This window comes from Hermetia illucens, chromosome 5 (assembly GCF_905115235.1).
Source record: "Hermetia illucens chromosome 5, iHerIll2.2.curated.20191125, whole genome shotgun sequence".
In the NCBI taxonomy this organism is placed as follows: Eukaryota; Metazoa; Arthropoda; class Insecta; order Diptera; family Stratiomyidae; genus Hermetia; species Hermetia illucens.
The window spans coordinates 114042344-114114432 of NC_051853.1; the positions used below are offsets into that span (position 1 = coordinate 114042344).

A 72089-nucleotide genomic window follows, 5' to 3' on the forward strand; every position below is an offset into this window, starting at 1 on the left:
TTTCTCTTTCTTTTCCTGCATTAAATGAGCTATTTTGCTTTTATCTACCTGACCTAGTTGAACATCTAGTGGTTTACAATGAATTGTAGAGTGAATTGTCGTATTGTAAAATTCGGTTGCTTTAAGGACTTTTTCTGAAATTGACATATCTCGTTCGGTAAGGGTTAACGTTCGTATGTGTTCTAATAAACTACTATGTGCTCTACTGATGTCAGAATTACCTGTATGTGACTTTGGCGATGTGAAATGAATTTCTATGCTTTCCTGACGTGAAAATTCTTTAACATTTACCATATTAAATTCATTATCTGCAACTAACTTTCTTGGTTTACCTAAACAGGAATTTCTTTCTCTTATATACTGAATGAATGTAATTGCATTTTTATCCGTTAATTCCTTTGTATACATGTGTTTTGAAAATTTATCTACTCCGGTAAAAAACATTCTTTTTCCAATTAGAAAGACGTCCAGATGTACTATTTGATTAATATCGTTTGGGGTTTCTGTCAGTTTAAACTCTACTTTAACGGGGTTTCTATCATATTTCGCTAAATTACATACCTCACAGTTATTTATATACTTTGTTATAAGTTGAATTATTTTCTTGTAATAGTACAAATGTTTAATTTCCTCAAAATTTTCCTGAATTCCTCGGTGATTCCCCTTTTCATGGATTTCTTTAATTTTACCATAACACTGTTCTTCATTTATTAAGTCGATTGCTTTCGACGTACACTTTATAAATTTCAGATTACGATTATTACTATACAATTCAACTATTTACAGTTGCACAATATTATACTCGTGATCACTTAGCTCAGAGTGTATACCTACAGTTCCCTTTTCAGGTAAATGTCTACGAAGAATATCCGTAACGAAATAATCGTTTTCAATATCGTTTTTGTCAATATATATTTTACGTTTCCCATTTAACAACTCAAACTCTTTTACTTTCTGTTCAACAATTAAAATCTGTGTCCTATATATGTTAACAATTCCTTCTTTAATGGATATGAAATCTAATCGTTCCTCTATCCCCGAATGAATCGTTGCGACATTACTTGTATTTTCTTCTTCTTCGGTAATATAAATTTCGTTTTTCGTGTTGTCAATTCTACTAAGGAAATCGGCAACGTGATTTTCTTTCCCTTTTACGTACTGTATGTCGTAGTTATAATCGTATAATTTAATTTTCCACCTCTGAAGTTTTGAATTTGGTTCTTTAAGATTGTTTAACCAAACAAGTGGACGATGGTCGGTTTTAATGAGAAATTTCACCCCATACAAATATGGTCGAAAATATTGAGTTGACCATACAATGGATAAGAGTTCTTTTTCTATAGTAGAGTAGTGGCGTTCATGCTCATTAAGTGTCCTACTAGCGAAAGAAATTGGATGACCCTCTTGGGATAAAACTGCGCCAATAGCTTTATCACTGGCATCAGTTGTAAGAGTAAACATCTTATGGAAGTCAGGGTATCTTAATGTGGGATAATTTGTGATTAATTGCTTTAATTTTTCGAAGGCAGATATATATTTTGGGTCGTCTACGTTGATTTTATTTCCTTTTTTCAAAGCATCGGTAAGTGGGGCTGTTATTTTCGCGTAATTCTGTATAAATTTTCGATAGAACCCAGTAAGTCCCAAAAATGACTTAATTTTCTTTGCGGTATCCGGTATCTTAAGTTTTCTGATACATTCAACTTTGTCTGGGTTTGGCTTAATGCCTTCTTTGCTTAATATGTGACCTAAATATTCAGTGGACTTTGCAAAAAATTTACACTTACTCGTATGTATTTGCAGTTTGAGATTATATTCTCTCAGTCTCTGAAGTACACGAAGCATATTAACGATTATTTCTTGTAAGGATGACCCAAACACTAAAATATCGTCGTAAAACACAATACAAATTACTCCTACTAACCCGCTCAGCACTTCATTCATTAATCGCTGAAACGTTGCTGGAGCATTTTTAAGACCAAATGGCATTCTTATGTATTCATAATGACCTGAGGGTGTTGAAAAGGCAGTTTTATGACGATCTTTAGGGTCAACTAAAATTTGGTAAAATCCCTTGGCGAGATCAAAAGTCGTGAAATGTGTTGCCCTACCTAATTTGTCAAAAATACCTTGTACGTTTGGTATTAGATGTTTATCATCTACTGTTTGTTCGTTTAAAGGACGATAGTCGTTTACATGCCTCCACTTCTGTTCACCTGAAGAGTCAACTTTTTTTGGTACAACCCAAATTGGTGAATTGTAAGGGGAAGTAGAATGTTGAATTATTCCCTGTTTTAACATTTCTTTTATTTGTTTTTCAACTTCTCGTTCATGTACTTGAGGTAAGCGATAAGTTCGAGAATAAATTGGTTTATTACTTTTGGTGATAATCTGATGATACGTTTTTGTCGTACATGAGAGATTCGTACCTTCCTTGTAAAAGAGATCCTTATTTTCCTTTAGAATTTTCTTCAAAGCGGCACTTTCTCAAAAAGTTTTTCCCAATTATTATCTTCAACTAGTTCCTCTGAGTGATTAATTTCCTCAGGACAAGCGTAATTAAAGTACAGTTTGTTATTGTTAATTAAAAGATATCCTTCACCTAGCGCAAGAGTGATATTTAATTGCTGTAAAACGTTTTGACCGATTATTCCTCGAAACTGTCTATTTCCGAGATCTAAAACATTCCAGATTATTTTATGAGGACCCGGTAACTTAAATTCACGTGGCATACTCGATTTCAACTTGTATTTAACTGAACATTTTCCTCCTAAACTATTTAATAAAAGCGGTTCTCGAAGTTTAATTTTTGGGTTATTCTTTAAACGATTACGATCTATAGCGGACGTTGCAGCTCCCGTATCAATTAAAACAGGTATTATTTCACCGTCTATTGTTAAATTTATTATAGGTAATGGATTTCCGAGGCTTCCATTAGAAAATTTTTGCTCAACTTCCATTGGTTCAGCACGATTTTGATTTTCTTGTTCAAAACGGAAATTATTATTTTGATTTTGATTTAACCGGTTTTGTGTTGAACTACTTACTCCAAAACCTTGATGAAAATGTCGAAATTGAGGAAAATTTAATCGTCGTTGATTATAATTTTGATTTTGAGTGGAACTATTATTATGATTATAGTTGTTACGGTTATAACTCGGTCTTTGATAACTTGGATTATAATTGTTACTTTGATTTCGGTTATTATTTTGCTTTCTCTCATAAGATTGCGGATTACCCATTTCAATACTCTTTAATAAATTGTAAGCTTCATTTAAACTTGCACAATTTCGCGATTCGATTAAATATACTTTATATTCACTTATGCACCCCTTAAATCTATGCAAAACTAACTTTTCATTTCGAGCAGGGTTAAATTCTGAATTTTGATTAGGATTATCTTCCAAAGTATATTTTGTGTTCAATTTATTTAAAAGATTGCTTAATTTGTCATAAACTATGTCAATATTTGGATTAAAACTCACCCGATGAATTTCGTTTACCAAAGCAGTATAGGGTTCCGTGACTCCAAAATTCGCTATCAATGCAGCTCGCATTGACTCCCAATTCGGATTCATTATTCGCTGAATCACCTGTCTCGCTGGTCCTTGAATTTTCGACATAATAATATTGAATATGTACGCCGTCTGTGGTCCAGGATTTGTTAACAGGATGATGTCGTTGACTTCTACTAACCAGGGTTGTAATGCTGTCTTCTCGTTACTTCCATCGTATACGGAGATGGACCTCGCTTCCTTAATAAGGCTCTCGAATGGTAACTCGAATGGCCGTTCTACCATGATGATAATGATTCGATTTCGTTTTCACGATCTTATTGAGCAATGAGAACACTGTACTTCACTTTTGTTTTGTTAACACTTAAGTTTCTTTCAAACTCAGTTGTACTTTTATCGGTTAATGTTATAAAAAACGCGACAACAAAATATCGTTAAATCGATATTGAACAAAATTGAAACGTAGGTTTCGTCGTTGGAAAGATTCTCCTTCCCAAGACAGCGACTGCGCCAGTTATAAAATATGAAACAAATTTCTTGTTTTATTTTATTTTTATTGATTTTAAAATAAACTCCTCTTAAAATTTTATTTTAGCTCTTTCCTATTTGGAACCAGAAATACGAATGAATCAATTCTTAACTTAAATTTCTATCTCAATTTCTCCTGAACAAAGGATTAAAAGCTTAATTGATTTTGAGTGTTTGTTTAATTCTTATTCTGATTTTTCTAATGAATTTTTAATGTGTTTATAAGATCGTTTCATCATATTTCTTTATTCGATCTTATAAAAGGAATTTGGTTTAAACTCATTACATAAAGATATTGTTGGGTAGATTTTATTTACGTTTGAGTCAAGAGGCGACTCTAATGAATTTGTTTCATTAATTACATTATTAGGTTGGGACTCTAATGTGTTTATGTCGTTATTAGGTTGGGTTGGATATGTAACTTGCGCGACACATGATAAAGATAAAGATAGGATAATGTTTACAAGATAGGTTACTTTGTAAGAAATATTGTAAGTAGTGAATAGTCAAAATTTGGAATTTAAATAAAACGGTCGTACGATCCTTCCCAAACGGACTCAAATTGAATTTTATTTTAATTTATAAGGGGCTGATAAACGTTCGAAACGTGACTCCTTTAGAGCATACTGTCAGGGACTGGAAGGGGAAAGGGAGACTTCCAGGCTGTGCAGAGTCCCTAATAAGGATGAACCGCCCAAGCTGGACTCTCTTGCAAAACCGGATGGTACTTCCACAAATTTTAGTCTTGGAAGTACAGCACCCGTGAGAACAGGTTTCAGAAGTGGGGGGAAGAGAATTGGTTGCAAAGGGAATTGGGAATAGGTGAGAACTGCTATACTATCATTTGAACACTTCAAAGCACCGGGCGTGGATGGCATCAGCAGCAATGCTAAAGGAGGGTATTGAGCACCTAGAGCAACTTCTAAGAAATACGTTTAGGGGATGTCTTACTCTGGGCTACGTGCCTTCCTCTTAGAAGAAAGTTAAGATAGCCATCAAAACTAAACCTGGGAAGAATCACTATTCAAATGCAAAGAACTTCGGACAAATCGCACATCTGTTTGGTAGAAAATGTGAAGTTATCTTGAAACGAAGAAAAAAGTAGGACGACCTAGAAGAATACATGTCACGATATACTGGCGTCTTCTACACCAATGGTTCAAAGCAGAACAGGGTACCTCTCGAATGAAAACGATAAGTGGGCTTTTCCCTTGGGACAATATACAACGGTCTTTCAAGCTGATGTGTATGCGATCCTAAGGGCGGCAACCTGGGGTGGTTGACGAACGGTTGAAGGACAAGCGCATTGCAATCTGCAAGGATAGTCAAGCTGCATTGGGGGCGTTGAGCAGTCATTTAATCACTTCAAAAATCGTTCAGGAATGTATAAATCGATTGAACCCTGTTTCCTAATTCAATACGGAAAAATTGTTCTGGGTACCCGGTCATTGTGATGTAGAGGGAAATGAAATCTCAGGTGCTTTACCACCCCATATCCGGGCGAACCCAGCAATTGGGGTGTCTGCAACATTGACCAATGCTGCTATCGAAAATTAGGAACAAGCTTCCCATAATAATAGCTGGCTGCACCTTAATGCTAATAAAACCAAGAACAGACTTTTCCCATCAGAATCAAAACATATGCCAAAGCTCAATAATAATAAAAATAATGCCTTCGGAAAATTGCCGTGGACAAACACCGATCTCGAAATCGTCCAGCGGCGGATACGGACAATTATGTTCAAATTCTGAATGCATCACCCAAACTCTACCGTGGAGTGGATGAAGCTGCTTCGTGACATCGAAGGTAAAGGCATGGTTGATGTGGCGGCACAACATCATCGCCAAATCAACTCGCTGCGCGCTTATTTTCACAGCAATGTTGCAGGGAGTTCTCGACGGATTCTCCCATTGACATACCACCGGCCACTACCACCAGCGCACCTTTAATTTTTAAGTAGGTAGGATCGTCCGAGCTTAAATGCTTGACACTTAGTGCTGGTATTTAAACGGGCACAATTACTGACAGCAGCAATGACCTACCCAGAACTGTGCGACTTCGGGTCAATGCTATCAGCCAATGGAGAACTGCGTTATGAAATTGCTTCACGCATTAACGCAACCTGGATGACGTGGCGTTCCACACATGGTGTTCCTTGTGATCGACGTATCAACGAACGTCTCAAATCTAAGATTTATCGCAATGTCGTCCACCCTGTCGCTCTCTATGATTCAGAGTGTTGGTCGACTATAAGAGACAATGAACGACGTCTTGCGGTAACGAATACAAAGATGTCGCGTTGGACTAATGGCGTGACACGTTTTGATCACATCTGAAATAATGATATCCGCAATCGATATGTAGTTGCACCGATCGTGGAAAAACTGCGAGGAAGAAGTCTTCGATGGTGTGGTCACGTAGCGTAAAAGGTAGGCCGAAACCACAGTGGCTTGATACGGTGTATGAGGATTTAAAAGCATCGGGATTGCTTGCAGATCATTTGATCATTTGATAGGGCTGAATGACGAAGCCGATCACAATGAACAGACTTCGCTTGTGAATGGGATAAAGACTCATTCACAGTTGAGTCAGACAGTTGAGGAAGACTTGTAAAAGTGTGGTAGATATTCTGTCGGGCCATAATTCACTAGCTGGGCATATGTTCAGAATAGGAATTCTTCAAGATGATACTTGCCAATCATGTAATGGGGAAGCGGAATCCATGGAACATTTTCTATATGAGTGCCCCCCCTATGGACACATCAGGCATATGATTTTTGGTGGTGATCCGCTACAACTGCAATGGGTAGCACCGCATTCACTTACGGAAATCCTGCTACACATAGACGAATCCGGGATATTCCGTTAGACGGGGGAATCGGGTACAATGCACCAATAGTATCTTAGTGCTCAGAAGCTTTACGTTCTCCTACGTGTGTGTACGTTAGTACTCGTGGTATTTGTTTTAAGTACATCTACATATGTTATGTGTGCTTTTGAACACGGAGTAAAGTAGAAATGAGAAAAAATGCGTTGGATCAATTTGAATCGGCAACGTTTTTTAAGCTTTTTTGTAAAACAGAACCTTCTTCAAATCGATTCAATGCCTATCTGTCTGTCTGTCTGTCAACGATTGTCTGCCTGCCTATCTGTCTGTCTGTCACACCTGATTTAGTCGGAAACGGCTGAACCAATTGTCACCAAATTTGGTCAGAAAGTGTAGTCTGTGTCTCATTTTTATATAGTTACTGGCGCCGTTCTGTGTTGAGTTTGATGGGAGCCCCCATACCTGCGAAAGGGGGGGTTGTACAGAATGGTCATGTTGGATATCAGTGAAAGAACTCAATTTGCTTAAGTGCTTTTCGAAACTTATCTTATTTCTGATATTTGGTGAAACAAAGGGAGTGAGGGCTCGAAATGTGTGGCCGGAAAAGTGAAACAGATCTCATTCTCAGAACCTATCCAGCCAAAAAAATCTGAAAATAATGGTACATCTATACAGAATATAGGCCTTATAATACATTTCATTCCGATATCTGTTCAAATAAAGATAATAATATACCATACCATATTTTAAAAATTAAACCAAAAATCCCTAATTTACTCTTAGAAGTTCAAGGCCTCAGTATTATTGGCATTGGTGTAAGGGATAATATAAGGCACAATTTTGAAAAGTTTGAATGAAATCCAACTATTATTAACAAAGTTATTTGCGTTGAAACTTTTGCAATTCACGAAAACTTTTTGCACTCTAAGAGGTATATGACGTCATCACCATATAAGGTGATGAACGCGGGGTCCATGAGAACATTTTAGTTCTCCTTTTTTAGCTTGTGCGTATATCAGCATCAGTTACTGGAAATAGACCTGTGTATGTTTATGTGCATGGGGTAAACTAGAAGTGCGTGCAGATGCGTTAGATCAATTTGGATGGGCAACATTTGTTTATTTAAGATTAGCACAATATTGATGTCTTTCATAAGTATGTATATGCACACATGGACCTTAGCAATTAATGAAGGAATATTTTGCAAATATGCATGTATACGAATAGAAACCTATGTATTATGCATAGTATCTGATATAAGGTGAACACGAAACCATAACATCCGAAGCGCTGCACATTTTTTTCGCAAAACCGCCAAGCAATTTACTTTTGATGGTATCAAATTGCCAAATACAACGAAAACTCTCCCTTTGTTAGAATCGGTTTATTATGTTTGCTCATTTAGGTATGTGTTTTTGTTCATGTTACAATTTTTTCTAGGAAATAGTTACATCTATTAACGTGTAGTTTGAGAGGAGATATATAGGTACAATTATCATTTTTTTTAAGGTTTTGTTTGTAAAACTTACACTTATTTCACGAAATATAGTCATGTAGGGTATCAAATGAAAGGCCTCGATTGGTACTTTTCGAAGCCATCTTAGTTTTAAGATTTATCAAAAAGGCAGGAAGTAGGAGGGGTGGTAATTGACGATTTCTTTAACAGACCCATTCTCAGAAACTACCGAACCGAAAAATCTGAAAAAAATCATGAAGCTGTATCTATATGGTACCCAGGCCTCAAAATACTCTCCATATCGCTATCTGTTCGAATTAAGTTAATAATAGTATATTACCATATTTTTGGGAAAATTGAATAAAACCCCCCTTACGTTTATTTCAGAGCTATAAAAGTTGGTAGTAGTATAAAATATAATATGAAACATATTATCTCCAAGCTTGATCATGAATTAAATGAATTTTGGCGGACATATTGGAACTACGAAATCCCACCCATAGAGTGGGGCTATAAATGCACGTGGAGTTTAAAGGGATCCCCATGCAAAGGGGTTGTAAAATTGTTTTCAACTAATGTACCAGTATCGAATGAAAGATCTCAATTAGTATTTTTACAAGCAGATTTTAGTTTTAACGTAAATTGCAAAGTGGTTGAATGAGGAATCAAAATCTACAAACTTAAAGTGCGACAGGATTCATTTTCGGAAACTACCCAACCCGGAAATGTGAAAAAATTTAGGGCGATGTGCTCATACGAAATGAAGGCTTAAAAGTATGTCCCACTCCAATATCTGCTCAAAGTGAACTTGACAATAGAATATTTCCATTTTTTTTAAATTGACCGGAAAATCCTTCTTAAGCTCAGCCTAGGAGCATTACACATAAGATAGTATCACGCATAAAACTGAAAAGTTTCCTGGAAATCCGGCCATTGGTATCAAAGTTACAGCAGTTTAAATTTATGAATTTCATGCGAATTTACTACATCTTAAGCTACGAAAATAAGATACTAATATCGTAACTAAGGAGAATAGTTGACATTCGAATGAAATATTAAAGCCTTATATATGAAGGAACTACTTTTCTTCAGTCCTTTTTAAGGTTTTGTGTGTGAACCGTGAACGCTCACGCATACAGTGGATTGTATCATCTAACGTCGAATTTAAGGGTTGGTGGTTTCCATACCTGCAAAAGACGGGGTTAATTTTTTTCTCACCAAATATGGTCATGTGGGGTATCAAATTAAAGGTCTCGGTTAGTACTTTAAAGCTGATCTTAGTTTTGGCATTTGTTGGAAAATTAGGGAGTACAGAGGGTCGAAAGTGATCATTTCTTTCTCGAACCTAACCGAAAAATCTGAAAAAAGGGAAAGACTGCCAATATATGGTACTTAGGCGCAAAATAGCCTCCATAACGATATGTGATCGAATAAGTTAATAATAGGATTTTACTATAACTTTAATAATTGACTGCAAAACTCCCCTAAAGTTTATCCTGGAATCACGAAATGTAGGCTATGAGATAGAGAATGATCCTACTATGTTTAAGGGAAATCGCACTATTACTAGCAAAGTTATAACAGATCAAACCTGTTGCTTCTTTGCAAGTTCAAGATTTTGAATGTCCGGATCACACGAAAGTGATGCAGTGCTGCAGTTTGCCAGTACAAATATTTGTGCTTTGTGCTTTTTCATACGAAATGAGTTTCAAGTGGATGAAGTAGTAGGAGAGTAGGAGTATTATTTAATTTACTAAAAGTAGGAAATATAAAAAAAAAAAATAGAAAAGAAAATTTTAGCCCAACTGTCCTAGATACCTCAATAGAACCTTAACATTGTCAGACGTTCTGCCCTACGTCGTCATTCCACCTTAGGCAGGGTCTGCTACGTCTTCTTTTTCTACCTTAGATAAACTTACTGACTTTCCGACCTGGATCACTGTCACTCATACGGACTAAATCATGCGCCCACTGCGACCTAATGAGCATAATTTTATCCACAATAAAGGCTGTCGTATTATAGTGTGTAAATTTCGTCGTTATATAGGCTACAGAATCGGCCATCCTTTTGTAGGAGACCAGGTCTTCCGAGAATTTTTTCTCCAACGAAGCTAAAAGAAGCGGAATTAGTTTCTTAAAAATTTCGCCATCTTATTAACATAGTATGCTGGTCCCAAGTTATGCTATTAACATAGTATCCTGGCCTCAAGCTCAGCTAAAGGAGGAGGATTTGAGGCAACGTACTTTATACTATCCTCAGTAAAACAAAAATAAAATCCTGAGATCATGGACAGAGGTAAATAAAGTATACTTCGAGTTATTCCACTATGCTAAATCCTGCGTGACCTCTCTTGGTGACAGGCCCCGCGAGAGGCCAACCAAGAAAATGCACACAATCCTCGGAAAACTGCTAGGGTGTTCGCCTCAGTCGACGTGGCAGAACGGACCCCGGCCCTGTCGAAAAATGGGTAAAGGTTCTTAACGCATGGACGGCGTCAGTACGTAAGCAAGTTAGTCCCAACAAAACAAATACGTGTATGCACGGTAAATGTGGGCATCCTAACTAGAAAGACCGAGAAACTCGCAAGAGCCCTTCGAAAAAGACGCATTGACATCTGTGCTCTGCAAAAAACCCGATGATTTGGTGCCGAAAGCGGCGAAATAAAACGCAAACGCAGTAAAAATGGTTATAGACTTCTCGATTTTGGTAACCAACACACTGAAAGGGTTTTTGTGATGCCATTAAAGAAGTCGAACGATTTGATGATCGGCTGATGAAGCTCACCATTATATCGACTCATCGCACTATTCACTTCCTTACCGCGTGCTCACCACGGACAGCTCGACCTCATGCCGAGAAAGATGCCTTTTGGCAACTTCTCAATGAAAAGACTTGTCACGCGCCTGCTCTCGACTATATCACCATTGCTGGCCACCTTAATGGTCATGTGGGTAAAAGGCAGATGGTAATAGGTGCCATGGGGGAAAGGGGTTCGGAGCGCGCAATGAAGGTGGCGAGCATATAATCTATTTTCTGGACACCCATGTCTTTGTACTTGTGAATTCATGGTTTATCAAACGGTTATCTCATCTTCCTACATTTTATAGTGGGAACAGTAAAACGAAATCGACTATATTCTCATAAGACGACAACATTTTACCACTGTCACTGATTGCAAAGTCGTTCGTATGAGACCACGCACCTCAACATAGGCCGTTGATTGCCGTCCTACGAATTAAGCCACCGATAAAGCCGCATGAGGAACGCACTGGCCCGCCGGGCATTAAATGGTGGCGATTTGATGAGAAGAAAGAAGAAACGGTCTCACTCATACGGTTGCCGACCATTACGAATGTAGAAGAATCATGGAACCAAATGAAAGACACGATCCACAAAGCGGCCTATGCAACTTTCGGGGTTATTAAGCCGGGTAAGCGGTACATCACCCGAGATACTTGGCTTTGGAATGATAATTTTGAAATGAAGGTCTGTGGAAAGAAACGCCTCTACCACAAATTTCTCGACGATGAAACGCCTGCTAATTGGCAAATTTATAAGAATGCTAACCGGGAAGTAAAGAAAGCCGTCGCTAGAGCGGACCATTACAAAAGTCTTTACAATAAATTGGACACTCGGGATGGCGAGTGAGACATGTATCGACTTGCCAAAAGTCGTAACGGACGTACACAGGATATCGAATACTTCTGTTGCGTTAATGACAAGAACGGTACTTTGCTTACCAACCGTCCAGCCGCAACGGATAGGTTGCGAGAATACTTCAAGCAGATTTCAACTGAACAATTTGCTCATTCTCCGCTTCCACCATCATTGCCGATATTTGGACCAGTTCCAGCTGTCAGCCCAACTAGTGCTCAGAGGTGGCGGTGAGGAAGACGGGGCGGCAACCCTGTCGGCCAAACCAAAACCAAGTGGCCGAGGAGAACCTCCATAGTAGTGGCACCGGGAGACGCTGTACTGACTTTGGTTTGCCGGCCGTGATGCAGTAGGCGAATCCTCCAAAGGCCTAATTAGGGCGATCAGACTCGAGTCAGCACGGGGACTCATCTGAAGTGGCAAATTGGTCACGAAACCTTACCAGGGGTGTAGTGGTACCATGGGAACCGGGATAGCTCCTGAACTCTCATACTTCGGGTGAACTCCGGTTGTATGTGAGTACAGCTCGGTTATTTGCGGTAGGCCCCCAAGTGGGAGTTTCATAGGGGTTGTGGTTATACTCAAGCGAGAAGAGACCTTCGGGTCTCGGCGTGGTGTTGCGTTTCAACACGGTGCCGTACTCCTTAGTTCGGTAGAGATTTGGGTAATTCTTGCATCCACCAGTATGAATGCTAAGCCATGCACTTGGTATAGACTGGTAGCGTTGTTGCTTGTCTCAGCGGGGCTCTGATTGTGGTCACAAAATCAATCCGTGTCTTAAGAAGACCGTGGGATTAAGTCGCAAGACAGGTGCTCACGTTAAACCCTCAATGACTTAACTGTCAGCACAATTGAAGTCGAGGAAGCAATAAAACGAATGAAATCGGGGAAAGCCACAGGACCTGACGACATCGCATCTGAGCTCTGGAAAGCGAAGAGCTAGGACCCAGCAATGTGGCTCAGTGAATTCTTTAATTGTTGTTTGCGCTTAGCCCCTAAGTGCTTGCCTTCAAGCGAACAGAGTCCTTCGGGTCTCAACGTGGTATTGAGTTTCAACACGGGAGTTACGAATAATGTATGTCACACTATTCAACAAATAGGGCTTATAGTCCCAACCGTGAGACTTATTAAAAGATCACTTTTATTATTTAAATGCACTTTATTATTAAAAGCAAAGTTACAAAGTTAGAACCCGAACTGATGAAACTGAAGTGACAATGAACTAACTTCCCGGAACTAAGTTAATAATGAACTGAACTGATCTAACTTAAATAACTAACCGGACTCGACTTTAGCGGCACTGGAGTCTGAACTGAAGTAAAGTTACTAACCCTACTCGACTTTAACGGAGCTAAGAATTGAGAACTAACTCGAACTGAGATGAGATCTATATTTATAGTGTTCAGACAAAGGATGCAAAATGCTGATAATGCCTCCTGCCACACGGTTATGTGGGACTCTTACCCACTAAAACCACCTCCTTCTCCTTCCACTCTCCCCGCGGGACTCCCATTTGGTATTACGTTGCGGGGCTGGATCAGAATTTATTCTGCGCTCATGTCAACATTCGTGTTCCTCTCGCGTTCATTCTTTCGGATGACTTCCTCCTGCCTAAGCTTCTTTCCGATGGCTGTAATCACTTTTTCAACTTCGGTCCATATCGCCTTGGCTTTCACCATAAGCTCCATGATATTTTCGGGTGTAAAGTGCTCCCCGGTTGTAGCTTCTAATGTAGCCCTTTGGGTTTCGAATCTGGGGCAGTGAAAAAAGACGTGTTCTGCGTCCTCTGGAATGTTTGTACACTGTGGGCAATATGGCGAATCATCACGCCCAAATCGATACAGATATGCTCGATAGCCTCCGTGTCCGCTCAAGAATTGAGTTAGGTCGAAACTTACTTCACCGTGAGGTCGCTCGATCCATTTCCGGATATCCCATATGATTTTGTGAGTCCAACGGCCTTTTTCTGACTCGTCGCACTTCTCTTGCCATTCTGCGACAGTTTCAGCTTGTGCGAATTGTCGCCGACGGGCAGGAGATTCTCCGGTGAGGTACGTTCGATCGTAAAGTCGTTGTATTTCTTTCGCCAGAATCTCAATCGGGACCATTCCTACTATCACGCAAGCTGCTTCATTGGAAATTGTTCTGTAAGCGCAGCATGTTGGGAGTACACTTATGCGATACGCAGCTCCAATCTTTTTCTTATTTATTATATTTTCCAGTGCATCTGCCCATACTGGGGCTGCATACACTAGGATCGAACCGACCACCCTTGAAATAAGGAGTCGACGGCTCGGCCTTGGGCCACCTATATTTGGTAGCATTCTCGCAACCAGCGCTCCGATGTTATATGTCTTGGTTGCTGCACCCTCCACATGCAATCTGAAATTCAACCTCTGGTCAATCATTACACCTAAGTACTTAAGTGCAGGCTTGGAATAAATTGTTTGCGTTCCAACTTTGATCTTCATGGAAATTCACTTTGTCCGCTTGGTAATAAATACTACTTCCGTCTTATGCTCCACGAGCTGTAGACCAGCATTCTCTAACCAGGATTTAATCTCATAGATTGCTTCATTTGCATAGAGCTCGACTTCCTCGATAAGGCGTGCAACAACCGTCACACCAATATCGTCCGTGAAACCAATGGAGGCCACACCAGTAGGAAGGTCTAGGGTCAGTACTCCGTTATACATAATAATCCACAAGAGTGGCCCTAGGACAGACCCTGGTGGAACTCCGCATGTCGTTTGGTAGGATTTCATTCCTTCATCTGATTCGCAGCACGAATCGATTAGGAAGTCGGCAACGATACGCACCAGGTACTTCGCCACGCCTAAGTTAATTAGGGACTCAAGTATCTTGCTCCATCTAGTGGAATTGAAGGCATTCTTCACATCAAGTGTAATCACTGCACAACATTTGCCCTCGGCAAGTGCGGTCTTAGCTGTGTTAGCTACTAGGACAAGTACATCCGTTGTAGACCTCCCCTTTCGAAAACCGAACTGATTTTCGGAGAGACCGCCATCCTTTTCGGCGATTCGAATTAATCTGTTATAGATTACTCGTTCGAATAGTTTGCCAGTATTATTTATTGTTTGAAATAGTGATGACTCATCATATTTGAGATATGAATTGAATATTGGAAAAGATAAGGTGATGAGTCATATATTATTGATTGGATTGATGTTTACATTAGTTGGGGGATATTTACATATGCACGAAAGCGTTTCATCGTGTGCCGTAAGAACTAATCTGGTATGCTTTACGACAAAACTTAGTTCCAGAAGCAATCGTGCGCTGGATTTAATTGCTCTACCACGATCCAAAAAATAAAGTTCGAAGTATGATGGGTGTCTAAAATTTACCGCATCCGGTCCCTCTCTATGACTCTGAGTGTTGGCCAACTATAAAAGACAATGAACGGCGTCTTGCGGTAATGAAGACGAAGATGTTGCATTGGACTAGTGCGTGACACGTTTTGATCGCATTCGCAATGAGGATGCGGCGGATTGGCGAAACCGATCACGACTACCCGACCCCACTTGCGAACGGGATAAGGGCTGAAGAAAAAGAAGAAAGAACAGTTTTGCTAAAATACCAGCTCTGTGCGGAATTCATCATTATAGCTGCTAGCGTTTGCAAGATAAGACCCAAGAATGAAAATATTAAGTTGGTTTACTTTCTCCTCTGTCCTGCATTAAACTCACAAAAGACGACAACACCGACCGGGTCATTGCATCTTTCAAGGTCACTTACCCACACGAAGTTGATGTCCTCGGCAACCCTTCTTTCTGGCCTGAAGGTGTATTCATAAAGCCGTATAAGCGCCCCAATTCGCGGGTAAATTTCAGGGCAACCCGCCTGCCTCACCGAGCTATATAACTGGATCCATGTTCACTGTCCGTATGTTTTATCAGAACATCAGGGGTTTAAGAACCAAGCTGGGGGCCTTCAATTTATCCGCGCTGGCTCAACAACACCATGCCATCTGTATCTCCGAAACCTGGCTAGACGATGCCATATTATACTCCGAGCTCCCCGAAGGGTACTCCACTTTCCGTTGTGTCAGGGACCGGGATGCTTCTCGTAAGTCCACTGGCGGTGGAGTCCTAATTGCTATAAAAGATTCACTCCCCGCTGAACTCGTCTTCTCCTCCTCTGGCTTTCCTTTTGATTGTGTTGCTCTTCGTGTCTCCCCGCCCAACTTCCTCCCGTTCATTGTTTCTTGTGTTTATGTCCCCTGTGCTAGCCCTTCTCACCTGTATGAAGAATTATTTGACAGTTTGTCTGAACTCCTTACCGTCAGATTCCCTTCCCTCCCTTTCTTCCTTTGTGGAGATTTCAACCTCCCCATGCTCAACTGGCCTAATCATCCTAGTCTTCCAATTCTTTCCAACAACCTCTCCCATTCTTCCCTCCCACTTTCTTCCTTTATGTATACTTGCTCTGCCCTGAATTTCAACACCACCAAAAACTCCTTGGGCCGCACTCTCGATCTCTTCCTTTCCAACCTCCCCGAGCGCCACTTCTCTTTATTTCCTGGCACATCCTCGTATGTAAAAACCCACGCTCACCATCCCGCGGTTGAATTTGAAGCGGAGCTCCCTCGTTCAAAACCCAAAACCAAGCGTAAACCCACTAAGTTCAACTTCCGCAAAGCCAATTTTGACGGTCTGAACTCAGCTTTAGCGTCTTTCAACTGGGTTCATTTATTAAGTAATTCATCGTGTGATCAAGCTCTTAACATCTTCTACAATATCCTCTCTGATCTCCTCTCCTGTTATGTCCCTTCTTCCCCTCCCTGCCTACGTTCTTTCCCAACTTGGTTCACAACGGAACTTCATATTAACATGCGCTTGAAACATACACTGAGGAAGAAGTTTCGGGCTTCTAAAAATGACGCCGACCTTGCTCACTTTAAAGCTATGCGATCTACTGTGAAGTCAATGGTCAGAAAGGCGCGTAAAAGGTACCTATTGAGCGTCGAAGCCGCCCTTGCCCGCGGTAACTTAAAACTCTTTTGGTCTCACGCTCGCAACTCTCGTAATCCAACTCATTCTGTCCCTTCCTCTATCAGCTTCGCTGACTCCACTGCCAACTCCCCACAACAATCCTGCGACCTTCTCTGCACCTACTTCTCTTCAGAGTTTTCTCCCTCGAGCCCTTCACCCTCTACACCTTTCATAACCACAGACTCCTCCGAATCACTAGCCATTCCTCTCCTTACGCCTTCCTTGGTTGAGTTCCTCATTGGTAACCTTGACCCCAATGTCGGACCTGGCCCCGATGGGCTTTCTAATCTCTTCCTCCTTAACTGTAGAAAGCACATTTCCCTCCCCCTGTGTATAAACTACAACAAAAGTCTAGACGAATGCTACTTTCCCCGTCTCTGGAAAGAGGCCCTTATCATTCCTATCCTCAAGAGCGGAGACTCTTCCCTTGCTGTGAACTACCGCCCCATTTCCCTTCTCTCCTCTTGCTCCAAAATCCTAGAAAGATACGTCAACGACTGGTTGACCGCGCACTTCGGACACCTCATTGTCAAGGAGCAGCATGGTTTCGTGAAACATAGATCAACGGCTTCAAATCTTCTGGTCTTTACCAACTTTGTTGCTAAACGCTTGAATTCACGGCAGGAGGTACATGCTGTTTATACTGATTTCTCCAAAGCTTTTGACACCGTTGACCATAACATTCTCCTCTCTAAACTTTCTTCGCTAGAGTTCCCTCCCTCAGTCATCTCCTGGCTTTCCTCTTATCTCTCATACCGTTCCTGCAAAGTTTCTTTTCATGGTCACTCATCTCGTTCCTTCTCTCCTTCCTCTGGTGTTCCCCAAGGCTCTATACTTGGCCCGCTACTCTTCCTGTTTTTTATCAATGACCTCGCCTCCATCCTCACCTGTCCGTATTTGCTTTACGCAGACGACCTTAAATTGTTTGCCTCTGTTTCCTCTCCATCGGACTGTGCTCTCTTACAATCCAACCTTGATAATTTAGCCCGTTGGTGTTCGGTCAACAAGCTAACGCTGAATGTCAACAAATGCCACTGGATGCGCTATTCCCTGAAACCCTCCCCATCATCCTTTTCCTATTCTCTCAGTGGTCAACCGCTTTCACTACTGACCTCCTTCAAAGACCTGGGTGTAATATTCGACGATAAACTTCGTTTCAATTCCCACTTCGTTGACATCATCAATAGAGCTTCCAAAATGTCTGGTTTTATCCTACGTTCCTCGTCCGACTTTACCTCAATCCAGCCCTCCTTAACACTCTTCAATTCCCTTGTCAAAAACATCCTTGAATACTGCTCTGTAGTCTGGTCCCCCTACCGCATCCGTGACGGCCGCGCTCTTGAAGCTGTACAACGCAAATTCACCCGGACCCTCTTTTACAAAAAGAACCTTCCACGGGTAGATTATCCGTCACGACTCCGCACCCTCAATCTCCCCTCCCTACAGCAACGCCGTATTTTCCTTGATATGTGTACTCTTTTCAAACTCTGCAATGGTCTGATGGACTGCTCCGCCAACTCGGATATTACTCTCCGTATCGCCTCGTCTCATGACACACGTAATGCGGACATTTTTGATGTGCCCTTCGTCGAGCTCGAGATTTACTTTCACTCTCCGATCCCGAGGTTTTGCCGGTCCTACAATGCCCTACAGCTTGGTTCATTTGATTCTATGTCCCTCTCTAGCTTTAAGCGCAAAATATGCCATTTACTTGCTCCTCCCTCTGAGGACAATATGTAATAAGAAATTTGTTTTCTATGTATTGTCCTCATTAAATAAATAAATAAATATTTTAATCAATTTAGTAGTCTCAATTAGTAGCCCAATTAAACGGGATTTAAAATATTCCTGTTCACCTCTTCTCCAGTTCAGAAGAAGGATCGACTAACCATTTTCACCGGCCTTACGCTAGATCAAGCCGTCCTGTTTTCGGCCGCTCTTTTGGTCATATCCCATCGACTTCAATGTTTAATCCAATCTGCTTCCCTTTCTACCAAGTGAGCTCCCATCAGCGCGAACGTCCATACCGCCTAAAACGCTTCTCCCGCAATTGAGGCACGATCGGTGCAAAACCACATATCGACCGCGAATGTCTTCATTTCGGATGTGTTCCTGGTATGGCACCCCACTTGTCGAACGTAAAATCAGCCCGTTATTTGGGATTGGTAGACAAAACTTCAATTTTATTCAGATTCAATCTAAGATCGTGTTGCATGAAGCTATCATTTCATTTTTCGACAAGTTCCTCCAGATAATTTTTGTTATTAGCCGGTAGGAACGCATCATCTGCATAGAACAGTGTTTGGGGCATTGGACGTTGAAAGTAACGGGCAACAGTGTCCTTAACAAGAACAAAGCGATATAGCGGGATGAACGCTGATAGAGACATGAAATGGTTTACCTGCTCTACTTCGAACATTACTTTTCAGACCGTGGTACAACCATTTAACCCAGCGGAATAGCTCCTCTGCACTAGGTTTGAACATTTTGTTGGAATGCCTGTTTTTTCTGTATTGGAATGATCATGCTTTGTAGCTAGTCAGATGTTCTACTCTCCTCAACAGCTCAATTGAAGGACCCACTGAGCTATAGTGAGATGTCCCGGTTTTTCGCTTTCCAGGGCTCCGCTGCGATGCCATCAGGTCCTGCTATTTTCGCCGATTTCATTCATTTGAGTGCTCCCTCAGTGGCACTTACAGGTGGAATTGTTTCAAATGTCGGCACTGCTTTTGGAAACGGAGACTGAAGAAATCTTTCGGTTGAAATGTGCTCGAAATATTTCCGTATTCGTTCGTCACGGCTCGTCGATCGGAAAGCAAAGTATCGTTCTTCTCTTATGCGATATCCTGTGTGCATTGATGATAGCTTTTGACAATTTTTTTGTACATACAGTGACTCACAGCTTATTTTAACCAGCACTTACTCAAAAGTTAAATTTAAGTTAACTTCTAAACAAACAGAGCCATAAGAAAATTTAAATGCAAGCTTGTTGGTAATGTAAACAAACTCCGCCATGCTATTAACATAGTATGCTGGTCCCAAGCCCAGGTAAAGGAGGAGGGTTTGAGGCAACGTACTCTGTACTATCCTCAGTAAAACAAAAATAAAATGCTGAGATCAGGGAAAGAGATAAATAGAGTATAGTTGGAGTTATTCTACTATGCTAAATCCTATCTGATCTCTCTTGGTGACAGGCCCCGCGACAGGTCGACCAAGAAAATGCATAGAATGTCGTTACAAACATGATGATCGGATTAAGTCACAGGCCTCGGAGAAATGCTAAGGCGTCCACCTCAGTCGACGCGGCAGGACGGGCAACGGTCCTGTCGAGAAATGGGCAAGGGTTCTTGACGCATGGACGGCGTCAGGACGTAAGCAAGTTAGTCCGCACACAACGAACAAAACAAATACGTGTCTGCACGCTAAATGTTGGTACCCTAACTGGAAAGACCGAGGAACTCGCAAGAGCCCTTCGGAAAAGGCGCATTGACAACTGCGCTCTGCAAGAAACCCGATGGTCTGGTTCCAAAAGCTGCGACATTGAACGCGAACGCGGTAAAAATGGCTACAAACTTCTCTATTTTGGTAACCCACACACTCAATATGGTGTTGGCATTGCCATCTCAGAGGGTTTCCGTGATGCCATTAAAGAAGTCGAACGATTTGATGATCGGCTGATGAAGCTCACCATTATATCAGCTGATCGCACTATTCACTTCTTCACCGCGTATGCACCACAGACAGGCCGACCTGATGCCGAGAAAGATGCCTTCTGGCAACTTCTCGATGAAAAGACTTGTCACGTGCCTGCTGACGATTACATAATCATTGCCGGCGACCTTAATGGTCATGTGGGTGAAAAGGCAGACGGTATCAGGTGCCATGGGGGAAAGGGGTTCGGAGCGCGCAACGAAGGTGGCGAGCATATAATCGACTTTGCGGACACCCATGACCTTGTACTTATCAATACATGGTTCATCAAACGATTGTCTCATCTTCCCACATTTTATAGTGGGAACAATAAAACGCAAATCGACTATATTCTCATAAGACGTCAACATTTTACCACTGTCACTGATTGCAAAGTCGTTCCCTATGAGACCATCGCACCTCAACATCGGCCGTTGATTGCCGTCCTGCGAATTAAGCCACCGATAAAACGGCGTGAGGAACGCACTGGCCCGCCGCGCATTAAATGGTGGCGATTTGGTGAGAAGAACGAAGAAACGGTCTCACTCATACGATTGCCAACCATTACGAATGTGGAAGAATCATGGAACCAAATGAAAGACACGATCCACAAAGCGGCCTCTGCAACCCTCGGGGTCACCAAGCCGGGTAAGCGGAACATCAACCGAGATACTTGGCTTTGGAATGATGATGTTGAAATGAAGGTCCGTGAAAAGAAACGCCTCTACCACAAATTTCTCGACGATAAAACGCCTGCTAATTGGCAAATTTATAAGAATGCCAACCGGGAAGCAAAGAAAGCGGTCGCTGTCACCCGAGCGAACTATTTCAAAAATCTTTATGATAAACTGGAAACTCGGGATGGCGAGAGAGATCTGTATCGACTTGCTAAAAGCCGTGATGAACGCACACAGGATATCGAACACTTCTGTTGTGTTAATGACAAGAACGGCACTTTGCTTACTGATCGTCGAGCCGCGACGGATAGATGGCGAGAATACTTCGAGCAGATTTCAACTGAAGAATTTGCTCATCCTCCACTTCCACAATCATTGCCGAGATTTGGAGCAGTTCCATCTGTCAGCGCAACTGAAGTCGAGGAGGCAATAAAACAAATGAAATCGGGGAAAGCAACAGGACCTGACGACATCGCATCTGAGCTCTGGAAAGCGAAGAGCTGGGACCCAACACCGTGGCTGAGTGAATTCTTTAACCGGGTTATTCAGGAAGGAAGAACACCATCTGACTGGCAAGAAAGTACCACTGTTCCAATATGGAAAAAGAAAGGTAGTCCAGCAGAATGTTCAAATTACCGTCCGATCCGGTTACTTTCCCATACCATGAAGATTTTTGAACGCATTCTTGACAACCGTATTCGCGAAATCGTTGAAATAACCGTGAATCAAGCCGGATTTGTCAAGAACTGCGTAACTACTGACGCAATACACGCTGCGCGGTTACTCATGGAGAAACACCGTGAGAAGCATCGCCCTCTTTACATTGCCTTTCTGGATCTAGAGAAAGCGTTTGACCGTGTACCACACGAACTCATCTGGTATGCTTTACGACAACACTTCGTGCCAGAAGAACTCGTGCGCTGGGTTCAATTGCTCTACCACGATCCGAAAAGTAAAGTTCGAAGTATGGCGGGTGTATCAAAACCGCTTCGTGTCTCTGTTGGAGTTCATCAAGGAAGTGCCCTCTCACCACTCCTCTTTGTCCTTGTTATGGACACCGTCACACGGGATATCCAACGTTCAGCGCCCTACACACTGCTTTATGCAGATGATGTTTTCCTAGCATCTGATAGCAAAAATGATCTCGAACAACTTGTTCAAAAATGGAATGATCGCCTCATGCAACACGGTCTTAGATTGAATTTAAACAAAACTGAATTTTTGACAACCGATCCCCATGAAACAGGCACAATCACTGTCAGCGGCAGTGATCTGCCCAGATCTGAGCGATTTAAATACCTCGGGTCAACGCTATCAGCCAATGGAGAATTGCGTTATGAAATTGCTTCACGCATTAACGCAACCTGGATGAAGTGGCGTTCCACAACTGGTGTCCTTTGTGATCGACGTATCAATGAACGTCTCAAATCTAAAATTTACCGCAATGTTGTCCGTCCAGTCGCTCTCTATGGTTCTGAGTGTTGGCCGACCATAAAAGACAATGAACGGCGTCTCGCGGTAATGGAGACGAAGATGCTACGTTGGACTAGTGGCGTCACACGTTTAGATCACATCCGAAATGAGGATATCCGCGATCGTTATGGGGTTGCACCGATCGTGGAAAAGTTGCGAGAGAGGCGTCTTCGATGGTATGGTCACGCAATTCGTGCAAACGAGAATTCACTTGCAAAGATTGGTCTGAACATCGAAGTCGATGGTAAACGACCAAAAGGCAGACCTAAGCAACGGTGGCTTGATACGCTGGATGGGGATTTGAAAGCCTCGAGATTGCACCCAGATCAGGCATTCGATAGAGCCAAATGGCGAAGCCGATCGCGACGAGCCGACCCCGCTTGTGAACGGGACAAAGGCTGAAGAAAAAGAAGAAGTTGGTAATGTAAACAAAAAATATTTATTATTTGGAATAAGCTTTCAAAAACTTACAAGCTAAAATCTTAGAAAGTCGAAGCTGATTTCAATGAGCAGATAAAACATCGATTGTTATGAAAAACGATTCCAATCCCAGTCGATGACAGCTTTGAGCCTTCTTTGCTTCAATCCGTATTAAGAAGTAAATCCGTGTAGTTTGGGGAATCGTTTTCTTCAGTTATTAAAGTAAAACTTTTTAAAATCGTTTTTGCTCGAAATATTGTGACGACTGTCGTTTTGATCCAAAATAGCTCTTAAATTTTCAATTGTATTGAGATCAGGTTACTGTACTGGTTTTTTTTTTGGGCAGGGTAGGTGAATGCATTTACGCATACAGTGTTGGACTCCCGATTCGGTACGTCGTCGGACTACCAACTAAACACCTCCCCATCGTCAGAGAGCTAGCCTGGAACCGTTTGTCACATTACTTCGGGCCAGCCCCCGAACTCTCCCGCCTTGCGGAGCTTTCAAATCAGGGGGGCCTTCAACGGGAGGGGAGAGGAGGAAGGGAACTGTCAGTTCAAGGAGCCCCCTGCCATCCGGCTCCTCCACCGGTCGAGTTCTATCTTCTTAGCAACGAGAAGGGTCCGAACGTAATGGGCAACACGTTTCCACCTGTCAGCAGTCCTCAGCATCTCTTCCACAATGTTGTCTGGAGAGAGATCCCCTGTGTTTAAATAGAGCTGCTGACGAACCCCATCCCACCTTCCACAAGGAAGAAAAGTGTGGTGGGCGTCGTCCGCAACTCCATTGCAAAACACACAATCCGAAGAACGCGCCTTTCCAATCTTGTGCAGGTAAGACTGAAAACTTCCATGCCCACTTAAAAATTGTCAGTCTCACCATGCTTCCGATTCAGCCACGCACCTAAGTTGCCGATGAGCCGCGCAGTCCATCTGCCTCTAGTTTCATTTTGCCAAGAGAGCTGCCACTCGTCTAGAGTGTGTTGCCGTTCTTCGCGAACAACCACCTCCCTTGGCTCATCTCCCTTGCGCTTGTATATGGCCTGACGCTCCCTAGCAAGAAGGGCAACGGGGATCCCTCCCGCGATCACCATCACGGCCGGTTCAGAGACAGTGCGGTACGCAGACGCCACCCGTAAAGCTCCCCGTCTCTGTACTTGCGCGAGGCGTTTACGATATACCTCCTTATTAAGAGCGCCAGCCCATACCTCTGCGCCGTAGAGCAGGGCAGACTGCGTCGAGCTCATCAGGAGACGTCGCCTACTAGACGTAGGACCCCCAATGTTTGCCATTAACCTACTTAACGCCGAAACTCCAGCCGCAGCCTTGTTCGCTGCTGCTTGGATTTGCTCAGAAAAGCTCATCTTTGAGTCAAGAGTACTTTACCGCTGATTTTGACTCGATTATCGACTCGCCGAACGATATGGGACGCAGGCTCGGAATTCTCCTTTTAGTCAGGATGACTACTTCGGTTTTTTCCAGTACAAGGTTGAAACCATGAGTAGTCATCCATCCGCTTACCCGGCGCATCAATATGCCGAGTCTACTTTACGCCTATTCGACAGTGCGTCCAGCAACAAGCGCTGCGACATCATCTGCGTAGCCGACCAGGCGCGACTCTTCTGGTATGTCGAGTTTAAGCAGACTGTCGTAGGTAGCGTTCCAGAGGTCCGGCCCTAGGATGGATCCCTGTGCTACCCACGACGTGACCCCCATTCATAGAGTAGGGAGCGGTTCCTCAGATAGTCCCTCAAAATCCGTAAGAGATAGTTCGGCACGTTGAAGGTATTGTCTAGTGTGCCTAGAATGTCTTTCCATCTTACGGAATTGAAGGCGTTTCTGACGTCAAGCGTTACGAGGAGCACCACCCGTCGAGTTCGGGGGCTATGTGCCTCTGCTCGTCGAACGTACTGGTGGTTCTATTAAGTATCTATGATAAATGAGACAAAATTGAACAAAGCTTGATTTACGGTCTGGTTCATTGCCATGATAAAACCGAAAAACACGCCCTATTCTCAGTTTTTCAGCTCTACAGCAGTTTTTTTTTTGCAAAATGTCCACGTGAGAAGTTTTGTCCATAGTACTTTCTATTATTCCGAAATTGCCAACTCAGGCTGCCTCCCTCCTCCCTTGTTTATGTAAGTGGCGACTTTAGATTCTTATTTTGCAGTTCATTATTTGTTAGGCGCCATACGTTTTTTTCGCCGAATATAGTCATGTGGGGTATCAAATGAAAGGCCTCGATTAAAGTCCTAGCAATTACCTCTTAGCACTGATGCAGGAAACGAGTGGTTCAAATAATAAAATCGAAGACTTTTTAAAGCGCACGAGGGGGACAGGGTACACCTGCTTCTCAGAACTCATTTTCCGGGATCCTACCCCTCGGCGGCAGGCGACAACAATCTGCCTGACACCCCAACAACGAATGAAAGGGGAAGGAAAGAGAGCTGGAAACTAGCAAAAGAGGTATGCTCAGAAGCTAGGCTAAGATGGGCAGTGGGAACTTTTCAACCAATGAAATCTCCCGGAGTAGATGGCATTTTCCCAGCACTTATCCAGAGAGGCCTAGGAATTATCTTAGAGTCTCTTCTGAGGGCGGTAAGGGGGAGCATAGTACTGGGTTACATACCAAGGGCATGGAGACCAGCAAAAGTGGTCTTTATTCCGAAAGCGGGTAAAAAGGATCCTTTTCACCCTAAATCTTTCAGACCAATCTGCCTAGCATCGTTCGTACTCAAAACGGTGGAGAAGGTCTTGGACAACTATATTAGAACTAACGTTCTAAAGCGTAATCCCCTACATCACTGTTAATACACTTACCGGGCAGGACGGTCAACTGCTCTGTATCAGCTGACAGAGGTACTACGGGACGCCATAGAAACAAAAAAAAATGCACTGTGCGCGTTTTTGGATATCGAAGGAGCATTCGACAACACATCGCACACAGAGATACAGGATGCCCTCAGCCGCAAAGGAGTGGGAAACACCCTGGCACTCTGGATGGGCAAAATGCTAGAAAGCAGGCAAATAGAGGTACAAACAGGTACAAATTCTATTATCATGAACACCACTCAAGGCTGTCCACAGGGTGGAGTACTATCGCCGCTGATGTGGAGTATGGTAGTGGATGAACTCCTGGACGTGTTAACTAATACTGGAATACAAGTCCAGGGCTACGCAGACGACAGATTAGAACTGTAGGGGCAAATATGAAGATACCCTATGTGATAGAATCCAAACTGGATTAAGGGTTACTAGTGCCTGGTGCAGGAAGGTGGGACTGCGGATCAACCTAACCAAAACCACCATAGCACCATTCACTAGGAGGCGTAAGCTGGATCACCTGAAAGCCATAACATTACATGATATGGAGGTGAAACGAGAAACAGAGGTCAAATATTTGGGAATCACGCTAGACCAAAAATTACTCTGGAAGACACATGTCGGAAACACTTGTCGGAAAGCCACGAGGGCTCTGATGACTTGCAGATCCATAGCAGGAAAAAATGGGGTTGCAGCCCGAAGATACTACTTCGGATATATACTGCAATAGTAAGACCAATGATTACCTATGGAGCGGTAATCTGGGCAGAAAGAACCCAACTCAGCACACAAGCCAGGGAATTACATAAGCGCCAAAGGCTGGCTTGCGTGTGTATCAGTGGGGCAATGAGGACATGCCCAACGGCATCCCTGGAGGTCCTTCTGGGATTGACCCCTCTGCATCTGCACATACAGATGCAGGCAAGGAGATCTATATGCAGGATGGCCGGTAGTATGAGTGAGGCGGGGAGCTGCCTAAATCGAAGGAAGGTTGATATCCTTTCTAGGCGATATCCCGAATTAGTGATACCGAGGGACAACATGACAACGAGGTTTCACTTCGAAAAGAAGTTTGAAACACGTTGGAGGAACAAGGCAAACTTGGAGAGCGTGGCTGCGACATGCGGCTTAAACCAGCAACTGATTATTTGGTACACTGACGGATCCCTCACAGCAGAGGGAGCGGGTGCCGGTGTCATTGGTCCAAGGAAAATGTACTTTGAGCCAATGGGCAGGTACACTAGAGTATTCCAGGCGGAAATTTACGTCATAGACAAATGTGCCTCCTCTAATCTGCAAAGGAACTACAGGGGGCAGAACATAGCTATTCTCACCGATAGCCAAGCAGCGATCAAGGCACTTAGGTCCAACCAGGTGAACTCTAAACTGGTATGGGAATGCCTTGAGAGACTGAATACACTCGGCTCGTCCAACAAGGTCTGGATACTTTGGGTTCCAGGCCATGCTGGTTTGGAAGGCAATGAGGCAGCGGATGAACTATCCAAGAAGGGAGGAGGGATGCCTTTACACGGGCCAGAACCCTTCTGTGGAATCGGAAACGGTTTCATGGCTATGAATCTAAGAAACGAAGAGAAACGGTTGAGGGAACTATATTGGGCGGGCCTACCAGGGATGGAGCAGTCCAGGGTGCTTATTAGGGTATACGAACCCATGCGTACAAAGGATTGCTTAAACCTCACCAAAAAGAACCTCCGAATCATAGTGGGAATTCTCACTGGTCATTGTCGGCTGAACTATCACCTAGGGAAGGTAGGGATATCTACGGACACTGCCTGCAGGTTCCGTGAGGAGGAGGACGAAACCTCTATGTACGTCCTGGGACAGTGTCCGGCACTTGTGCAAAGTAGGTCGATACATCTGGGAGAACACTTAATACCAGATGCAAAGCTGAAACTTCTGGAAGTGGGGAACATACTAAAGTTCCTAACGGTTACAGGCCTGCTTGAGATACTATGATCAACAGGTACACTATAACCAGTAAAAGGGGCACAATAGTTCTTCAAGGACGCGGTGCGACTTTCCCTTAATAGAATAATAATTAAAAGCGGACGAAACATGTCGAAACCTTTACAGTAGTGAAAATCTAAATGTGGGCATTATGGGAAAAATCTGAACGCAAAAGAGGGCACCACTATTTATTTTACCGAAAAAAGGACCAAAAATAATCTGAACAGTGTTCAAAATGTTGCAATTATATTTGTGAAAGTCATTTAGTAAAAACGGTAATTTGTTGTAAATGTCAAACATAAGCAATTGTAAAAATATTCTAGGGCGCTCGCTTTGTTTTCGCTAATATTTTGAAGTTACATTCTGTTGCCTTTTTTTTTGTATTTCATTGTTGTTTAAGTTCAAAGCCGAATTAAACCTAAAAAGATTTTTGCTTTTGCTTCTTCGTAGTTTTTTCATATTTTTAAACTATTTTAAGTACACAATTAACAAAGATACTCAAAATCGATGACTGTAAGTAATAAGTAAATATGTGATGAAAGGCCTATGAAAAGGTTAACAAAAATTTGATTCGTATTTAAATAAGTCTATGATTCTGAGTGTTGGCCAACTATAAAAGACAATAAACGGCGTCTTGCAGTAATGAAGATGAAGATGCTGGTTTGCATAAGGGGTGCCACTTTCTGATCACATCCGGAATGAGGATATACGCGATTAATATGGAGTTGCACCTATCGTGGAAAAATTGAATGTATATGTACGACTTTATTGATCTAACGCGTCTTAATGCATTTCCACTTTACTCTGTACACGACAGCATACATACACTTATTAAACACTACCCGCAAACTTCATTAGCGCATACATTAACACACACATCCCTGTTTCCAATAACTGAAATGTGTTAGAGCACTTCATTCAAGACGGTAACTGTACATTACAGTACCAGTTGCTGCTTATGTCCCATACTATCATCTACCATTCTGTACTTCTTGGATGAGCTTAAGGGGGTTTTTCAGGTGAATTTCCGAAATATGGTAATGTACCATTATAAACTATCTTTTGACAGATACCGGAACGGGATGTATTTTGAGGCATAGACTTCATATAGATTCACCCTTATGAATTTTTTCAGATTTTTCGGTTGCGCAGTTTCTGCGAACGAGACCTGTTTCACGTTTTGAGGCCCATATTTTAAGTCCTCACTTCCCTGCATTTCACGCAATATCAAAGATAAGATCAGTTTGGAAAGGTACTAATCGAGCCCTTCCATTTGATACCTCACCTGATCATATTTTCTGAAAAAAATGTACACCCCCTATTTGCACGTATGGGAAGTCACCCCTTAGACGCAATGCAAAATAATGCCTCGCTGCATATAAAGGGATACAGAGACCACATATTCTCACCAAATTTTGTGACAATTGGTTTAGCCGTTTTCAAGTAAATCGGGTGTGACAGACAGGTGGGCAGACGGACAGACGGACATGCAGACAGACAGATAATAATAAGGTCCTTAAACTAGCTGAATATGTCCACGTATATTCAGCGAATCATCAGGAATTATTTCGTGGATAGAAAGCTCCTCTATGACACCGACGTAGGCCCAGTTGAATATTTGATAACCGGCGGAAGGCAGCAATTATCATTCTGGGAGTAAGTCCACCTGTATATGTATGGAAAAAAAAACGGACAGACAAACAGGCGGACAGACAGTGAACCGATTTTAATAAGGTTTTGTTTTACACAACACCATAAAAATTGCCAATTCCCCTTTGTTATGTTATGGCGCAGATATGGCCGACACCAGTCTGGCTTTATCAAGATCGGTTTACTGTCTATCTTTCTGTCTCTTACACCCATTTTCTCAGAAACTGTTACTCCTGTTGATACGCAAATTTAGTAATATTGTCCTTCGTTGAGCTTAAAGCGGGTGTATTTTTTTTCACCAAATATACCTCTTTGTGATCCACGCAAATGGTATCTAGGCCTCAAAGTATTCTTCAAACCAATATTTATTTAAATAATGGAAAAAATATATTGTCATATTTACGAATTGTTACAATCTCGGCAGATGCCGAATTTTACCTAATACTAGCACTAGGTGCCAAGCCTTTGCTTTCGGACGAGTCAACCTACTTAAAATATGCAGGGACTTTGGTGATAGTGTCCGGTGATATGCTAAAGAGAGAATCCGTCGAGAACTCTCAGCGATATCGCAAACGTATGTAGTATAGTTTGAACCAGGCGTGTGAGAGTCCTAGGACATTTGAGGGAGGCGTAAGGAATTTAGGTACAATAGATGTAGCTAACAATATTGTGGGATGCCAAATTTCTTTGATTTCTCGAGCCAGTAGCCCGTAGTTCACTTTGATCTAATCGTATTTCCGTTCAATGTTTCTATTATAGGGGATAGCAACCTCAATAATATATGCGAAGGGACCCGTCTTGTTAATTAACAATATGTTAGGCTTGTTATGTGATATGTGGCGATCAGTTAGAAGTTGCTCATCCCAATACATGTGGTAACCAGAACTAATCAGTATTGTCTGCGGCTCACACCGGTAAACCGGACATATTCCCGTGAACAGCCCATATTTGTTTGCAAGGTTTTGATGGATCACTTTACATACAACCTGTCCCTGCCCATGTATGCACCGGTGACATAACAGTGCAACAAGAAATAAGATGGTCCAACGTCTCTAACGCTAAATCACGCATTCTCACTAGCCTTTCTCTACCCTCTGTTTTATTATCAGCTTTTTATAAGCTCGAGTGATGCAGCAAAGAGCTCCGTAGAAAACAGCCATCTATTCGACAGATGCAGATCGACAAATAGCTTCCAGGGGCAATTCACCTTTTTGGTGTGCATTCCTTTCGATTTCCATTCATCGAACCGCTGTCGGTTTGACTCAGAGAATTGAAAGATCGATACTGGAAATTAAGCGAAGTCAGCCATCTGCCTCACAAACAGCCATTTGCAAAAGCCTCGCCTGCTCTATACGGTAAAAGTAAAAATAATAGCGTAGCGAGTCTACTTAGCGGTAATATTGTCCCGCAAGTCCCCCACGCCCCTTACCTCCGATATCGCGAGGCAGGTTCATCCGACAAGGTTTGGATGATGCATTCGGAGTTTGGGACCAATGCGGTACAGGTGTAGGACATCTATTAGGCAGTTGTGTGGGGCACCATAGCATAATCCACATAGCAACTAAGCAGGTTCATTGACCTCTAGTTGCCGGTCCTAGAACTAGCAATTCGGTAATTAGTTGCTCTTTGTAACCCCTCTGTTTCACGGACAGAATGTTTTGTATCAAGGTACGCATCGACCGTTCAACTACCATTGGACGATATGAGCTTCTAGATAGTAGATTAGCAAGTAATCGGTGTTGTGTATGTGGCGTCCTGAATCGTGTCCTTTTACTGGCTGAGGTAGGTAATCTCCGCAGTGAGGAAGGGTGGAAAGTCTTCAGGGCCTACTAATGATATGCCTTGCGCTAAATACCAACCGACCGTGTATACTGGTTAATTTTTTGTATCAGATCCAGACCTGGAGTCCTCCGGTTCTTCGCGCTGTTTATGGCTTGTCGAGCCTCTCCTTAGTTAACACTCGTATCATTCATCATAGTGGCATGCGGGTGCCTTCGGCGGTAATCCAATCGGTGGACGGATAACCCCCAAATTCCACCTTAAAACTCTTTTACTTCCGTTACCGGAAACTGCACTGTCTGTATGTTCTATTGGGATTGGTTGAGAGATAAGGACAAACTCCACTAGCTCCTCGCGTACGTTGCATTCTGAGCACGTCTGGAGTGACTTTTGCCATAACACCGCAACCAAATGCATACGACAAAAAATGCTTACTTTAGTATTTCCAGAATTTGAACAACAGAAGCCTCGCTAGGGATGGCATAGTTCCGGCAGGCCGTCTGCGATCATTACCAGTGCTGATTTGAGTCAGAAAAGTAACGTCCTGCCTCATGAAGTCACGATGACCCTCCAGATGAATTCTCCAAGGTGGATCTCTTCCTTCATTCAAACCTATAATGCGAAAGTGTATCTCCTGACCGTGCAATCCGAGAGCCGCAACTTCCCCACAATACACAAGAGGTTCGTAGCCTGCGAATACGGGGTATATAGAAGAGATCTATTTCCGCAAATTCTACACAAGCTCCTAGGAACTCTTTCAAACCTCATCGGAAACTTCAAACGGACGATGAAGAAGAGTGGTTCGGCGACTACTGAAACTGTTACCCGCAGTGCGGCGTAGTTTTGTTGTTGGCGCCACATCTGCCTCCTTCGGCTCTTGGTCCCCAGTTTCTGCGATCACTTCCAGTCGAACACACCCCTTGATAATGGGAAAGATGGTGTCGCTGCGAGTTCTAAAGTGGTAGTGGTCTGCAATTTGTTGCACAATCACATGCACGTATTGCAGGAAACGATCGACGAATCTTTAGTGGAACAGGGGCGGCAAGATTTTCTACCTGCACCTCATTTCACTAGCCTATTTCATTCACTGCCTACGCGAACCTGTTAAAGTGGTCGCCACTGATTATGGCGAAAGAGCTATAGTAGGCGAAGAAATGCTCCTGGTTATTGTGGCGCCTAGACGTCGAACCGCAACACGATTAGCGGTTTCGATGCCATGCTGTTCATTATGGGGGTCAGACCCCCTGACACGTTGCGATGACCTATAGACATTCAGACTGAAGCTATCCTTGTCGTCCCCTTTCACAACCGGGCATGGGACCGGACTAGAAGCCAGTAGCATAGGGTATACTATGAAGCACGACCCTGACACGTCCAGTGAAAATCGCATCATTAGTAACAAAGTTATAATAGGTTTGTTGAAAATTAAAATCAACAAATAGAATAATTCATTTCGAGTGATGAGCAACTGGGATGTAACTTGCCGTTTTTATTAAAATATCTCCGTTACAGATCAGATGTCTGTTTATAAATTTGAAAATCGCGTTATTTCACGTATTCATTTCGAACATTTTCACATAACTGGAGTACAATTCTAAGAGAAACTTTTTATCTCATCTTTATCTTTTTATCACTCGCCGCCATTCCAAACTCAACTTTCCAGCACCGGCTCCGTTGTCCTTCATCGAGCTGGCATTTACTCAATAAAAGGCCCGCTATATCGCAGCATTCATATAAGCGTTAGAAATGCATTTAATTATATGCAACATACTCCTGCCGGGAATCTTAAGCAAAGTCAAATTAAATGACGAATCTTGAGATACCTCGGAGTGTTCAGAGTCTGACTTTGATGCATCGGCTAAGGCCAGTCGAGGATTTGGAAGAACGCATTATAACCAACACCCAGGCAATACAGAGTTTCAACTTTTACAAGAATGTTATGACTTGCACTGTCTCAAATATACAAGAAAACGCCACGATTGATTACCAGGAAGAGAGGCCTACTATTATCGACTCTCCTCTATATAAACCAGGCATAAAGACTATTAGGAATAATCGAGGAGAAAAGTAAGGTAAACTGAGAGTTGGGATTCTCTTTCACAGTAATGAAAATAGTTCATGTCGGTGGAGAGAAAATCCAGCCTCGGAGTGAAAATGATGTGAAAAAACGGGGCCTTTTTTTGATTAAAATTTATTTTGCGGGCCCCGAGGAATTGAGCAAGGGGACTTTCTCCCTTTCCATCCCCCTCTCTTTAGACCACCCTTTATGTATATTCTTAATATATTTACCGCATTTTGTTGATGAATTAATTACACTTGACAGCTCCCGCTTTGATTGACTTAATTTAATTCCACTTATTAAAACAAATGTTTGAAACCCCATGGCAATAAAAAGCTAGCATAATTCCAAAAACGTTGAAGGTGTCATTGAATTAATGGGTAAAAACTATAGGGAGTTATTTCTGAATACTCAAATATTATAATATCAATACTTTCTCAATTTGTCATGCCGATATTTAATAAATCCATTTTGAACTGACTTTTTATCAGTCTTTGCACACATTACACGAATAAAGATTCTCCTTCAATCTTCATATTTTCAATAATTTTGTTCCTTGTGATGTATTATAGATATTCGGTGATGCATTTCTAAAGGGTCAATATATTTAGAGAACTAAGAAGGTTTGTCTCCTTCTTGGATATATTCACCTGAAAAGATTTACTGAAGCACGGAGCTATCAACTATAATTGGGCAATAAGCTAAATGGTTGATTTTTCCACACGATTGGTGAAATGTCTGAAGAAATCATTCTGCGTAGGCATTGTCGGTGAGTAAATTGAAAACAGCAAATCAATAGGGTAGTAGAGTAGAGGTTGCAAACATTAGCAATAAAAATAATAAACATTAATTACATATGTAGGATGTCGCCCAATGAAGCACTTGAGCTTTTATTTATATTGTATGTATGTATAAGGCTTTCGATTTAGGCTGGGAAAGCATGCCGAATATGGTTACCGAAGACTGAAGTTCTCAGAAACGAAAATTTTGGTGGTGCCTGTAATACAATTACAATATTTTTAAATTTGACTGAAAAATCTTCTAAAATTTATGGTACGATAAAACAATTTGACATGAAGTTCAGTATTAGGCATGATACTGGAAAGTTCAGTGGCAATCGCACTATTCTCTGATAAGGTTATAGCAGGCTAAAGTTGGCTATTTCTATATAAATTCACCATACTCTGAAACGGCATAGATTAATTCGTTTTAAAACGCTTGTAGGAAAGTCAGGAGGGTTTGAGGTAACGTACCTATTACTATCCTCCGTAGAACCAAAATAAAATGCTGAGTTCAAGGAAAAGGGAGAGGAATAGAAAAAGAAAAGGAAAGAGATAACTAAAGCATAATTGAATTTATCCCAATGTGTTAAATCCTACCCCATCTCTTTTGGTGGCAGGTACCTTAACTGGCTAAAAAGAAAGGTCATTCACTTCAATCGAGACGGCAGGACGGGACCGGTCTTTTCGACGAATGCGCAAGGGTTCGTAACGCATGGACGTAAGCAAATTAGCCCGCTCCACACAAATCCGTGTTTGCACACTAAATAGTGGCACCCTCGCTACTAGCAAGAGCGTCCTGCGTCCTGCATCCTGCAAGGAATACAACATAAATACGTCAGCAACGCTTCAGATAAGGACTGACTTCACGCCCAAGGCATATCGAAAGTTGACCATGATTCGCTTCTAGAATGTGCACACGCTCCAACACAAAATTATCAAAGGTCCTCCCTCAGAATGCACGCTCTCTCCATCTCTAAGGATTCCAGCCGCATAAGCTTGATTGATATTCTGGGCGTAGGAGAAATAAGACTCTGGAGAGTGCCCCTTCCCTTTTGTTGCAATGTGCCTTTGTATTCTGGAAAGCCAACTGGTAATAGACATGGATTCGTTATCGGATTGTGACTGGCGGATAACGCAAGGAGCACTCTCCTGACTTGGAAACCAGTTTCTGGCAGAATTTTGACTCCGATTCAGGTTAAAGATCATCACAATTTCACGTGCACGCAGTTCAAGAGACTTCCTAGAGGTGACATTGCGATCGTGATAGATGATGGGAATGACAAGGTGGTTCGGACATATGATAAGGAAGCACTATCTTGATGACGGTAATGATAATGTCAGAAGGTTTGTGGATTTCTGCAACTTTCACCGCCTCCTCATTCGTGGCACATTGTTCGAGCACAGAGCTTGTCATAAGGGTAGTTAGGATTCAACCGACCAAGACTGTATGACCACTCAGATTGTCCACTTTTTGATTATCAGAAAATTTATGAATCGTGTTCAGTATGTGCGTAACAAGAGAGGAGATGGAACCACTATCTGATGGTCGTTTACGTTCGCTCACGCCACTGCGGGCAGAGTTATAACTCTAGCCCTATTCCCCTTTTGCTCCTCCATATTTGATTTTATTTCTAGATATTCTTTCCATAGCCAATGTGTATCCACGGAAAGGCTTTTTGTTCCGACCTACCCGGCCTGTGCATAAGCATGCCCGTAACACATCCTCCCCCCTTATCTACACGAAGGGACGCGCCTAATTGAAGATGTGACAATCCCAGACAGGACAAGGCAGTGTTGTGCATCCAGTTATTTATCTACTTCATACACTGGACTTAGTGTCCGGATAGCTGAATGGCTAGAGTACAAGGCTGTCGTTCGGAAGGTCGCGGTACAAATCTCACTCGTGACAGTGGGACTTGTATCGTGATTTGAACATGGATACCAGTCGACTCAGCTGTGAATGAGTACCTGAGTCAAATCAGGGTAATAATCTCGGGCGAGCGCAGTGCTGACCACATTGCCTCCTACAGATTATCCTGTAGTGTTCCATTCCGGTCTTGAATAGTATGCTCTAACACACTTCAAGGCCCTGATCCAATTGGATTGCTGCACTAACGATTATTATTATTTTTATACGCTGGACTTATTGACCTCGTAGAATTATACATATTAAAAATAGTTCGCCCCTATAGCTAGCATCGTATTACCTTGGTATCATCTAGACCATTCAAGCACAACCAATTTCATCAATACATATCTGCTGTTAAACAAATTTCCTCCGAAAGTTTTCAAACTAAAGGAACTAGTAAACACGGTTGTTCTTCAACCCATAAAGGTTGAATCGGATAATCCTAACAAAATATTCAAAAAACAGTACGGAAATAACAACAGCAGCAACCAGAGCGTCTAATAATTTAAATCAGTTTACCTTGAGCTATAATTTAATCGCGACTACAACTTTCGAACCGGCAATTGTGAATCGAATTTGTATTCTATTTTTACAATCTTGCAATCAAATACTAACTTCAATATTCATCATAAAAGACTTCTCATTGCACTGCCACTGAGTTTTAAACGTTTAGAAGTTGGACCTTCTACCAAAACAAAGCAGTAAAAATGAAGGTCGAAATAGGAAGCTTCGGACTTCAGAAATGAAAAGCTTTGTGTATTTCGGTACAGTGAATTCACAAACTCCGCCATGCTATTAACATAGTATCCTGGCCCCAAGCCCAGGTAAATGAGGAGAGTTTGAGGCAACGTACTTTGTACTATCTTCTGTAAAACAAAAATAAAATGCTGAGATCAGGAAAAGTATTTATCCCTTTTCCTGAGTATAGTTGGAGTTCTTCGACTTTGCTAAATGCTACCTGATCTCTCTTGATAGCAGGTCCCGCGACAGGCCGACCAAAAAAATGCAGACAATGTCGTTACAAACATGATGAGCGGATTGAGTCACAAGCCTCGGAGAAACGCAAGAGCGTCCACCTCAGTCAACGCGGCAGAACAGACCCCGGCCCTATCGAGAAATGGGCAAGGATTCTTGACGCATGGGCGGCATCAGGACGTAAGCAATTTAGTCCGCACACAACGAACAAAACAAATACGTATCTGCAAGCTAAATATTGGTACCTTAACTGGAAAGACCGAGGAACACGCAAGAGCCCTTCGAAACGTTCGTGTTGTTATCTGCACTTTGCAAGAAACCCGATGATCTGGTCCCAAAAGCTGCAACAGTGAATGCGAACGCGTTAAAAATGTCTATAAACTTCTCTTCTTTAGTAGTCCACACACTCAACATGGTGTTGGCATTGCCATCTCAGAGGGTTTCCGTGATGCCATTAAAGAAGTCGAACGATTTGAGATCGGCTGATGAAGCTCACCATTATATCAGCTCATCGCACTATTAACTTCTTTACCGTGTACGTACCACATACAGGTCGACCTAGTGCCGAGAAAGATGCCTTCTGGCAACTTCTCGATCAAAAGACTTGCCACGTGCTTGGTGACGACTATATTATCACTGCCGCCGACTTTAATGATTATGTGAGTGAAAAGGCAGACAGTAACAGGTGCCATGGGGGAGAGGGGTTCGGAGCGCGCAATGAGGGTAGCGAGCGTATAACTGATTTTGCGGACACCCATGACTTTGTACTTATGAATACATGGTTCATCAAACGATTGTCTCATCTTCCTACATTTTATAGTGGGAACAGTAAAACGCAAATCGAATTTTACCACCGTCACTGATTACAAAGCCATTCCCTATGAGACCATCGGACTTCAACATCGGCCGTTGATTGCCGTTCTGCGAATTAAGCCACCGATAAAACAGCGTTAGAAACGTACTGGCCCACGGCGTATTAAAAGGTTTCGATTTATGAGAGGAAATAAGAAACGATCACAGGATTACCGACCATTACGAATGTGGAAGAATCATGAAACCAAATTAAAGACACGAATCCATAAAGCGGCCTCTGCAACCCTCGGGGTCACCAAGCCGGGTAAGCGGTACATCAACCGAGATACTTGGCTTTGGAATGATAATTTTGAAATAAAGGTCCGTGAAAAGAAACGCCTCTACTACAAATTTCTCGACGATAAAATGCCTACTAATTTATAAGAATGCCAACCGGGAAGCAAAGAAAGCAGTCGGTGTCAACCGAGCGGACCATCACAAAAATCTTTACGATAAACTGGATACTCGAAATGGCGAGAGAGATCTGTATCGACTTGCTAAAAGCCGTAACGAATGCACACAGGGTATCGAACACTTCCGTTGCTTTAATGAAAATAACGGTACTTTGCTTACCGACCATCGAGCCGCAACGGATATATGGCGAGAATACTTCGAGCAGATTTCAACTAAAGAATTTGCTCATCCTTCACTTCCACAATCATTGCCGGCATTTGGAGCAGTTCCACCTATCAGCGCAACTGGAGTCGAGGAGGCAATAAAACGAATGAAATGGGGGAAAGCCAAAGTGCCTGACGACATCGCATCTGAGCTCTGGAAAGCGAAGAGCTGGGACCCAACTATGTGGCTCAGTTAATTCTTTAATCGGGTTATTCAGGAAGGAAAAACACCACCTGATTGGCAAGGAAGTACCATTGTTCCAATATGGATCTAGTCACTTTCCCATACCATAAAGAATTTTGAACGCAATCTTGACAACCGTATTCGCGAGATCGTTGAAATAACCGTGAATCAAGCCGGATTTGTCAAGAACTGCAGAGCTACTAACGCAATAGACGCTGCGCGGTTACTCATAGAGAAACACCATGATAAGCATCGCCCTCTGTATATTGCATTTCTGGATCTAGAGAAAGCGTTTGACCGTGCCACATGAATCCTTCACGACAACACTTCGTGCCAGAAGAACTCGTGCGCTGGGTTCAATTACTCTACCACGATCCGAAAAAGAAAGTTCGAAGTGTGGCGGATGTATAAAAACCGCTTCGTGTCTCTGTTGGTGTTTATCAAGGAAGCTCCTTCACACCACTCCTCTTTGTTCTTGTTATTGACTCCGTCACACGGGACATCCAACGTCCACCGCCCTATACACTGCTTTATGTAGATGATGTTTTCCTAGCGTCTAATAGCAGAAATGATCTCGGGCAAGTTGTCCAAAAATGGAATGATCACCTGGCGCAACACGATCTCAGATTGAATCTGAACAAAACTGAATTTTTGAGGAGCAATCCTCATGAAACAGGCACAACGTATCAACGAACGTCTGAAATATAAAATTTACCGCAACGTCGTCAGTCCTGTCGCTCTCTGTGGTTCTGAGTGTTGGCCGCCTATAAAAGACAATGAACGGCGTCTTGTGGTAATGGAGACGAAGATGTTGCGTTCGACTAGTGGCGTGACACTTTTTGATTACATCCGAAATGAGAATATCCGCTATCGTTGTGGGGTTGCATCGATCGTGGAAAAATTGCAAGAGAAGCGTCTCCGATGGTATGGTCACGCAAATCGTGTTAACGAGAATTCACTTGCCAAGATTGGTCTGAACATCGAAGTCGATGCTAAACGACCAAAAGGCAGGCCGAGGATAAGGATTTAAAAGCCTCGAGATTACGCCCAGATCGAGCATTCGATAGAGCCAAATGGCGAAACCGATCACGACGAGGCGTCCCCACTTGTGAACGGGACAAAGACTGAAGAAAAAGAAGAAGCGATGCAAAACAAGAATTGAAAAGACGTGAACTTACACGAAATGGGCAAGTTTGGTTGCTGTAACTTTGTTAATTATAGCCTAATTCTATTTAAACTTATCATTACACCAGTTTTCATTGCGTTGTAAAAGTTTGTAATCTTAGGATTCTACTAAAATTCGGAATTACGTTACTAAGGTATTAATAAAGTTATTTGAACCAAGATAAATATGAGGTGCATTTTCAGGCTCAGAGTTTACATAAATATGTACATGACTTCAAGATTTCCGATCGGATAGCTTCTGAGAATCGGCCCAGTTTCACTTCAAATTTGCACTTTTTGACCCCTCAATCCTCTATCCTGCAATCCGTGTTCTATTCCATGAGGTACTAACGAAAATCTCCCGCTTGATACTCCACATAGCTATATTCAGAGAAAAAACATTTATACTACTTACTCGCTCCTCATAGATTGCACGTCATCTCTAAATTTTATGTCAATCGATGTAGCCGTTTCCGCGAAAAGTATATATGATAGACAAACAAACGGACAGACAGCCGAGAGGAGACACAAACAGAAAGTAAACCAATTCTAATACTATTTATTTTTATACAAAACTTTAAAAAAAGTACGAAAGAGTAGTCTCAATTTATTTGAAAGGATACCTCATATCTTTTTCTTTTTCTTCAGCCTTTGTCCCGTTCACAAGCGGGGTCGGCTCGAAAGGATACCTCATATATTTTATATTTATTTATGTACTTATTCTTTTCTTGCGAATCAATCCACCATCGTCTAGTTACTTGAGGGACGCAACAACTTCTTTTCTTTAGAAGTGAATGCTTTCAACTTTGTATGCATCTAGCGATATCGTTACAGCGGCGTGAGTTTTCATGGTTATAACATATTCAACTTGGGGGCGCAAACAAATAACCAAACCAAATTCAAGATGGCAAGGAATTTATATATTTACGAATAAATACCAAGTTACATTTCATTAGCAAGTTATTTAACAATAAATAGTTGAATAAGTGCGCGACGTTATGTCACCCAGCTAGTGTAGGGTACATCCTTTAGCATAAAAAAGGTATAATAGAAAACCACAACCATTCATTGAACTTCTTTCCATTTCCCAACAGTTCACAAGGGAATGCTATAGACTACTTAGTAGGAAACTACTTCTAAATTATCACAGAGCGAGATTGGCAAAATTGTGTCCAAGCAAAGTGTCCAGGTAATCCGCATTTGTCGTTTCTACTTGAGAACGTTACCCCGTCCTCTGTTGTCCCGTCCACTTTTTATGTTCTTGAATCCTTCTCGAACTCGGCATAGTTGGCGATGGCATTCTTGACTTCATCCTGATAGTCTCTGATATTGTATTTGGATTGCTGCAACGAGAACGGATACAATGTGTTCAACAGGAATGAAATAAACAGAAAATAAATAAAACGGAATCGAAAGGATAAAAGTTTCAGCAAGAAAGTGTACGTAATGTCTACTTCGCCACAAGCGTGCAGCGGAGCTTAGAAGGTCTTACATTGAGGGCGTCATTGTACTCTATATCTAAAAGCCTCTTGAGTCCACGATAGTTGCGCCCCAGAATTCGTCCGAACTCATACCGAGATATGCGATATCTTTCCGTCGTGGTTGTTGTGCTACCATCCGGTGAGACTGTTGTATTCTGAAAGAAGAAACGTAGGTTCACAATCGCATAGAAATAAAGTAGTTTTCAAAATTTTGCATATTAGAAGTTGAAAGTTGTATAATAAACTTTACTGAAATTTTTTAAATACGATCATTGTCAGCTGGCTGCGTCGTCCGCTGGTACTACCCATTCTCATGCATACATAAATTCAAATGGCCAGCTCCTTGTTTCTTGTCTGGTACTTTGTCTATATATTTCTGATTCAGCCTCAGAAACGCAATGTACCATCACGTCAATGTAAAAGCAATGCCAACTGTTAAGCCAGCAGAATAGCAATGATAACCTCACTATTGGATTAGAATAGATTGCCTACAACAAGCAAAATTTGGGTGTGTCCAAAATTAGCATCATGGAATTTCAGCTGAGTTGCCTTAGTCTTGCAAAAGAAAGAGGAGAACCCACGGGCGTGACATAAACACTAAGAAGATCGCAGATCCATTCGAGGACATTTGAGGACACCCTTATCAATAATAAGCTATAGATTAAGGACTGACCATTGAAATGTGCACTTGCCTTCGCAGCGCAACCGCACTATCTGACCACATATCAAATTATGTCATTAAAAGTGCATGCATTATTTGATTTTGGATACTTGAAGCTACTTTGAATTAAGAAATGACCCGTTACCAGCATCCATAAAACGAGTAGTGAAGGCCCTAAAAAAATGCTCTCTCTGGTTAATAACCCAACCGAATTCCGGATACCATATCCCTCTTTACCCAGAATCCGATAAAAATAACACAACAATATTCTGCCCGCAGAACAGAAGGGCTGTCGAGTTGGATCAAGCGGTAGCAAAGAGCAACTCATTATCGACTCGGTAGTTGAAGGACAAGCAACTAGAGGCCAAAGAAACCTCTTCAGTTGCTATATCGATTATGCCAAGGCTTACGACAGCATTCCGCATACCTGGCTAATCGATATCCTATATTTGTAGCGCATTGATCCGAAACTAATAAATTTTTTGGCTAGAGTCATGCAAGGGTGGTATATCACCATACCAGTGCGTACATCTGACGGTGCCAATACCTCAGAGCCCATTCGTACACGGAAGGGCATCTATCTTCCAGGGGGATTCGTTGAGTCCCATTTGGTTATGCGTGGCACTGAACCCCCTTTCATGGTTACTGAGTGATGCTAGAGGGCATAGTTTTGCAATAAAGTATGGCCTCCGTGCTAAGTGCGAACTGACACACCTGATGTACTTAAATGACATCAAGTTGTATGCTGGTACTAACGACCATCCTAGAAGTCTGATGCGAATAGTAGACATGTTCAACCGTGATATTCGGATGTAGTTTGGGTTAGACAAGTGACGAATTCAAGCCATCCGCAAAGGCCATCAGGAACCGCACAATGGACATAGTATTGGTGACCTCCACATCGAAGCTATGACCGAGACAGACTTCTAAAAGTACCTAGGAATTCTGCAAGGAACCCATGCTCAAGTTGGTAATCTGGACGATGCTCCGCTGTCCGAATTCCTGCGACGTGTAAAGCTGGTACTGAAACCGCATCTCTCGCGGGGAAATAAAATAAGCGCATTGAATGTATTCGCTAACCCTTCAGTAGCTTATGCATTCAGAATATTGCCGTGGACGAAGACCGATCTGGAAAACGTCCAGCGGCGGATACGGACAACTATGCCGTGGAGCGGACGAACCTGCCTTGCGACATTGGAGGTACGGGAGTGGTTGACGTGACCGGATAACATCATGGCCAAGTCGCGCTTATTTTTACTGCAAGGAGCAGGCGAGCCCCTTGCATGCGGCTGGCTATAAGGCAGACTGTGGGCGGACTCCACTTAACTTGAAGGATCGATCTTTTAATCCTCGGTCTGAGTGGGGTGAAGTCGGACCAAGAGCGGATCTATGAATGGAAGTCGAAGGCAATGTACAGTAAACACGTGAATTGTCTTTGGCAGCCATTTGTCGAACAGATGGCTGTGTGCTGGGGAGCTCTTTGCGGAGACGGAGTATAATAATAATAATAGTAACATCAAACGGAAATAAGTGGAGAAGAAGGTGAACTATGAGCCGGTGGCTCGAGAAATCAAAAAAATTTTGCGTCTCGAGCGGGTGGTTCTAGTTCCCATAATATTATCAGCTACAGGTATTGTACCTAAAACCCTCACGGTATCGCTTGATGTCCTGGAACCTTCGCACAGTCTTGTTCAAACCATGCAGAAGTACACCATTCTTCATAGGTGCTCGATGTTGCGGGGAGCTCTCGACGGACTCTCCCGTTGACCTACCACCGACTACCACCACCAACGCCCCTTTATAATTTAAGTAGGTAGGATCATCATCATCATCAACGGCGCAACAACCGGTATCCGGTCTAGGCCTGCCTTAATAAGGAACTCCAGACATCCCGGTTTTGCGCCGAGGTCCACCAATTCGATATCCCTAAAAGCTGTCTGGCGTCCTGGCCCACGCCATCGCTCCATCTTAGGCAGGGTCTGCCTCGTCTTCTTTTCCTACCATAGATATTGCCCTTATAGACTTTCCGGGTGGGATCATCTTCATCCATACGGATTAAGTGACCCGCCCACCGTAACCTATTGAGCCGGATTTTATCCACAACCGGACGGTCATGGTATCGCTCATAGATTTCGTCATTGTGTAGGCTACGGAATCGTCCATCCTCATGTAGGGGGCCAAAAATTCTTCGGAGGATTCTTCTCTCGAACGCGGCCAAGAGTTCGCAATTTTTCTTGCTAAGAACCCAAGTTTCCGAGGAATACATGAGGACTGGCAAGATCATAGTCTTGTACAGTAAGAGCTTTGACCCTATGGTGAGACGTTTCGAGCGGAACAGTCTTTGTAAGCTGAAGTAGGCTCTGTTGGCTGACAACAACCGTGCGCGGATTTCATCATCGTAGTTGTTATCGGTTGTGATTTTCGACCCTAGATAGGAGAAATTGTCAACGGTCTCAAAGTTGTATTCCCCTATCCTTATTCTTGTTCGTGCTTGTGTTTGACCAGTGCGGTTTGATGTTGTTGGTTGATTCGTCTTCGGTGCTGACGTTGCCACCATGTATTTTGTCTTGCCTTCATTGATGTGCAGCCCAAGATCTCGCGCCGCCTGCTCGATCTGGATGAAGGCAGTTTGAACATCTCGGGTGGTTCTTCCCATGATGTCGATATCGTCAGCATAGGCCAGTAGTTGGGTGGACTTGAAGAGGATCGTACCTCTTGCATTCACCTCAGCATCACGGATCACCTTCTCGAGGGCCAGGTTAAAGAGGACGCATGATAGCGCATCCCCTTGTCGTAGACCGTTGTTGATGTCAAATGGTCTTGAGAGTGATCCTGCTGCTTTTATCTGGCCTCGCACATTGGTCAGGGTCAGCCTAGTCAGTCTTATTAATTTCGTCGGGATACCGAATTCCCTCATGGCCGTGTACAGTTTTACCCTGGCTATGCTATCATAGGCGGCTTTAAAGTCGATGAACAGATGGTGCAACTGTTGTCCATATTCCAACAGTTTTTCCATCGCTTGCCGCGGAGAGAAAATCTGATCTGTTGCTGATTTGCCTGGAGTGAAGCCTCTTTGGTATGGGCCAATGATGTTCTGGGCGTATGGGGCTATCCGGCCTAGCAAGATAGTGGAGAATATCTTATAGATGGTACTCAGCAACGTGATACCTCTATAATTGCTGCACTGTGTGATATCTCCCTTTTTATGTATGAGACCCATACCTTGACTACAAGTTGATGAACGACTTAGTGTAACTGGTCGCCTCCATATTTAACCAATTCGGCTGTAATTCCATCGGCTCCTGGCGACTTAGGACTTTTAAGCCGATGAATTGCACGGACTGTTTCTCCTAAACTTGGTGCTGGCAGTATTTGTCCGTCGTCTCCAGTTCACGGGACCTTCAACTCGCCGATGTTCTGGTTGTTCAGTAGCTCATCGAAGTACTTAACCCACCGCTCCAACATGCCCATTGTGTCGGAAATCAGATTTCCCTCTTTGTCTCGACAGGATGAGCATCGAGGTGTATAAGGTTTCATCCTGCTGACTTGTTGGTAAAACTTCCGCGCCTGGTGCGGTTGCTCCCTGTACTTTTCGAGTTCACAGACTTGTTGGTTCTCCCAGGCTTCCTTTTTCCGTCTGTGAAGTCGCTTCTCCTCTCGACGGAGTTCGTGATAAGTCTCTGCGCATGACCGCGTTCTTTGAGAATGCAACATTACTAGGTATGCAGAATTCTTCCCTTCCGTTGCTAGTTTACATTCATTGTCAAACCAGTCGACCCGACTCCTTTTGCGGCTGGAGCCAACTGATGATAATGTTCTTCAGGTGGTTGTGAATTTCTAGATGCGGCATCTCCAGGTCCTCTGTTGACTGCGGTTATTGCGGCATCCATTTCCCTCTTATAGGTGTCGCGGAGGGCTGTGATTGTCAGAGGGGATTCTAGGTGGGTATTGTTATTCGAGCTCGGAGCATCATGCCAAACAGATTGTGATCCTAGTCTATATTGGCCCCCCTATATGTTCTGACATTCATCAAGGCTGAGAGATGGCGGCGTTCGATCAGCACGTGGTTAATTTGGTTGAAAGTGGTCCCGTCTGGAGAGGGCCACGTATATTTGTGGACCGCTTTCCGCGCAAACCAGGTACTTCCAACAACCATTTCGCGTGACCTTGCTAATTCAATATTCCGCAGTCCGTTATCATTTGTATTTTCGTGTAAGCTATGGGAGCCAACGTATCGCCTCAATACGGGCTCCTTCCCTACTTGGCTGTTAAAATCCCCGGTGCTCACGGTATCGCTTGATGTCCTGGAACCTTCGCACAGTCTTGTTCAAACCATGCAGAAGTACACCATTCTTCATAGGTGCTCGATGTTGCGGGGAGCTCTCGACGGACTCTCCCGTTGACCTACCACCGACTACCACCACCAACGCCCCTTTATAATTTAAGTAGGTAGGATCGTCCGAGCCTAAATGCTTGGCACTTAGTAAATATATTAGGTTGTTGCACGTGAAAGGGCCAATTTGGTACTAAAACTATAAAGCTTACAAAAATTTATTTAATTAATCAAAATAGGTGCCAGTCGATTCAAAACCTTCTCCCAGTGAAATACAAGAGCATGTATGACAGTTTCGTAGAAGTCCAATTTTCAGGCTTCTTCATTCTTCAATTGTTATTCCGACAAAAAATGATCCAACTGCTTAGTCGGTTGGCGAAAGGCCCGGTGATTATGGACGAGGCAGAGTGTCATACTGCAATTCGTTCAACTTTCGAACTGTTGTTCTGGATTCATGAGGTCGTGCATTGTCGTGAAGGAGCATCACACCATCTCTGTTGACTAATCTCGGCCGTTCAATACTCAATTTTTGGTGCATATTCTCGAGTTTGGCACAGTATTTCTGCGCCTTTATCATTTCTCCAAGTGTCAAGAAAGAATAGTGGATAACCCCAGCTGTAGACCACCAAACAGTCACCATTACCTTCTTCGGATGGAGGCTCGGTTTCGGCATATGCTTCGGTGGTTCATTAGCATTTAGCCATTGTGCTGATCGGCGATGATTGTCGCATAATATCCACTTTTCATTACATGTCACTATTCTGTTGTGGGAGAGTAAAAAACTGTAAATTTCCATTCGAAGCGCCATGTTTTGCTCCCTAAGGGCTTGCGGAACCCATTTGCGAGCTATTTCACCCTTCGAAGTTATTGCAAGTGGTGGGAAAATGTCGAATAGTGTACGCCCAGTTTCTCTGTAATGCCTCTCATAGACTGACGTGTGTCGGATTCCACTAGCACGCGCAGCTCGTCGTTATCAATCGATGGTCATGGATATCCACGTGACTCACTTTGAAGGTTTACGTCACCTGACTGTAATTGTTCAAACCGCCGCCGTGCGGTGCGTTCGCTTACCGTATCAGCTCCAAATGCGCTGCTAATGTTGTTTGTCGCATCCGCTGCTTTATGACCGAGTTTGAACTCATACAGAAAAAGTATGCGTTCTTGGCTCTTTTCCATCATTTTTCTGACTCATTGAATCAAGGAAGAAAGGGTACAACAGCACCACCATAGATACGATGATCCGGAGACACGCACAAAGGATAGAACATAGTAACCTCACTACACTGTACAGTCAACAATCGACTTCTACCAGATTTAGGGAGCATATGAAAGAGGCAGATGTGGCCATGAAATACTCCCGAAAACCACCAAAATCTATGGTGGTTAAACATATGGTAGATTCTGTCCGTAAAATAAGCACCGACGATCTGAAAGTACTAAAACAGGTAAGAAAAATTAAGCAACTGGACGCCTACGAAAGCTTATTAATTATCATAACAAACAGCCGGCAAACACTAGATTTAATTCAGATCTGGGTAAATGCTATTCCTGGTTATTTAAAAAAACTAATCAAAAACTCTTCTTCTTTCAGTATGCTTGATTTCAATATAACCTATACAGCTTTCACATTTGGCTATACGACTATTGCAACAGTCCATGTATTCTTAACAGAGCTTTACTTAGGTTATGTTGTGATGTTTGGTAAAGATTGTTTACCAAGTCCCTCGATTTTCCGTGTTCATCATGGACGATAAAAGAGAATGTATTTCGGACAGTGACTGACTTCAGAGTTGTTACCTTCGGCTTTCGGGGCAGTTTTTGAACTGCGGCACTGATGGCTTCTGAAATGCTTTCTTTCTTCAGCTTGAGCGAGAATTCCAAGGTGTTGCTTGCAGATGCATTATATTGGGGACTGAAGGCAGGCATGTCATTTCTCATGGAACGTGCGCTCCCTGTACAGAGATGAAGCTGATGAGCAGCTAGCCGATACCCTGTCCCAATATAACAGCGTTACAGGAGATCCGTTGGACAGGGACCGGTTTCCTGGAGAAGAGTCGCTACACCATATATTATAGTGGCCATCCAGTTAACCATGTGCTCAGAGTAGGTTTCTTAGTCGTCCAAAATATGCAACCTGATGTTATTTCCCTTGAAAACGTAAGCGAACGGTTATGCATTCTGCGCTTGCGAGGCAAGTTTAAACATATAAGCCTCATTAACGTTCACGCCCCTACAGAGGAGACTGCAAAGTCGGAGAAGGATACCTTCTACGAGGCAGTAGAACGAACCCTCTAAGCCTGTACTAGATATGATATCAAAATCATACTTAGGGATTTTAACAGCCAAGTAGGGAAGGAGCCCGTATTGAGGCGATACGTTGGCTCCCATAGCTTACACGAAAATACAAATGATAACGGACTGCGGAATATTGAATTAGCAAGGTCACGCGAAATGGTTGTTGGAAGTACCTGGTTTGCGCGGAAAGCGGTCCACAAATATACGTGGCCCTCTCCAGACGGGACCACTTTCAACCAAATTAACCACGTGCTGATCGAACGCCGCCATCTCTCAGCCTTGATGAATGTCAGAACATATAGGGGGGCCAATATAGACTAGGATCACAATCTGTTTGGCATGATGCTCCGAGCTCGAATAACAATACCCACCTAGAATCCCCTCTGACAATCACAGCCCTCCGCGACACCTATAAGAGGGAAATGGATGCCGCAATAACCGCAGTCAACAGAGGACCTGGAGATGCCGCATCTAGAAATTCACAACCACCTGAAGAACATTATCATCAGTTGGCTCCAGCCGCAAAAGGAGTCGGGTCGACTGGTTTGACAATGAATGTAAACTATCAACGGAAGGGAAGAATTCTGCATACCTAGTAATGTTGCATTCTCAAAGAACGCGGTCATGCGCAGAGACTTATCACGAACTCCGTCGAGAGGAGAAGCGACTTCACAGACGGAAAAAGGAAGCCTGGGAGAACCAACAAGTCTGTGAACTCGAAAAGTACAGGGAGCAACCGCACCAGGCGCGGAAGTTTTACCAACAAGTCAGCAGGATGAAACCTTATACACCTCGATGCTCATCCTGTCGAGACAAAGAGGGAAATCTGATTTCCGACACAATGGGCATGTTGGAGCGGTGGGTTAAGTACTTCGATGAGCTACTGAACAACCAGAACATCGGCGAGTTGAAGGTCCCGTGAACTGGAGACGACGGACAAATACTGCCAGCACCAAGTTTAGGAGAAACAGTCCGTGCAATTCATCGGCTTAAAAGTCCTAAGTCGCCAGGAGCCGATGGAATTACAGCCGAATTGGTTAAATATGGAGGCGACCAGTTACACTAAGTCGTTCATCAACTTGTAGTCAAGGTATGGGTCTCATACATAAAAAGGGAGATATCACACAGTGCAGCAATTATGGAGGTATCACGTTGCTGTGTACCATCTATAAGATATTCTCTGCTATCTTGCTAGGCCGGATAGCCCCATACGCCCAGAACATCATTGGCCCATACCAGAGAGGCTTCACTCCAGGCAAATCAGGAGCAGATCCGATTTTCTCTCTGCGGCAAGCGATGGGAAAACTGTTGGAATATGGACAACAGTTGCACCATCTGTTCATCGACTTTAAAGCCGCCTATGATAGCATGGCCAGGGTAAAAGTGTACACGGCCATGAGAGAATTCGGTATCCCGACGAAATTAATAAGACTAACTAGGCTGACCCTGACCAATGTGCGAGGCCAGATAAAAGCAGCAGGATCACTCTCAAGACCATTCGACATCAACAATGGTCTACGACAAGGGGATTCCCTATCAAGCCTCCTCTTTAACCTGGCCCCCGAGAAAGTGACCCGTGATGCTGAGGTAAATGCAAGAGGTACGATCCTTTTCAAGTCCACCAAACTACTGGCCTATGCTGACGATATCGACATCATGGGAAACGCGCGGGACAAAATATATGGTGGCAACGTCAGCACCGAAGAGGAATCAACCAACAACATCAAACCGCACTGGTCAAACACGAAGAAGAATAAGGATAGGAGAATACAACTTTGAGACCGTTGACAATTTCTCCTATCTAGGGTCGAAAATCACAACCGATAACAGCTACGATGATGAAATCAGCGCACGGTTGTCTTCAGCCAACAGAACCTATTCCAGCTTACAAAGACTGCTTCGCTCGAAACGTCTCACCATAGGGTCAAAACTCTTGCTGTACAAGGCTATGATCTTGCCAGTACACATGTATTCCTCGAGAGAAGAATCCTCTGAAAAATTTTTGGCTCCCTACATGAGGATGGACGATTCCGTAGCCTACACAATGACAAAATCTATGAGCGATACCATGACCGGCTCAATAGGTTACGGTGGGCGGACACTTAATTCGTATGGATGAGGATGACCAAGCCCGCAAAGTCTATAAGGGCAATATCTATGGTAGAAAAAGAAGACGAGGCAGACCCTACCTAAGATGGAGCGATGGCGTAGGTCAGGACGCCAGACAGTTTTTAGGGATATGGAATTGGTGGACGTCGGCGCAAAACCGGGATGTCTGGAGTTCCTTATTATGGCTGGCCTAGACCGGATACCGGTTGTTGTGCCGTTGATGATGATGATGATATATGCGCATACAATACGTGCAAAGTATTAACGGAACAAATGTCCACTCAAGTCGGTCATATCTGAAGCATTCAGCTTCTGGTTTCCCCACTTGTTTCTAGATTGTGTCGGGGTCCGTTTTTACGAAAATAGACAAGTCGGAAACCAGAAGCTCCTTATGTAATAATATTGCTCCATCGGCGGCTAGCTCGTAATATGCATCGTAAATGCGTATATCATGTCAGACTATTCACTACAGTTGTGATATTCAGAGACAATCTACATCTATTGCAGCTGTTACTAAGGTAATAGAATGAGTTTAAAGTGGTTCTCTAGTGGCTCTCTGGCAATGTATAATACTACCGTTGAGTTTCTTTGAGTAGATATAGGAATCGAGTTAGATAGAAGCATTATCATGAAGTTGAGTAGTTTCCATATAAAGGTCCTAGTATACTTTGAGTTTGAAGTTTTGGACCACTTCTTCCCCTAAAATCTTTTTGCAAAAGTCCTAGTTGAAAGCTTTAAAGCGGAAGTGTTATGGTCGAAATGGTTGAGCACAAGCCTCTAAATTTCGGTTGTCTCGATTCAGATCTTCGTATTAAACATAAATAACTATGTTCGTCTTTAAGCTTGTTCCGCTGCTGTGGGATTGAATTACTGTTTCATTTCAAATCAAATAGGAGCGACTGCCACAGGAAACAAGAAATTATGTATATATGCTGCACTTCAGTGATCCTTGCCAAGCATTTGCACTATAATGAATCCTCCATCTATCACCATCTTCCCTGCCAAGTTGAAAGTGCAGGCTGCCATTCTTGTACTTGGGGTCGATAGCTTTTTCTCTTGCAATCAGTTTTGTTTGGAAAAAAATCTGCATATCTTGCAAGACAGCATTCCGAAAAAGTCCAATGATTAGCTTGGAGATTTAACGCAGACACTTCATCAATAGAATCTTTAGGTTGCCTTGGATGAGTGTTGATGATGATAATGTTCAGGACTAGAATTCCATGATGTAGCATGTAATAGGGATTTGGTTCTGCGCTCAATAATTATTATAGATTGGTGTTTGCACTAATTATCCCAACAAGTACTTCCAATTCTTAAAGAATGTGTGTACCTAGTCGACGTTCATTTCAAACTTTCTTGTAGATTTGGCTGCATTGAGCGGTTCCCTTTCAATTGAATTTTCTTATGTAAAGCAATGCATGTGGTTGGCGAGTAGTTTCAGCAAAAACGACAATTAAATGAATCAACTTTATACATTTCACAAAGATTATTCACATTATCTCTAGTCATTTGACCATCCTACATTGTTTGCACAGGATTTCTCCAACAAATTCCCATTTCAAAATTCACACACATAGTCCTGCATTTCCAACCGCAATACACTTCAGCCTAGAAATGAAAGCTTTGTAAATGCATTACGTTCACATACGTACCATAGCCGGCGGGGGATTCTTTGTGGAGACGTCCGTAAAGCCATCCGCCACTATATCGTAAACTTGATTTAGTGTCACCACGGTGTCGTTGTATTGCTACAAAATTGTGTATGGAGATGAAAGGAGAAAAGGAATAAAATTACTTTCGATTTGCTGAAATTGTTTTTTGGTAAAGTTTTCCAGGACTTACTTCTTTGACAATACGTCCCATGTTGAATATTGTTTCAAAAAAGTCCCAGAGGTTGAAACCTCGTTTAACTCGGGTATGCTCCGACTCGAATTGTTGTTGGGTTAATTGACCGGTACTAGAGGAGAAGTAACTATTCCCAAAAGGCAGGTCTGTTGCTAAAATAAGTATGACGAAGAGTGCACATCCTTTTGGGAGCATCGTGAACGATTTGAATTACTGAAAAAAGACATTTAGAATTAGTCAAGCCGATTATTTCAACTGTAATGGATAGTAGGTGAACTATACTTATTTTGATTTGATTCTAATTGATTCAGCTTTTAAATGATATCAAAAGTTAAATAATGGAATATTACTGACTAGAGAGTGCTGCATTGGGTATTAGAAATGCGATTCAATTTATGTTATGCACCATATATCCCATAGGAACTGGTTGCGACGTTTATAATGAACGGCCCAAAAACATTAGCACTAAATTCAAAGCAATGAGGATTACCCATAATATAAATGTAATTATTTAATTGTTTGTATAATTATTTTCCGTAGAGGATTTCACTTGGTCCTTGGTTAGGAGTAGTAAAGTTTTCAAAAAAAGCGGTTAGGAGTAGTAAAGTTTTTTTAAAAAAAATTGGTATTTTATTAAAATCCTAAATCTACAAATCTTCTGAAAATTTTAGATAAATCAAATGAATAGCTGACTCTGATCTTTAATGGCATGTAACTGACGACATCTGAAAATAATTGGTTTCCACCCCAATATTAGAATACTTAAAAATTGGTGTTATGTATTTCTAGTACCTTCCCTATTTATGGTATGTCATCGTTATGTGACGTCAAACAGCTGTTTATACTAGCTTCATTAACATAGAAATTGTTGCATATACCCGTTCCGCCCCTTTTGTGTATTTAATGAAGATACGCTATCACTGTTAATAGTTAAGGTACGATTCCACCTACGCTACGTGACATGACGCGGCCCCAAACTGCATTGCCTGTCAAAAAATCTTTGTATGGTTTTATAGGCAGCAATACACACTCGCGTGTCATTTTCATATAATAAACTCAATTGACTGCTACGATTTGTCATCTGTTAATATACAGGGTGCGGCAGCATAATTTCCTTTTTTAAAATGCGCGCCACTCAGTTAGTTGTTGTCATTGCGGAGCGCTAGTGGTCTCGTTCAAGAGGGGATACTGTCCCGACACGGTTCAGTCGCCATCATGCGTTGGAATAGTAAGGAGCGTGCCTTTGCCGTTGAGGTTTACTTTTCAAGCGGATGTTCGGTTATTGCAACACAGCGTGCATTTCGGAATCGCTTTAATTTAGCCCCGTTGGCTCCCGTCCCAGACCGCAAATCAATTGTTACATGGGTCACTACATTCAGGCAAACTGCAAGTGCGACAAAAGGAAGAACTGGAGTCCCTCGACCCGTTAGATCACCTGAGAACATTGAAGCAGTGAGAGCGTCAATGTTGCAATCGCCACGGCGTTCTGCGCGCAAACACGCATCTGCCCTTGGACTATCCGATCGTTCTGTCAGAAGAATTCGTCGTCATGATCTTCATTTTCATCCCTATAAGATGGCGATAGTGCAGGAACTTTTAGAATGTGACTTCAATTCTCGGATGAACGCGTGTGAGCTTCTTCTTGATGTCGTTCCCGAGGGTGCTATTGTTTTTTTAGCGATGAAGCCCATTTTCATTTATGTGGGTCGGTTAACAAACAAAACATGCGCTACTGGGCTGACACCAACCCTCGACAATTGCATCAAAAGCCTTTGCATTCATCCAAAGTCACAGTGTGGTGTGCAATTTCCTCAGCTGGAATTATTGGTCCCTGGTTTTTTGAGGAAAATGAGGTTACAGTGACAGTGAATTCGGACCGGTATGTAAACATGTTACAGAATTTTTTTTTCCCACGGCTAGAAAATTTGGATTTGGGGGACACTTGGTTCCAACAAGACGGTGCAACAGCACACACTTCAAGAGCATCGATGGCTGTTTTGAGGGAACACTTTCCAGAGTGCCTTACCTCAATTAGAGGCGATTTGGAATGGCCGGCACGCTCTCCCGATCTGTCCCCTTGTAATTTTTTTCTATTGGGTTTTTTTAAATCCCGTGTTTATGTGAACCGTCCAAGAACCCTACAAGATTTTAAGACCAACATCCCAGAAGAAATTGCCAACATAACACCTGCTATGCTAACAAGAGTCATGACAAACGCCAGAAATCGCTTTACGCAATGTATGGAGAATGGGGGACGTCACCTAACAGATTTGATCTTCAAAACAATGTAAATAAAAACTTTAGACATGTACCTACATTATAAAAAATAAATAAATATTTTCCGATTTATACAATAGTTTTTATTGAGTTTTGAAAAAAGGAAGTTATGCTGCCGCACCCTGGACCTTTGAGGTACGACCCCATTAATGCTAAGTGACACTATATTCAGCACAAGTGACGCGACGCCGCATGCCTAAATTTCACTAGCGCGGCAGACAACCGCCAATAACTACATATTTTAACAGGTGGATACAAAACAAAACCGAAAAAACGTAGCAGTCAACTGAGTCCAATATATGGAAATGACACGCGATACTGTAAAATATTCTCTACCAGGCATTCGCATCGCGTAGTGTAGCGAAGATGCGGTCATGCCTTTATAAACGCACTTAGAAAAAAGGGTAAATTCATTGTTAAGGGGACCGTAAGCAGTTTTTTATTTGCAAATTTTTGTTGATGAATTTGATGAATATCAAGAACATATCCCCCAAATTTAACTACTGGATCGAGTTTAATATTTTTAATCAAAATAATCGCCACGTTCGTCGTTATAGGCTGAACTTGAATTTGCGAGATTCGTTGTCATCAAATGCCTTTCTGCAAGAAACCCCATGGTGCCAAAAGCTGTGGCATAGAACGTGAACGAGGTAAAAAAGGTTAACTTTTCGATAATGATTCTTGATAATGTCGGCCATGCCATCTCAGAGGGTTTCAGTGATTCCATTAAAGAAGTCGAACGATTTGATGACCGGCTGAGGAAGCTTACCATTACATCAGCTGATTGCACTATTCAATTCCTCACCGCGTATGCATCACATATCACTGATTTAAAAGGCGTGCCCTATGTGACCATCACACGTCAACATCTTCCGTTGGTTGCGGTCTTGCGAATCAAATCACCAATAAGACAACGTGAGCAATGCACTGACCCACTGCGCATTAAATGGTGGTGATTTTACGAGAAGAAATTATTTAGACGGTTTCCAATCATTACGAATGTAGAAGAATCAGGGCACCAAGCTAAAACACGATCCACAAAGCAGCGCGACTAGCAGTCAACCAACCGAATACTTGGCTACGGAATGACGATATTGAAATGAAGGTCTGTCAAAAGAAACGCCTCTTCCACAAGTTTCTTACGAATGAAAAGAAGACTCCTGACTGCGAAAGAGACCTGTATCGACTTAAACATTTATTAATGACATTAATGACAAGAACGGTACTTTGCTTATTGACCGAAGAGCAGCGACGGATAAATGGCGAAAATATTTAGAGTAGATTTAACTGAAGAATTTGCTCATCCAGCATTACAGGCATTTAGAGCACTTCCATCTGTCAACGCCACTGAAGTCGAAGAAGCAATAAAACGAATGAAATCGGGAAAAGCAACTTGGTATGACATCGCATCTGAGGCCTGGAAAACGAAGAGTGAAATTTCATGAATTTAGGATGAAGGTCAAGCTATAGAAATATAACAACCTAGCCACCATATAGTATGCTTCATGATTTTTGTTTTCGTTTTTTTCCTTGGATTGGTTCTGAGAACCGGTCCGTGAAAAAAATGACCACTTTCCAGCCTCTGCCTTTCCCCATTTAGCATTAAATGTCAAAATTGAAGCCTTTTATTTGATACCTCCCAATAATTGGTGAAATATCGTAAAATTGTGCACCCTCTTTTGAATACATATAATAATAATAATCGTTGGCACAACAATCCATATTGGATCAGCGCCTTGAAGTGTGTCAGATCACTTCATTCAAGACCGTAACGATACACTACAAGATTACAATGTCCTAAAGGATGCAATGTTGTCAGCATTGCACCCGAAATTATTACCCTGATTTGGCAGTCACCGCTAAGCCGACTGGTATCCGACGTCAGATCATGATACAAATCCCACTGCCACCAGTGAGATTTAAACCGCGACCTTCCGTACGACAGCCTTGTATTCTAACCCCATAAAAAGATGTACACTGCATGCGCGGGCGTTCACAGTTCTCACCTTCTCACCAAGTTTGTTGTCAATCCTTACAACGGTTTCTGACAGAAATGTCTGTGGCAGACAAACAGTGAAACAGTGAAGAAAATTTAATGAGATTTTGTTTTACACAAAACCTTAAAAAAGAAGATTGTCCATAAATTGACTTCGGTCATGATTCACTTGACTACACTTGCTAATTAGGCGAACTCGTCCTATTGGAATGATTATTCGCCCGGAAACCAAAAGTGTTTTTTCATTATTATTTCGACGGGAAAAAAATAAGTTGGAAAGAACAAATTCGGCGCTTCATGTACGAAAAGTTTTGTGGATTTCTTATTTACAAATATAAGTAAGTCAGATTATTCAGTCTAATGTAATGCTGCATTCTATGTACATATAATGTCTTAAAATGCTGGAAATTTTCACAACAAACAAATTTGACATTCCATAATTTTCTTAAGGGGGTCATCCAGTGTGAAGGCCGTTTTTTTTCGCCCTTTTTAGAAATTTTTTGTGAAGAACTGGATAAAGATACAAATACGAATTTCTGACCATAGATTTACTAATGTCTTGAGCGTGCATAGTAATTTTTCCAGCCCGATCGGATGGTTTGTTATTGAAATACAGAGCAATTTATACACCCATTTTCAAAAAGAAGGTGTTTTCTGCTGCCCCGCTAGAGGGCGCAGCTTAAAGAAAAAAGTAAATGTCGCCCGCAAACTGGGATTATTAAAAAATATTAAAAGGTAAATTTTTGGTACCCTGTTAAACTTTTTTTGTGAATTTTGGTGTTTTTCCACGGCTTTTTCAAATTGATATATACTGAGACCTAGAGGTCATGTAAGTTCATCAAAATGTTTTTTTTCATATTCCTCGGCTTGGTAGTTGCTAAGGTGATCACTTTATTTAAGTGACCTCTTTCTAACCCCACATAACACCCATGCCAAAACTAAAACCGCCTTCATAGGTACTAGTCAAGACCTTTCTTCATGATACCCCATGCTCTCCTTTTAGATTATAAAGGTTTTTAAAACATTAGGTTTGTGCATCGAAGAGGCGGGAACATATTCAAGGTTCGCAAAAGTGTAACTGCGCACAGGCCAAGAAGACTAATTCTCTGAAGAGGCGACCTTAACGCGGTCGACAAAACGATTGTGTAACTGACGACTATATTCCAGCAAATTCCGTTTAGGAATTGAGGGAGTCCTAAGTCCGCATCCATCTGATGGCCCCGAACCAGCTGGGAAGCAACTTACTTCCACGGTTGTGGTTCACAAACCCCTCAGTCTTGGGCAGCGTGATCGAAATCGCTACATGTGTATGAATTATATTCAGAACAAAACCGCCGAATAAAAAATCAAACCTAAAGTCGCCGGGATTTTATATAGATGCGCCATTGTTATTTTTTTCAGATTTTTCAGTTGAATAGATTCTGAGAACGAGACCTGTTCCACTTTGTGGGCCACACATTTCGAGCCCTCATCCTTGCCTCCCCCCCCCCCTACTTGTCTATTTCTTATGAAAGAAAATGTACACCACCCACAACGCCAAATGATCACACTTATTGGATGTAAGGCGATTCACAGCCCCCCCCCCCCTCATTAAATTTCGTGACAATAGCTCCAGCCGTCCCCTAGTAAATCGAGTGTGACAGAGAGGCAGGCAAACAGCCAGACGGACAGACACACCGAATCGATTCTAGTAAGAAACTAATATGTTTGCCGCATTCTAAAGAATCTTGTGTGTTCTAATTATGTGGCAATAATAGATTATACCTTTATGTATAGATTACCTTTAGATAAATATATTTTTGCTTTTCTCAATTTCAATAAAGATTGATTATGGCAAATTTACAAAAACATGCAAAAAATCTTGTTAATGTATTCGCTGTACATTGGAAGTTGTACCCGTTGAACAATTGGGCCAAATTTGATTAAATAACTTTTAAAATACTTGGAATTACTTAGAATTCCCAGATACAGAGTTTCAATATTTTAGGATATGCATGGATTCCCGGGTGAGTGTTGTCAAGGAAAACTACAAAAAGCGAGATTTCCTCTATATACCTAATTTAACTGACGCAGATTATCTGGACTAACAGAGAAGTGGCAAATAAGTACCGAAAGTCCAACGGGTAGTTACTAATTATTTACGGAATTCTAATTGGTTTTGAACTGTTTTTTCAGCCAACATTATGTCCAATAAAACTAATCTTGTTGTTTGGAAAAAAAACCTACAATAAGGCAGAGTCATAGAAAACGCGAAAATTCATATTGGAGTAGTTTCGATACTACGAGAAGTGATGAAGGTGGGCCCCATCGGTAAGCAGTGCAAGGACGAAAAGAAGTATAGGATTTGCCGCAAAAAAAAATGAAATAGCTGCTGAGTGCATCCAGATCCACTATTATTACATCTCCAACTGCTCTTAGGGGTTTAAAGAGAATAAAACCCAGAATTGATTCTCATTCACTTTAATTGCTCTACTTCTGATTAGCTCCGTCCTTTACCGCGCACCTATTTCTCCCAGGTAATTCGCAATCAAAGACACGGCAAAGATATACTCGTGGCAAGGCGCCGGATCGATTGCGGGTTTCCTTTTTCCTGTTTCGCAGTACCAAAAACTTTTTAGCCAAGTAAACGTATATCTATGAAATTCTTGCATTCGTATCCCTTTTCCGCTTTCTCATTTCATTCACTTGTGCCTGCTACCCTTGGAAAAAACTTATGTTTGGTTTGTCTAGCAAGTCTCTACGTTGTTCCTCGTCAGTCGGTAAGTTTCCAGTTTGTTGGTTGATTTATAGAGTGGTTCTTCCGTCGGTATGTTGCGCTGCTGGGAGATTCGGACAACTCTACTTTACCCATCCAGGCCCGAATGCTCTCTGTTCATTGCCTAGCATTCATACCATCACTATCATCCGATGTATCCAAGCTAACAACCGGAAACGGCGGCTAGTTTCTGATGGAGTAACTTTCCTACTTTTACATAAAACTATTTTTTTAAGATAACATCATTAAAAGTTCAAATTAGTATTTGGAAACGGTAGAAGAAAAATGTTATTTCGTTTTCCTAAGCTGGCAAAAGAGAGGACCAGTGAGCATGTAAGAGAAAAGTAATTTAAAGATTTGATTACACTTTCCTCTGTTTTCTGTTTGCAGGATACTTCTTCACTCGAATGCTAATGTAATTGCACCGTTATTATTATTTACCTTTCTTATTTATCTTCCTCATCATGCTAGCCACAGTGTAACTTATAAACCAAGCAAGGTGAAAGCGAATTCTTCGATTGAGTCAAAAATCTGCTAATGCATAATAAAGTGCACGAAGTACCTGCGTATGTATATATATGCATATAGGAATTTATGAACAATGTATACAAATTACCGAATATAAACCGTCCACGTAATACGAATTACGTCTGCCCTCACTTTGTATTTACACGATTTACCAGACTATTAGCTTGACAAAGCAAACTCTATTATCTGTGTCGAGAAGGTTTCGGTCGCAACAAATAATGGAACAGTTCTCATCTTATGTTGATAATTATCTCCTGCCTATTTTGCCACTCATGATTCGCATTGAATTCCAGTCGCTTCATGATATGTAATTTCCCCCTTCCCCCTTCTCTTCAGCTGTACCGTTTTAAGTTTTTGTAGAAAAAAAACTCCCTCTGTCCGTCTGTTTGTCCGTCTTTCTGTCTGTTTGTCTATTACACCCAATTTATTTGGAAACGGCTAAACCTATTATCATGAGCTTTCGTGAGAATGTATGCTTTGTGAGTCCCCTTTATATAATAAGTAGTGCCTTTTCTTGTAAGTTTAGGGGGCGAATCCCAATATATGCGAAAGAGGAGAGAGCCAGAATATGGTCATCCGGGGTATCAAATGAATAGAACCAATTGGTTATTTCCCAAACTGATGGTGAAATGAAGGGAACTGAGGCCTCAAAATGTATGACCAAATTGAAATAAGTTTTATCCTTAAAATGGATGGAAAATAAAAATCTGGAAAAAATCAAAATAATGCTTCTATGCATCTTAATGGTGGATAGTGCCATCCGTTTGAGAAAAATCTTTCCTTACAATGGCTATCTTTTACGACGATATTCCCCAATCATTTACTCCCAGATTTGACTCCATTTTCGGAAACTACACAAAATTTAATATAAATGTATATTTTGCTAATTCCATAGGACACCATCACAAAATATAACTATGCAAACTTAAAACAAATTTCAAAATCATTTTTGATGTAAATTTCAAAATGCAATATTGCAACAGTACTTACAAACCTGGAAAGTTGACAAAAATGTTAGCTTTCAAATGACATGTACCAAGCCGAAATACCGTCAACTGAACGCTTCGGGTGTAAAGCTTTTATACTCATTTTTTATGCTCTCTAGCCAAAAATTTAATATATTGCTCATCCAAAACGAACAGACTTTACCCTTTGCCACTTACTGGCGCTTACGCATCTGAATATTTCCACTTTATTCTGCGCGCAAAGCATCCCCACCTAGCGGGAACCAGAGCCAGCGCTTCCTTCAAGATGCAATGGATCTTACTGTCATTGAATAAATTATACTTCCAAGTTCTTCTGATGGAAGAAAAACACACACGGGAGCTTCGGAGATTGATGCATGCTCTCCTAAGAAGTAAAGGTGGAAAGTTTCCATACCGCTGAATACTTGCCAATATATTTTTAACATTTTTATTATTTCTGGTTTTCGAGTATGAGCTTTTTGAAAAATGGCGCTGGGATGTCGTAGCGAAAGATCGCCGTTCAAATCTCACTGGCGGCTGCGGGATTTCTTATAGTGACTGAATGTCGGATACCAGTCGAATCAACTGCGAATGAGTACCGGAGTCAAATCAGCGTAATAATCTCGGGAGAGCGCAATGCTGTTCAATCCAGGAGCAAATAATTACATGCACACAAGACTCATCCTTCCGAATCTAGGAGGAAGCACTATGAAAGCTTTTTACTGCGCACAATGACATATAATGTTAAAATGAAATGAAGTATCATGGAAAGAGAATGCATCCACACCTCTCGAGGCAGAAGTCAATCACTAATCTTTGACGCATCCATTTACCGCTGGTTAGATATAGTTATACAAATACATATATAAGTAAATTGAATTTCTGAACAGAACCTGAACTCGCAAATGTCGTTAAATATACATAGACATACTATACATATGTCTGTCTCAAGGAATCACTACTGCTATACAAATAACTTAAAACAAGTCGGAATACCGGAAGTTCGACATTTCGGGTATAAAGGTTCTGTGTTCACCTTATGTGAGAAACTTCCTAGGCACGTTTTTCTGTTTGTACATAGCTAAAGATTCAAAACAGTACTTCACATATTTGCAAACTGCAAGATATATGTACACATGCATATTTTAAACCCATCCTAAACAAATAAACGGTTCCGATTATCGGATACACATGCATTCATATACACAACTGTGCAAAATCATAGATGTGAGCGTTTTTGTTTTCAAACAAGCTTAATTTTCATATCTTTTCTATTATCCTCGCAAAATTAGATAAGTTTTCAATATAAACATATTTCGTCGTCGTAACAAAAAAATAAAAGCTTCACAAAGATTTCTTTCAGTCAAAACCGATTGACATGAAATTTGCGGTGCCTCCGCCCCCATCCCGGGGGTGGGGCGCTACACCACCCCGGGGTGGAAATTTTTTTTCCAAACAACCACAAGAATTGATCTTATAGTCAATTCTTTCAAAAACGTTAGATATTGATTGAAATAATAAAAACTTGTTTCTTTTTCGTTGGTGTGGGTATTTATTCTTGCAAATACCGATATTTCGGGAACCACTTGTTCCCTTCATCAGTGCAAACAAGAACTATCGGTATTTGCAAGAATAAATACCCACACCAACGAAAAAGAAAGAACACCAACGAAAGATATCGTAGCTAGTTTTTGCAATACGTGTCAATCTATGCACCCATCTCCAAAAAAAGGTGTTTTTCTGCTGCAACGCTGGAGGGCGCTGTGTTCATCTGAAGAAAAAAAACTAAACGGCATTTTAATGTGGACAATATTCTACGGTGGTCAAAGGGTAGTATAGGTCCCGGGGCGAAACGTGGATTGGTACCCACGATGGAGCATAAAACCTGGGAAATGCCTGCTGAACCAACACCAACAGCCCTACTACCAAACCCTATCTCCACCTCCACGTGGTGACCGCTGGGAGCTCTTTCTTGACGAAAAGCTGCAGACGGAGAAGGATGAAGGCGAGTCTCCCGCGCCTAAAAACGGGACAAATTGTACCAACTGGTCCTCCAGGTTGGGGGTTGGGTAGGGCTGACAACCCTACACGGAAAACAACCTGTTACGAAGCCACAACAGGAGCCTCGGATAGGACGGATGTTAAAACGACGGACCCGGCAACGACAAAGGAACAACGATTTGCGCATTTTCTCATGGAACGTGCGCTCCCTGTACAGAGATGAAGCTGATAAGCAGCTAGCCGATACCCTGTCCCAATATAGGGCTGATGTAACAGCGTTGCAAGAGATGCGATGGACAGGGACCGGTTTCTTGGAGAAGAGTCACTACACCATATATTATAGCGGCCATCCAGTAAACCATGTGCTCGGAGTAGGTTTCTTAGTCAGCCAAAAAATGAAACCTGCTGTTATCGGCTTTGAAAGTATAAGCGAACGGCTATGCACTCTGCGCTTGCGAGGCAAGTTTAGAAATATAAGCCTCATAAACGTTCACGCCCCTATAGAGGAGACTGCAGAGTCGGAGAAGGATACCTTCTACGAGGCAGTAGAAAGAACCCTCGAAGCCTGTCGCAGATATGATATCAAAATCATACTTGGGGATTTTAACAGCCAAGTAGGGAAGGAGCCCGTATTCAGGCGATACGTTGGCTCCCATAGCTTACACAAAAAACAAATGATAACGGACTGCGGACTATTCAATTAGCAGGGTCACACGAAATGGTTGTTGGAAGTACCTGGTTTGCGCGGAAAGCGGTCCACAAACACACGTGGGCCTCTCCAGACGGGACCACTTTCAACCAAATTGACCACGTGTTGATCGAACGCCGCCACCTCTCAGCCTTGATGAATGTCAGAACATATAGGGGGGCCAATATAGACTCGGATCACTATCTCGTTGGCATGGTGCTCCGAGCTCGAATAACAATACCACCTAGAATCCCCTCTGACAATCAGGTGAGAGTGAACACTGAAGCCATCCACAACACAACCCTCCGCGACACCTATAAGAGGGAAATGGATGCCGCAATAACCGCAGTCAATAGAGGACCTGGAGATGAAGCATCAACTAATGATCTTCACAACCACCTGAAGAACGTTATCATGGATACGGCCACAAATATACTTGGCCCCAGCCGCAAAAGGAGTCGGAACGGCTGGTTTGACGATGAATGTAGACTAGCAACGGAACGGAAGAACGCCGCATACCGAGTAATGTTGCATTCTCAAAGAACGCGGGCACGCGCAGAGACTTATCACGAACTCCGTCGAGCGGAGAAGCGACTTCACAGACGGAAAAGGAAGCCTGGGAGAGCCAACAAGTCTGTGAACTAGAAAAGTGCAGGGAGCAACCGCACCAGGCGCGGAAGTTTTACCAACAAGTCAGCAGGATGACGCCTTATACACCTCGATGCTCATCCTGCCGAGACAAAGAGGGAAATCTGATTTCCGACAGAATGGGCATATTAGAGCGATGGGTTGAGTACTTTGATGAGCTACTGAACAACCAGAACATCGGCGAGTTGGAGGTCCGCCAACTAAAGACGACGGACAAATACTGCCACCACCAAGTTTAGGAGAAACAGTCCGTGCAATTCATCGGCTAAAAAATCATAAGTCGCCAGGAGCCGATGGAATTACAGCCGAATTGGCTAAATATGGAGGCGACCAGTTACACCAAGTGGTTCATCAACTTGTGCTCAAGGTATGGGACAGCGAATCAATGCCTGACGATTGGCAACGAGGCATAATCTGTCTCATACATAAAAAGGGAGATATCACACAGTGCAGCAATTATAGAGGTATCACGTTGCTGAGTACCATCTATAAGATATTCTCCACTATCTTGCTAGGCCGGATAGCCCCATACGCCCAGAACATCATTGACCCATACCAAAGAGGCTTCACTCCAGGCAAATCAGCAACAGATCAGATTTTCTCTCCGCGGCAGGCGATGGAAAAACTGTTGGAATATGGACAACAGTTGCACCATCTGTTCATCGACTTTAAAGCCGCCTATGATAGCATAGCCAGGGTAAAACTGTACACGGCCATGAGAGAATTCGGTATCCCGACGAAATTAATAAGACTGACTAGGCTGACCCTGACCAATGTGCGAGGCTAGATAAAAGCAGCAGGATCACTCTCAACACCATTCGACATCAACAACGGTCTACGACAAGGGGATGCGCTATCATGCGTCCTCTTTAACCTGGCCCTCGAGAAGGTGATCCGTGATGCTGAGGTGAATGCAAGAGGTACGATCCTCTTCAAGTCCACCCAACTACTGGCCTATGCTGACGATATCGACATCATGGGAAGAACCACCCGAGACGTTCAAACTGCCTTCATCCAGATCGAGCAGGCAGCGCGAGATCTTGGGCTGCACATCAATGAAGGCAAGACAAAATACATGGTGGCAACGTCAGCACCGAAGACGAATCAACCAACAACATCAAACCGCACTGGCCAAACACAAGCACGAACAAGAATAAGGATACCGTTGAGACCGTTGACAATTTCTCCTATCTAGGGTCGAAAATCACAACCGATAACAACTACGATGATGAAATCCGCGCACGGTTGTTGTCAGCCAACAGAGCCTACTTCAGCTTACAAAGACTGTTCCGCTCGAAACGTCTCACCATAGGGTCAAAGCTCTTACTGTACAAGACTATGATCTTGCCAGTCCTCATGTATTCCTCGGAAACTTGGGTTCTTAGCAAGAAAAATTGCGAACTCTTGGCCGCGTTCGAGACAAGAATCCTCCGAAGAATTTTTGGCCCCCTACATGAGGATGGACGATTCCGTAGCCTACACAATGACGAAATCTATTAGCGATACCATGACCGTCCGGTTGTGGATAAAATCCGGCTCAATAGGTTACGGTGGGCGGGTCACTTAATCCGTATGGATGAAGATGATCCCACCCGGAAAGTCTATAAGGGCAATATCTATGGTAGGAAAAGAAGACGAGGCAGACCCTGCCTAAGATGGAGCGATGGCGTGGGCCAGGACGCCAGACAGCTTTTAGGGATATCGAATTGGTGGACCTCGGCGCAAAACCGGGATGTCTGGAGTTCCTTATTAAGGCAGGCCTAGACCGGATACCGGTTGTTGCGCCGTTGATGATGATGAATATTCTATGGTCCGCAAACTAGGATAATTAGAAAATATTAAAAGGTAAATTTTTGGTGGGCTTTTAAACTTAATTTTTTGGTTTTTGGTGTTTTTTTACGGCTTTTTTTATGAATAAAAAAAAAACTACCCGTCCGATTGCAATTATCCTAGTTTGTGGACCGTAGAAATATGTATTAAAGAAGTCGTGAAAATTTCAAAGAGTTTGGTTGGATAGATTTTGAGCTATGGTGACAGCCGGTTTTCAAGATGCAGTTTCGAGAAAAACGCATTTGAAAATTTAGATGTCATTATCAACAGTAAAATTTTAACTCAGCATTAATCTGCTATACCTGGTCCATAGAGAGTACCCCCCGTTTCTTCAAAAAAGTCTTGTATGGCCGATTGTCGCTCTCTGGTTTCAATTCTGGCTCTTTTAGAGAGGTCAGTCGATCGTCGTTCGGACCGCCAAATTGGCGCTTCATTTAGCCGATCGGCATAAACCTGACATATGTGACCAACTTGACATCCCATTGTCACTAGGATTTTGAGAATGCCATTGAGTCCTTCATTGAAAATAATTACAGCCAGAAAAGTGGCTATTTCTACATCCTTGGCCCCAGAATGACTGTGTTTAGGAGCGAAAGTCCAGATCAATGCATTTAATGACTCATTGTTATTCTGGGTCTCTGCTTCTAAACATCTGTTCAAGAGATCATCTCGTGAGACGCCTCCGTATACTGGTTTGATGACTGTTTAAACTTCTTCAGTCAAAGGTGCCTTCTCGTGGTGGAAACTACCCGGTTGTCCTTTAGCTTTGCGCCATTTGCACCAACTGTCCTCGCCTGCTGGACAATTTTGATCCTGAGGATTTTCGTCTGTAGAACATTTATGGAAGAAAGTTGCCCAAATTTCTTACTTCATTCCTTCTATCGAATTTGCGTGTCGACGAATAGGTAGCCCAAAAAATGTAGTGAGGTCGTTAATAACCTTATCAGTAAGTTTTCCAGCCCCTTTCCACCAATGCCTTTGTGATTCTTCTTTGCATTTCTAAGCCGCGTTCCCATTCTTTTCTCGACAAGTCCTACGCATTCCTTTTTTACTACTACGTATATTTTATTATTTGCAGAAATTTGCAGAATTACCGGAGAAAACTCCAGCAAAATCCAATATACAATATACAAAATTTGTCGCAATTGGAACATCTATGTTCATGCTTGCTAAAAGTTACTTTGCTGATGTTGATGCGAAGTCCTTTTTCTTCTCTGATAAGTATCGATAGCCGTGAAATACTCGTTTTTTAGTGCGAGCATGACGTTGAACGTTAAAGCCCCTCTCTTCGTATGATCCATTTAAAAAAATCACTGAACACACAAACAGCATAAAACTTACAACCAAATATAACTGAGTATAGCTTGGATGCCTTTCAGTGCTCACTCTAGACTGGATTATCCTTTTTATTCCAAACAGCAAATAAGTTTAGGCAATTGATTGGTTTTCCATCTTTTTATATTTATACCTGTGTTCGAATTTATAAGGCTCAGGTAGAAAACTAACAGGTAAAAAAAGATTCGATGCTCTTTCTCATCGGGTACTCTAGCCGCGGCTGCAAACTCCTTACCTGTTTAACACTGTAATTTCTGAATGACTCGGAATATCGGAAAATCCCTTTGCCCACATATTCTCCACTATATATAGATGCAATTCATGCAAAAAAAGTCGATTTCTCCAACCCGACACACGAGATGACCCCCTTAAGTCTAAAATTGGTAGACCAGTAGCTTACTCCAAACTACAATTTTATTTTATTATGTACATATATTTCGGGAGCAACTTACTCCCTTCATCAGTACAGAGCTACTTCTTGGGTTGGATAACGAAACTAAGGATGAAATTCGTTCGGGTCTAAGTAAAATCATTCGGAATAACGCGGCGTTAAAAATTTGTAAACGCGATTTACAAACAATACGTGAACTTCGTGATAAACCGCTATACTTTCTCAAGGCGGACAAGGGGAACAACGTCGTCGTCATGGAAAAAGCTAAGTATGACCAGGCAGTTTTTCGAAAATTGGAGAGTGGAAACTTCTTCGAATTGAGGAACAACCCACTGGCCGAATCCATCAAAAGGGTCGATCGAGCGTTGAAGCTAGCTTCCTTCAACGTGTGTTGTTCCCGATTATTAGGCGACTCCGTATGCCTAATTCTGCGCTTCCAAGAATCAGATGACAACCGAAGATCCACAAGGAAGGAGATGAGATGCGAGAAATCATTGCGGACTCAAACTCACCGACGTACAACATAGCCAAGTGGTTGATTAACAACTTCACATCACACATTTTCCCAAAAAATGGCTGCCTATAATTGCATGATTCACCGACTGATCACATACCCTCTTTCCGAATACGGTTTCAATAAGGAACGACAGTAAGTAGTATAAATATGTATGTTCTAATCCACTTTCATATAAAAATCTTGCGGTTTTGAGACGGCATGTATGTTCGAATCCAGTTTCATATGAAAATGTTGTGGTTAGGGGCGGCCGGTTTGGCGCGTGCCGGGGGCGACTTTTAGGGAAGCGTAGTTCGTAGGGCGTCGTCCGCGGGGGTTCGGGGATCCTCGTTCCGGGCCGGGGCGGGGCGGGGCGGGGCGGGGCGGCGTGCGTTTTTGTTGTTGTTGGATGTCATGTGCGTATTGCTTGGGTGATGGGGAATTGCTTATCAGGTTGGCATATTTGGGAGCGTGTGAATATTAGACCGCAGGTGAATATGTAGTAAGTTTGAAAATGATGGTTTTTTCTAGATTTTAAATGTACTTGGCTGATTTGTTTGTTGTTGTTGTTGTTGCTGAGGTTGCTGATAAGAGGCGATCGTTTGGGTGCCATGTGCTAATTGTTTGGGTGACGGGAAATCGCTTATCAAGTTGATGTATATTGGGGACTGTGTGAATATTAAACCGCAGGTGAATATATTGTAAGTTTGAAAGTGATGTTTGTCAGTTGTGAAGGAAGATTAGAAGTGTTAAGCGATAAGCCATGTTTTGGATTGAGCGGTTATCGCATAGAGATAAATATTGTATATGTGAACAAGTATGGAAGAGTTTTAAAATTATCAACGTGAAGATTGATTCGGGTTATCTGGAGGTTTATATGACACCTGAGGATGGTTCAAGGGGGCTTGTACTAAGCTTAAGGAATGGAGAGGATTGCAAACCTGGAAATTTCGATACGACATTTACATTTCAAATCTGGCAGCATGTTAAGATTGAAGTATTTGGTGAGTGGGATGGTGATGAAGGGAATAGTGTATTTTTATTGCAACTTTGGTGTTGTTGTTTCAGGTAATGGTGAAATTACTATAATGGGAAAAGTGTTGCCAGGTTTGACTAGATGTAAGACGAAAGGCCGATATCCGAAGGGTTGTCCGTTCAACGACATAGATGGTGGTGATGATGTTGAATGGGTGCAAAAATATGGAATAAATGAATTTGAAAAAGGGGAAGAGGAAAGAATTAAAGAGGTTCTTCGCCGAAATGGAAGTCATCATGATTATTATGGAGATGATATCATACGAATTCAGCGGGAGTTTGATCGATTGATTCGAAGAAAACAAAATAAAAAATCTTTATCGAGTAAAATTATTGCAAAAGAGGAGGGGGAGAATGGAAGATCTAAGAAAACGTTTCGCATAAGGAGTGGTTATCTGGAGGCTGTTGATGAGGGAAATCTTGAAGTTGATTTAGCTGAAAGAGAATTTTAAATAGTCAATGATAAATTTTGAAATGTGTGTATATCCAACCTGTAAAATTTTACGTTTGTTTTCGTTGTGGGGGGATAAACATGCAGAATAAATAAAAAAAGATGATTGTTTTTTTTGTAAATATTTGTTTATTGTTGTTCATTCTTTTTCTTTATTATATAAGTTTGAAAGGCTTTCACTTGAGGATATTTATAGATGACATGACAATGTGGTTTTGAACAAAACCATCGAGACTTCAAAATGATTTCCTCAAATGTGTGTCCTCGTGTTGCGTCATCCCACTTTGGGGGATTTTTTAATGAGAACTTGAAGGCCTCTAACTGCAACCGATCCTTTAGGAAGTACACATCGGCATGATGAAACTTTTTGCTGCCGATCCATGCAGCTAAAGCGTGATGCTGCAATTTTGGCACCTGGTACTCCCTTTGTTCTTGCTGCTGCTGCTGTTGCTCCTGATTTCCTAACATATTGATGTTTAACGAACTTTACCAGCTGACTGACTGATTTTAAAAGGTTCGTTTGGTTTGGTTTAGTAAAATGTTTCTTTATCAGAAACTATATTCATGTTCGGATATATGCAGTTCATGGGAATGAAAATATTTAACCGCAGATAATTGTGTTGTTGTAAATTTGAAACTGATGGTTTTGCGTGCTTTAATATTTACTAATGTGAAATAATAATTTTGACGATAACGATGACGACAGGAAATATATGTAACCACATAAAATTGTTGTTTACGAAGAAAAAAAAAAACAACCACACAAACTGTTTTCCTGAGAACGAAATATTGGACTACTGGTGATAATAAATTAATATAAATAGTGGACTTTATGAAAAGATTTTGTTATAAGTGAAAAGTTGTCGCCAACGATGGATTCGATAAATGAGTTATTGGGCTGCAAACCGCTCATTTACATCAAATCATCAGAATTGGAAGTGGGAAAGCGCTACCACATCACTGGAGGCGAAAGAATGGAAACACGGTAAGTTAAAATTTAAAATTAAACTTTTCTTCTTCTGCTAAAAAATTAATACATTTTTTGTTTTTATAGATATGGACAGGCCATCGTTGTAGATTTGGAGGGTACTATGCGGCTATTTTTACCATCGCGCTACAGTAAATGTAGCGATAAGGTGTTGGACGACTTCAATGCGGGGAAGTTGTCCTTAAGTTGCAGCGGTGCGGCCAATTCCAAAAACTTGGAATTTCACCTACACATATAGTAATAAAATATATATATATATATTTTAAATAATAATAATAAAACTTGTAAATTTAGATTGTCACAATTTATTATTATTATTAATATTCACAATAAAGAAAAATTATTATATACAATGAAACTTCTTTTTTTATTATTACATTTGATTATTATTTTGAGTTATAAATTTTTTCAGAAGGAATGCGTTTTGTAGCGCGCAACATCCGCTGTGGGCATTACAGCGTAACATGTCGGGATAATTTTGTTTCAGTGATTTTAGATTCGGACAGCTGTGATCTTCCACATTGAATACTAGTGCAATATTTCCCAGCAAATCATCCAGCCATTTTTTCTTCTCTGTTCCTTTGACGTAGATGGTTGTATTTTTCATGTTTAGAAGTAAATATTCTTTCACTTCCCAAAATGTTGTTAGTCCACCTTCCCATTTCAATCCATGATGATTTTCGTATACCCAGTGTGCCTGGGATTGCAGCTCTCTTGATAGTGTTGAAAAACTGAAGGGAGGTTTCAGTATAAAGTGTCGATGAAAATTTTCGTTTACATTTACGACAGCTAACTCTTTGATGATGAAAGCATTGTTGCATCCTCTAAATCCTTGCATATCGATAACGAAAATCATCGTCATGGTGATGAAATGGTGCAGTTTGCTTGCGTGCAGAATGTAAACGTGATACTGGATTAACATTTATAGTTTCCATAGTTTTTATACAAGTTTTTGAACTGAAGAAG

General features: G+C 42.1%; 2 protein-coding genes across 2 annotated transcripts in view; both read right to left on the minus strand.

The window, feature by feature from the left end:
* Positions 1-40916: 40916 nt before the first annotated feature.
* On the minus strand, positions 40917-52957 carry LOC119657517. Its single transcript, XM_038064459.1, has 4 exons — positions 52740-52957; positions 52550-52645; positions 41511-41654; positions 40917-41361 (listed from the first exon to the last, which is right to left on the minus strand). Exons 1-4 carry the CDS (start codon positions 52935-52937, stop codon positions 41272-41274), a joined length of 528 nt encoding a protein of 175 aa, XP_037920387.1. The 5' UTR covers positions 52938-52957; the 3' UTR covers positions 40917-41271.
* A 19106-nt stretch (positions 52958-72063) lies between these two features.
* Positions 72064-72089, minus strand: part of LOC119658216 — a 1200-nt gene continuing 1174 nt past the window's right edge. The window contains exon 1 of the mRNA XM_038065481.1: positions 72064-72089. This exon is cut by the window's right edge and continues 1174 nt beyond it. Coding sequence (XP_037921409.1) covers positions 72064-72089 — 26 coding nt within the window.

What these genes read in the sequence shown, in the direction of transcription:
- LOC119657517 (XM_038064459.1), bottom strand. Translation starts at nt 52,937, where the DNA reads ATGCTCCCAAAAGGATGTGCACTCTTCGTCATACTTATTTTAGCAACA. An exon ending in TGGGACGTATTGTCAAAGAA is followed by an intron (nt 52,646 to 52,739) that starts GTAAGTCCTGGA and finishes ACAATTTTGTAG; the next exon opens with CAATACAACGACACCGTGGT. An exon ending in AGAATCCCCCGCCGGCTATG is followed by an intron (nt 41,655 to 52,549) that starts GTACGTATGTGA and finishes TTCTTCTTTCAG; the next exon opens with AATACAACAGTCTCACCGGA.